The sequence below is a fragment of the Eretmochelys imbricata genome, chromosome 27, assembly GCF_965152235.1.
Source record: "Eretmochelys imbricata isolate rEreImb1 chromosome 27, rEreImb1.hap1, whole genome shotgun sequence".
Lineage (NCBI taxonomy): Eukaryota > Metazoa > Chordata > Testudines > Cheloniidae > Eretmochelys > Eretmochelys imbricata.
In genome coordinates, this window is record NC_135598.1 from 15,869,171 (window position 1) to 15,939,987 (window position 70,817).

A 70,817-nucleotide genomic window follows, 5' to 3' on the forward strand; every position below is an offset into this window, starting at 1 on the left:
TCGGGCTGGGTTGGGGGCAGAGATGAATTGGGGACTGGGGGGCAGGGATGAACCGGGGGCTCGGGCTGGGTTGGGGGGCAGAGATGGATTGGGGACTGGGGGGCAGGGATGAACTGGGGGCTCGGGCTGCCCTGGGGGATGGGGGGCAGGGATGGATTGGGGGCTCGGGCTGGGTTGGGGGCAGAGATGAATTGGGGACTGGGGGGCAGGGATGAACTGGGGGCTCGGGCTGACCTGGGGGGATGGGGGGCAGAGACGAATTGGGGACTGGGGGGCAGGGATGAACTGGGGGCTCGGGCTGACCTGGGGGGATGGGGGGCAGGGATGAATTGGGGACTGGGGGGCAGGGATGAACTGGGGGCTCGGGCTGACCTGGGGGGATGGGGGGCAGGGATGGATTGGGGGCTCGGGCTGGGTTGGGGGCAGAGATGGATTGGGGACTGGGGGGCAGGGATGAACTGGGGGCTCGGGCTGGGTTGGGGGGCAGAGATGGATTGGGGACTGGGGGGCAGGGATGAACTGGGGGCTCGGGCTGACCTGGGGGGATGGGGGGCAGGGATGGATTGGGGGCTCGGGCTGGGTTGGGGGCAGAGATGAATTGGGGACTGGGGGGCAGGGATGAACTGGGGGCTCGGGCTGGGTTGGGGGCAGAGATGGATTGGGGACTGGGGGGCAGAGATGAATTGGGGACTGGGGGGCAGGGATGAACTGGGGGCTCGGGCTGACCTGGGGGGATGGGGGGCAGAGATGAATTGGGGACTGGGGGGCAGGGATGAACTGGGGGCTCGGGCTGACCTGGGGGGATGGGGGGCAGGGATGGATTGGGGGCTCGGGCTGGGTTGGGGGCAGAGATGGATTGGGGACTGGGGGGCAGAGATGGATTGGGGACTGGGGGGCAGGGATGAACTGGGGGCTCGGGCTGACCTGGGGGGATGGGGGCAGGGATGGATTGGGGACTGGGGGGCAGGGATGAACTGGGGGCTCGGGCTGACCTGGGGGGATGGGGGGCAGGGATGGATTGGGGGCTCGGGCTGGGTTGGGGGCAGAGATGGATTGGGGACTGGGGGGCAGAGATGGATTGGGGACTGGGGGGCAGGGATGAACTGGGGGCTCGGGCTGGGTTGGGGGGCAGAGATGGATTGGGGACTGGGGGGCAGGGATGGACTGGGGGCTCGGGCTGACCTGGGGGGATGGGGGCAGGGATGGATTGGGGACTGGGGGAGGAAAGCTGGGCTCGGGCTGGGGGCTCAGAGGCGGGGAGGAGCGACGCCCCCCACCCCTGTAACCGAGCCCCTCCGGGCGCTGCCCCCGAGCTCCGGCCGCCCGGCTCCGGCCCGCGGCTCCCGAGCGAGGCGGTCGCAGGCGGGGCTCGGGGCGGGGCGGCGGCGGCGGCTCCGCGCCTGGTTGGAGCCGGGGGAGCCGGGGGCGCGGCCGCGCGGGGCTGGTCCCGGCTAAAGCGGCCCGGGCGCCGGGCGCAGGGTCCGGAGCGGGGCCGGGCGCTGCGATGCGGGGCGCTGCGATGCGGGGCGCGTAGCGGCACCATGGAGAGCGGGGCCCGCTGCAAGATCGTGGTGGTGGGGGACACCCAGTGCGGCAAGACGGCGCTGCTGCATGTCTTCGCCAAGGACAGCTACCCCGAGGTGCGGCCGGGGGACTTGGGGGGGAAGCTGCGGGGCCGGGGGGCTCTGCTGGGGGATTTGGGGGTGCGGCCGGGGGAGCAAGGGGGATGGCCTGTGGATGTGGTGGGGGTTGAAAGGGGGCCCGGGGGTGTGGTGGGGGATGAAGGGGGCTGGGGTGCGGCTGGGGGAGCAGGGGGTCTGGCCTGGGGGTTGATATGAGCTGGGGGCGTGGTGGGGAGTTGAAGGGGACAGGGGTGCCCTTAGGAGCTGAAGGGGGTCCAAGCTGGGGGAGATGGGAGTCTGGTCTGGGGGTGTGGAGAGTGATGAAAGGGGGGCTGGGGCTCTGGGTGGAGGGGGCTGGGGTGTGGCCAGGGGAGCCGGGAGGATGGGCTGGGGGTGTGATGAGTGTGGTGGGGGATGAAGGGGACTGGGGTTCTGGCTGGGAGAGTTGGGGGTCTGGGTGGGGAATTGAGGTGCAGCTGGGGGGGCTGGGCTGGGTGTGTGGCAGTGTCTGGGGGGGCGGTGGGGGATGAATGGAGTTGGGGGTCTGGGTGGGAGATTTGAGGTGTGACCGGGGGAGCTGGTGTCTGGGCTGGGGGTGCTGCCGGACGTGGGCAGGGGTCTGTCAGGGACGGTTACAATGCGCGATCAGCTCCTGGTGCTGACGCCAGGGCAGGATCTGCTCAGCTCCCTGGGGCAGCCGGCGCAGGGACTGCTGACCCAGACTTGTCCCGTCTCCTCCCCCAGAACTATGTCCCCACCGTGTTCGAGAACTACACGGCGAGCTTCGAGATCGACAAGCAGCGCATTGAGCTCAACATGTGGGACACCTCAGGTGAGGGGGCAGACAGGCCCGATGGGGGCGCCGGGGATTTCGGGAGGGGCGATTTTGTGGCTTGGCTGGTAAATGTTCAGGAGAATGTTGGATCCTGGATTCAGTAGTCAGGACTCCCTCCCAGGCTGGGATCCCCATTTTCCCCTCCTGCCTGCTGGAATCCCCTTTCCCTCACACCACTCCTCCTGTTGGGTCCCCCAACTCTCTCCATTCCCTCTCCTGCTCTGTCCCATCCCCCCATTGCTCCCCACCCAGGTTTGCAGAGCCCCCTGCTCCAGCAGCCCCATCCAGACCCTGTCTTGTTCCCTAACTAGGGCACGACAGCTGCCCCCAGAAGGAGGCAGCCTGCCAGCTTTGATGTGCTGGCATGGGGGGGTGATAGCAGCCTGCCTGCTGATCTTCCCCGTGTGGGGCACACACCAGACCCAGCTGCAAATCTGTGTCTTTCTCCCACATAGGGAATCGTGGCGTTGCCCAGATAGGTGAGGTGTTTTAAAGTAATACAGCAGAATTAGTAACACTCTTCTCCCCCTCAGGCTATAGGAGGGGACAGAGTGATGGGTTACTGGGGGAGGCCAGGGTGGGTATTTTCATAGTTTCCTACAATTTGCCTTGCTGGGACTCTTCTAAGACCTATGAAAGTTGGACCTTTGAACTGACAACAGCTTTGTTCCCACAGAAACTAGAGATGGGGTGGTCTCTTGGGTCCTTTCTCCCTCTCCTTGCCCCCCAGGACCAATGCAGGATCTATGCCCTACACTGTATTACACGGGGCTAGTCCCTGAGGGTTAGAGACTCTATTTTCATCCCACTTCACCAAACCCAAACCCACCGAGCTGAAACAACAGGGTGCAGCTGCCTGCAGGGGTGGGATTTTTCCGCAAACTCGTGCTGTTTTTATTTAATTCAGTTGTAAATGTCTCCAGAGCCTGGGCTTGAACCATTTCCCTGGGGAGACTGTTCCTAGGCAGCAAGAGCACCTCCTCTAGGAGCCATTCCTGACAGCTAACCTGCATTTTCCTTGTTTTATGAAATGTGTGACTCCTGGTTATTCTAACCCCTCGTACCAGGCCAAACAAATCTCCCTCAGTGGCGTGGGCACCCTTCACGTACGTCTATTATCGTTAACCCCTGTGTGTGGCTGTAGACCCACTCTGCAAGCTGTGTGCCCTCATGACGGCTGGCTTTCCTACTAATGCCGACTTGTTCCTTGGAACTTTAGAAATGTCACTGGCTGCATTCTGATACTGGAGTTTCAGTGTCTTCTCTGCACAGCACTGTGCTTCGCTGCACCCTCACACCAGCCCAGTTGTTCCCCACGTCTGGCCCAACACTAATACACAGTAACCCCTTCGTATAACTTCTTCTTATCCTTCTCTTAAAACATAGATGGATTTGAGCTTGCACTGGTACTGTCTCCTAGGAGTGCTGCTCTACGCCACGTTCAGTTGCTGTACTGTACTCAGTGTCTTTCCTGCTTTGATTGTATCATGGATACAATTGCGTGATAATAAAACCAGTTCTTAGGTGCAAGGTGAGGCTAGCAAGGAAAGGGGGGAAAAGCTCTCAAGACTGGAGACCTCACCTTGGTGAGGAATGTGCTGCAGGAAGGTTCCTTTCTCTCATTACTCTCTTCCCTTTGACAAATGGTTTTGGGTTTTTGTTTGTTTGTTTTTTGTCTGTGTCTGGCTGAGATCATGCAGGAAGCCATAAATACAGCCCTCCTAAACCACAGAGAGCCTTATGACACTAAACGGGCATCGACACAAGTGGTTTAATTGTAGCAGTGCTGATAAAATGTTGGCATTTAGCACAAAAATGTGGGTGCACCTTTAAATTTACTTTTGAAAACCTTTCTGGACTCCCAGGGCGACACTGACGCAGCTGAGAGCCAGGACGTGGCTGGGTGCCTGTGCTAGAAACCTTCTGGGAAGGTTAATTAAGGCTCTTGTTTGTTTTTTCCTATTGATGACTCTTGGATTCAGAATGAGAAGAGAGGTTACGTTCCGTATGAAACCTTAAGTCAGAATTCCCTTGCTCTTGCATGTTAGCTTAATTTATAGCTGTGGGTTTAGCAGTTTACCCCCGGGAGCTGGTCTAGCTCTGCTGTGCGAGATGCAGCTGTGAAGTTCTCACTGGGGGCTTCCTGTCCTGGGAGAAGTGTGTGCTGCCGAAAGGTCCCTCTGTCTTGAGAGAGAAGGAAGGTCTTTCCCTTTGCAGGAGCAGCAGCAGCAGCGAACTGGTTGGCAGGGCAGCTGTTGGAGGTGGCAGAGCAAGGGATGAAATAATGAAGTGGAAAAGCTTCAGCTACCAGTGTTTACCTAGAGGCAGAAACTGTGGAGGCTGAATACACAAAGCGATGGTGCAGAGCTGGGGAATTACTGAACTGATGTGTCTGCATTAAAGTCCTTCCGAACACCCAGTAACAAAAGTTCAGCTAAAGCTTTAGGGCCTGTTAACAGCAGGGTACTACCTGGGCTACACCAGCGTAGTGCAGCGGTGAATCAGACACTTGGCTTGCTAGGGAATAAAGTGAGAGCAGAAAATCCTGTCATTCTTATGGCTTTTTGTGTGTGCGCATTGAGTTTTGTTATCCAGAATAATTGCCTCGGATTTGCTTGGGGGAGTTTCTGAACTGTAAAACCTTGAGGCCTGTCCCCAGTTGTGAAAGTGTGCGATTGTTAGAGGCCAATGGCTCCGCGGTGGGCGTCTGCCTCTCAGAATTAAAAACGTCAGCTTTCGAGCACACGGCAGCATGTTTGACGCACTCGGTGTTTTTTAGGAATTTTCCAGAACATTTGCTTTGATCTTACAAATGTTAAAATTAAATGATGTGATGAAATGGCTTTAGAGGTGTGTACATGTATTGTACGCCTGCATCACGCTCTGTGACGCACTCAGTTCTACCCTTTTTTCCTTTTTAACAAAAGAAGTGAGTTTTATCCAACATTTATCTCCCTTTCTTCTTTGCTGTGAATGGATTTTGATTCGTTCTCTCTCCTTCGGAAACATGTAAACCCTTTTAAAATGGGTTATTGTGGAGAGAGTCACTAGATAGCTTCCCAGATAAATTCCCTTCCTTTGCAGCTTGAATTTGAAATATACAAGAGCTAGTTCTTCAATAAATGGTCCTGCAAAACAGCACGCACCAATTTCCCCCCATAATCAAACTGATATTTTTAGCTGTAGACTGTGAACTGCTGTGGAATTTCCACTTCCCTTTGGAGACACTTGTCAACAGAAGCTTTTGGTAAAATAAGTTTCACACAATAGCAAATGGAAGCAGCTGAGCTGATGGGATCTGGAGCAGCTAATTGCCCCGCTGGTGCAGAGTGACTGTCCGCAGGATGCTCTTTCTCTAGACTGGGGGCTACCCGCTGCCACTTTTAACCGGCTTCCAAGCAGGGAGTATTGTTCCTGCTAAATTCCATCCTCCGCAGGAGGGAAGGGTGCTGCTGGGTATCTCCTCCTTTTGAGACGATGGTTTATAGTTTTCTCACTCGCCAAATCCTGGTGACTGAAGCTGAAGCCCTGGGCTTCCACCCTCCTGGGATTTGTAGAGACCTGAGCTGGGGAGCTGCCTGTCAGTTTTTTTCCTTTGCAATTAGGTAGTTGTGAAAGTGTGTAGAGCCGCCAGGGGTGGTCCCGTAACAGGCCCTACCGCAAGAGCACTCTTGTTAGAAAACTCCCTCTACTGGAGCTAAATGAAGCCACGGCTTATCGAACCGTCCAAGATGCCTGTTGATTGTGTTCTAAACTAGGATATTGTGTGCAGCTCCTGGGAGTAGCTTGCCTGAGGCTAACAGAGCCAGGTGACGTGTGGAGGAGGCTGGCTAATGTAGGCCTATCAGGCTGAATTTGCCCCTCTTGCTAAGTGGCAAATCCAGGCTCTGACATTAGCAGCTGGCAAGGGAACAGGTAAATCTAGTTAGGGAAACGTTATTGGAGGGTGAATGGCAGCGATGAGGAATCAAATTAATCCCAAATCATACTGCGGACTTGGATTTTCTCTTGAAAATCTTTTAACCCTTAACTCTCCATTCAGTTTTTCATAGTTGGAAGGTGACCCTGGCCTAGAATAGAATTCTTGGCCCTGAAAAGCCTTCAGCGAGCGTAAAGCCTCCTGTGCAGGTGAGGCCAGTGCACCCCGTCCGCAGGAATTTCACCCCAGATCCTGAGAACTCAAACATACATTCAACAATGAAGAGAAAAGGAGATTGGTTCAGGTCCCCCCCGCAGACGTCAGTCGTGTTCAGTGTTTGTTTCTTTGTGCGTCAGTCCTACACCCAGACATGGCATGAGAGTGAAATAGTGTTAGGTGCCATTTTACAGCACCGGAGGGATGGCCGTTCCTCCCCCCACCTCTGTGTATTTTTGAAACCATGAAGAAACAGTTTGGTGCCTTTACATGAAAGGAGACGGGGAAGCGGGGACAGCCCACCAGTCAGTCTGGAGAAGAGGAGCATTTCGCTGGAGGGAGGGGGACCTGTGGCGTTGGGAACAGCTTTGCTGGACCCAGGACTCCAGTGGGGAGCTGCAGTGCTCTCATTGCAGAGGAGAGAGTGCTTTGCCGCCCTTCGGCCTCACGGCGCCTGCATTCTGACCTCTCTGCTCACTGAGGTGCATGTGCGGCTGGCTCTGCACAGTCCGGAAGTACCAGTTGCGCTGGGAAACTCTCATGTTTGTCTTGTGACCCTGGTAAATCTCCCCCATCGGGCCTTGCTCCCTCCACAGATCTCAGGAGTGGTGCCTGAAATCTGATGTGGGAAAGGGTTTTTCCCCCTCCCCTGCCAAGTGTAGCGAGAAAACCTGCAGCCAGCTGTTAAAAGGGCTGGGGAAGTTAGTGACCCCTCAGGACATTTTTGCTGAGGTGAGGCTGTGACATTTCCAGGCCTCTGAGCGGGTCTCCACTGCGTGGACTGATAGCTGGCCAGGTGACAGGGCTAGGGCAGGTTGGGTTTTTTTTGGTGATGGGGTGGGGGATTGCCTTCTGTGAAGCTCCAGGTATTGGTCACTGGCCTTGCTGGCCCAGTGGTCTGATTGGCTGTGGAAAATCTTGCTCTCTATGCCAGTGGCTGGTGGGTCAGCAAGTCCCTCTCTCTCTCCAGTAGTGCAGTGGCTGAAAGCTTTGCTTGCCCTCTTCCCGGTGACCTAGCTCTCCAGCTGAATCCTGAAAGGGGGCGACTCAGAGTTTGCAAACTGAACGCTCCTTCTGCCCACTCCCTGCCAACAGTCCCTGCTGCCCCCGTGTATCTCCCGTGTGGTTACTGCAGCCAGCTCGCACCAGAGTGACTTTCTCCCATCCACCTCCCTTTCTCCTCCATGGCTCTGGCAGTAGTGTTCCTTCCCCAGCACGCCCTCCTTTTCCCTGGTTACTGGATTTGGAGAAACGGCCTCAGATGACACATGGGTGGGGAACCCCTTTCCGAGGCTGTGGGACAAGCAGCAAGTCAATGGGGTTTGGTCGGGCTGGGATTTAATCCCTGTGTTCTCTCCTCTTAAAGGGCAGGAAGTGAGCCAAGTAATCCGAGGCCTCCTTTGTGCTGTGGCGTTCAGACCCCTGCAGCCAAAGGCTCTGCTGGTGCAAACAGCCAGCACCCCTTGACATCGGTAGAGCTGCATTCATGCCCTACGGCGCCCCTCGGGCAGACCGTAAAGCTGCAGTTTGCACTGGGGCAGCTTATCCTTGCTTGGACCCCGGGTATGCCTTGCTGACGCACATCGCGCGCTGCCTGTTGATGCTAGGGGTAGCTACACCAACGGTGTCATTCGTGTGGATCCTGGCCTGACTCTGTGCTTTACACTGGCTCCGATTCGGCCCCCTAAAGGCAGTTAGGCTGAAAATAATGGGCCCCAGAATTCACCCCCCGTAGGAGGGACAGTGGGAGTTGTAGTGTAGCTAGGACTCTGTCGCTTGCAGCAGCGGGGCTGCTTAGGCGCAGGATTGCAAGTCGTGGTTTTGCCTCGGTGGTTGTGCTTTCAGGACAAGAATAACACAGTGAATCTGGAATTCTCCCGCCTTCCCTTCTGGCGTTCAGCAAGCAGGCTGACTTGCTGTGGTCTGGAGTGTGGGAACCCACAGCTTCTGATAACAAATCCCTCTTCAGTGGGAGCTCTTGAGGAATGTTGATGAGATTAAGGAGCTGAATAGGGCTGGGGTCTAAGGGTGACCTCGCCATGGATTCTTGGAGCTTTCTCATTCCCAAAGTCCCAGTGCAAGTGCCCGCAAGATCACCACTGCGGGTTCTTTTAGTGCAAGGGAAAGGACAGGAGAGTTCAGTGCCACTCACTCTCCGAGGCAGAGGAGAAATGCGGAGCTGCTCTTTCATCCCAGAATAACTCCTCAAATGCCCCCCATTAACATACTTGTGTCCTGCCTCTGAACAAATAAGTAGTTAAGCCTAAAAATATGTGCAGCTGGCTCACATTCTCATGCAGGTCAATAACCAATCGGACAAGTAGTTTAAGGAGTCGCAGGGCTAGCAGCAGAAATGCTGATGCTTGAAATAGATTTCCTGTGTGTCTGGGAAGATGCTAGCAGAGGCTGACTTCCCTGCAAAGGGATGGCCCAGGGGCCATTTAGCAGGACAGGGGGTAAATGGGATTGGAGCAGCTCCATGCAGCAGTGAAGCGAGGGGGTGCTGGGGTGCTGCATGGCACAACGGTGAAGGTTTTCTGCCTAGCAGTGCGGTTCTGGCCCCCACATGGCAGGGGCAGGGCGTGGCTCTCTGCAGTGACAGGCCTTTCTCCATCTCACAGGCGGGCTGGCAGGCTAACCTTCCTACAGGCTTATAAAGCATGCGGTGATTTGCTGGTGGACAGGGCTGGAGAGACCGTAGTGATGGGAGTGTGACCTGGTTTAGGAGTTAGAGGCGGGTGTTAAGGGGCTGTGCCGCAGCTTAAGAGCGATAGGTTCATTCCCTGCTCTGACACCCGCCCCCGGGGGACCTTGGCCCAGTCACTTGCTCTCTCTGGACCATGCTTCCCCTTCTGTACAATGGGAAGAATAATGCTCCCCTTCCCCAGCTCTGTCCCTCTTGTAGTTGGACTATAAGCGCTTTGGGGCAGGGACTGTCTCTTCCTCAGCACATCTGCAGCACCCGGCTGAATGGGCCTGACTGGGGTTGCTAGAGCAATACACAGCAATACAAATAACTGTAAGGGTGAGGGGTGGTTTCCTATCATGGCAGGTGACATAAACAGAACTGCAGCAAGTCCCCTAGGACTCTGGGCCCTGAGGTAGCTTATCTTTATAATAGCAAAGGGGCAGAGGCAGCCAGACTGGTAACGAGAATCCCACGTTTTTTCCCTTCCAGAAATGCAAATAAACTTCTGTCTCGTCTATGGGGGCGGGAGCTGCGGGGGAATACCAGAGTCCTGATTTAAGGGGGTTGGGGGCGCAGATCGCACAAGGTAAAACTCACTGTGAATGAGCCGGAAAGACATGCATTCCAGGACTCTGCTCCATTTGGGAATGGTGAGGATGCAGCATTCCTTTAATGCCAGGCTCTCCAGAGAAATAAAGTGCACAAGTTTATGAGCTCCAGCCTTTAGTGCAGGCAGAAGCCCCCGTGCTCTTACCCAGGCTGCCAGCCATTTGCCACTTACACACGTGGAACTTGAAGCGTGGAGCATCTCCGCTCTTCGGGAGATAATTGCATGAGCTCGGTCGGCCCGAGAGACATTTCCCTGTGAAGCACAGTGGCGTGGTGCCTGGACCAAGCTATGCTGAGGGAACCTGTGGGTTTGCCACTCCCATTCCTTGCTGTAATCCAGGGACTGGATTAGGAGGCACCAGGGAGAATCTGGAATGTGCTTGCAGTGCCTAAAGCCCCTGGCTTCTGGATGTGTCACAGTCACGTCCAGAGACTTTTCTCATTCATCTACTTAATCAGCTGCCACCAGCGTGATTCTAGCATCTGGCTGGAGAAACTGTGTGAGCTGGAGCCAGTGCCAGTCACTTTGACAACTGGCTGCCAGAGCGTCGCCAGCCAGGCAGCCAGAGACCACCAAGCCCTGCGTGTTCACGTATCCATTCTCACTGGCCTGGGGAGCCAATCTCCATTCCTTTCCCAAGCCAGGCCATCTGCATAACACAACATGCTCTGAGGCCTTTAAAACTGCTCCCTGGGACTCCTTGAGACAGCTGCCATCCGGGGTGGAGACCCGCCTGCTCCACTGAAACCCTGCAGAGCAAACTGCACAGGCTGCAGAGGGGGCCTGGGGCTTTCATTGATGGCTCTGGTCCTGGCTTCCCTAAACGAAATGTGCAAAGCGGAGTGTGCTGAACGTCTGGAAACGCCCTCTGCCCAATCTCTCCCAGTCCCAGTGCTCCCCAGGAGAAGGGAAGGGGCTGGGCTCTCAGTGTGGTGTACAGCAAAGCTCGCCTGATGGACCTTCTGGAGCCACTCCTTCCTGGCGTGCCTGGGCTTGTTGTATGTCTTCAGCCCCCAGCAAGAGTGGGGGTATGAACCACTGCGGTTCTCTCCCTCCATGAGCTGCCACATCCATGGTGAGAATTTGGCCCAGCTCCCTGACCCTCGCCTCGACTGGGGGATTCCTCTGCCAAGAACTGCACAAACTGGACTTCCTGTGAGTGAGAACTGCTCAGTAACGAGGCCTGGCGAGAGGCCCAGAAATGGCCTCCCAAAGTGTCTGAGTTGATTAGCTATTGTCTTGGTCATGCACTTTCCAGACGATTGCTTCTTCTGCCTGGTGTTCACAGACCTCGGGGTTAGAGCAACTTCGCAGGAGCAGCAGCAGTGTCCGGCCAGGCGCAAATCTCTGCTCCGACTCTTGTGGGATTAGGCTGTTCAATCGCCTCCCCTAGGTCCCCACCGAGGACTGGCCTAAAGGTGGCTGAATTGATCACATTAAGCTGTAACTTCTGCAGAGCAATTCAGAGCGTCCTTGGCCAGAACTCCTTCTGAAGTCCCTGGGCGTCTTGTGTCCCTGTGGTCAATGCCATTCATGGAGTCGAGAGATGCTTCAGCAGGTGCATGTTGGGAAAGTCCTGCTTGTTTGGTTGTGTTGGGGATGGCGTTTTGATGAGGGGGTTGGCTGCAGCTGGGCTTCTCTATGTTGCATTGGTGGTTTTCATAACGTCAGGGTGCCCAGAGCAGCAGATAGGTGTCTTCCTGCTTGTTTTACATGACAAGAAATAAACAAAATGGGGATAAGACTTTGTGAAGGGCTTTGAGATCTCTGGGTGAAAAAGGCTAGAGAAGGGCCAGGTACAAGCATTGCACTGCAGACATGGAACCGCCTCCAGCTGCAGCTGGGGAGCAGGTGGAGGTTGGAGTGTCCCTGCTTCTCTTCTCCCTTGTTTCACTAGATCCATTTCACTTTTGGTGCCACTGACCTTTATTTTTGATGATAATAATAGTTGCTCCTTGCTGCATTTTGCCACTTGTGCTGCTAACATCCCTGCTCTGGAATCTGGTACATGCTTTTGGGTTTCCTGGCTGCTTTTGGGCTTCCTGGCTGCTCAGCTGTCATGCCATCCCAATTAGCAGGGCCCTGGTTGCTGGCTTGCCTGGGTTTGTCACCAGAATTCTTCGCTTCCTGCCTCTGCCACCTGTCACGATTCCTGGCTTGAACTGGGATGTACACCATGCCACTGCTTGAAATATGCTCCTTGTGTCAGCAGGGACTGCATTATCAACCCACTGCACACCATGAGCAGCGAGGCTGGGGTATTGGATCCTTGACCTCTCTTTGTGCCTAGCTGAGTTGGGGTCAGGAGGACACTCAGCAATCCGCTCTGGAATATCGCTGCTGCCTGCTGATCAATTGACAAGAAATTCCTCTGACTTTTGTTCAGGGGGAACGGGGCTTGTTTCAGATTAGGAGAACGAAGCTGATCTCTGAGCCAATGAAAGAAAGCTCAGATTATCTTCCTGACTTGACAGGTACTGCTCTATAAAAAGCCGCAGTAGCTAATTCCTTGGCCCCCTGCTTATATTGACCATCAGCTCTAGCTATAAAGAGGTGGGACATTTAAATATTCTGCTCTGTTGTATTCCAGAGACATCCAGCCAGTTCTCTTTAAATGCTACCTTTTCTTTGTAGTTTAAGGATTGTCATGTCGTTAGGGCAGGGACCCTGCCTTCCTGCACATCTGCAAAGAGTCTGTCAGATTGCTGGTGCTATATAAATACCAGCCGTTCTCTTGTGAAACTTTTATTAAATGGCATCTACAATGCCCCTGTTAAAAGTGGGCCTGCATTGGTTCCGAGGGCACAAAGTGCCCTTCCTATGGATCTGGCTGGATGGCTTTTCCACTGGATGCGCAGCTTGGAAGCAGGTGTATTCCTGAGAGTTTCTGTAAGACGGGAAGATGCATCAGAAGGAATTACAGAGAGTGGGACAGAAAAAGCCCCCAGTCCAGATGGCTGGCATCGCCAGCCACTGAGTGCTTTGTTTTCAGGCCAGCCCCCGAGTAAAGGATCTGCGGGGATGTGTCTGCAGTCGGTGCACATGGATTCCTGTAGCTATTGGCGGGCACTGCACACACACACATCACAATGAAGGGATCTCTCCAGGGCTGGGCCTATCCCGAGCTGGCAAGGCTAGTGGCTGGATTCCCATGACATGCTCGCTTCCTGTAAATGCCAGCTGGCTTTTTCCAGACAAATAGTAAAGAGCATGCAAACCCCCAAACCTCCCCACACTTGGGACGAGGCGTGTCCTCGCAAGGCTGTTTAACCAGCTCTTGAAGGCTGGGCTGCTTTTCCCTGCACTCTCGCAGTGTTCAGCTGGCCCTCGGTAGCTGCCAGGAGACGTGGGAGAGCATCCCCTCTCAGTGCATCTGCAGAGAAAATGGCACCAAACATTTCTTAGAAAATCAGCTGGCCGGTTCCCAGCTCCCCATGGGGACTGGCCTGGCTGTTATTTACCAAAGACTTCTGGGAAGGCTGCCACTTCTGTCCCTTTCATTCACTGTCAGGTTTTCAGTCCAGGGTCTTTTACATTTCTTTACTTCCCCTTGGACAGGTCCTGGGAGGGGGACAATAGCGGGGCTGTTATATACGATCTGTGCCTTTCTCATGCAAATAAGCTGCCTGCTGCAGGAGGCTCCATTCAAGGACACCTCAAAGCACAAAGGTGGATGCGGGAGAGAGAAACCCAACTGCATTTATCGCTCAGAAGGGCTTTGCTCAGGCCTGTGAATTGCAGGATTTTGCAGAGGGCAGAAAGGGAGCAAGGAAGGGCCAGACAGGCGGTGGCATCTGCAGCAAAGAGGGAGTGTCTCTTTCGGGGGATGGAGCTGTGCAGAGCTGTGGCAGTGCGGCCTTTTGTGGCCTGCCGAAAAGTCTGTAACTTGCTTTGATCCTGCCCCCCCCCTCGCCCCGCTAACTGTTTACACTGGGTTCAGGCATGTCTCTGAGTTCTCCTCCTTCTAAGATCAAGCTGAGGAGTGCTAGCAGAGAGAAGAGGGGCCAGCAGTCCACAAAAAAATAGTTTGTATGCATGAAGCCCACTTCCCTCAGGCTTGCCTTGGAGCATCATGTTCCCTCCCTGTTCTGCTCTTATCCCATCTGGGGGCCACTTGTTGCAGCCGGAAGAACATCCTGTCCTGACGCAGCAGGGAGATGACTCGCTGCTCCCCAGTGCATGGCTGTGTCACGGAGGAGGCTGCATCTTCAGCCCCTGGCACCCAGAGCCCACAGAGCCCAGTTCTGCTCCCTTGTGCAGCTCTGTACCTGGCAGAGGTGTTCCCAGGCTGCTGCCGTGGCAGGAAGCTGGATGCCACCTGACTGGCGTCTGTAGATTCACTCCAAGCCACCATCTGTGCTGCCTCTGGCCTGGCAGGCAAAGGCTGTGAGCCCAGTGCTCATCCACCCATTCGCTCTTCCTACGTTGCTACCTCGGTGCAGCCCTTCACCTTGGGCTAGACCCTTGTCAGAGCTCATGAGCTAAGCAGGGCTATGCGCCGAGCACAGGTGGTTGGGAGACCTCCAGGGGGAAACTTGGGTGCTGCAGGAAGTGGTCTTTTCCCCAGGAGGGGGCGCACTTCCCTCTGACTAAGTGTGGACGACTGCCCTGGGGTGATGCTAGGGGGGCATTGTGCTGGTCAGCTGTGACCCACATGTGGATGTCACAGATCCCACGGCTGCCCCGGCGGGGCTCTGCTTTGGTCTGGTCGGTCCTGCTGGGGTAATCACAGTCGGCCGTCCTCCGTGTCCAAGGCACTTACCTGGCCCCTGTCACTGTAGTATCTGACCCCTCGCAATCTTTCATACATCTGTCCTCACTCTTTGGGAAAGCAGGGCTATTATCCCAGTGGCGAGGCAGAGAGACTCGGTGACTGGCCTGAGGTCACAGGGAGTCTGTGGTGCAGGAGAGAACTGAACCCATGTCTCCTAAGCCCCAGACTGGTGCTCTGACCATCCTTCCTCAGTGTTGTCCTTCTTTATTCCCCGTTCCAAATGACTGTAGATTTGCTGTCCACTGTCGTATCGCTGTTGTCTTCCAGCCTGAGGGAGGCTGGGTGAAGTATTCCTTTATCCCATGCGTTTGTAAAGCATGTTGGGATTTTCACAGGATGAATAAAATCTCCTATTATTATTATTATTTATTAACACCTCCATCCTCGCTGGACCTGCTGGGGCAGTGACTAATCGGGAAAGCAGTTGCATTTAGCTGGCACTTCATGTAATATTAACTCAGGGATTGTAGCACTCAAAATTGTAAATCGGCTGGATTGGCGAGGCTGCGTGTGATTGAATGCTGTGCTTGTTCCAAAGCTGAGCTTTGTTCTCACGCTAGTCCTCATCCATCCCCCAACCGCCCAGGGTTTCCCAGCCAGCCTGGGGGGGATGTTTGCTGGGAAGGGTGTGTATCAGAGTCACTCCTGTGTATTCACAGCCTTTGCGGCTAGAAAATGAATCCTCTGTCCAGCTAACTGCCAAGCAGTATCTCCCATCCACTTCATATAGCCAAGAAGGGCGAGAATGCTGACCTAAGGCCAGAGGGGTGGGGGCTGCAGGGGTTGCTATGTCCCCCTGTTTGTGTCCTGCCTAGTTACATGCTCCTGATGTGCTGGAGATCCTGCAGTGCAAGGTGCTGGGAAGATGTGTGTTGTTATTTACAGCTATGGCCACATGGCCTCCCGTGTGTGTGATCTGAGCTGGGAGTGGGCCTTGGAGTGGAAATGGCGCGTTAGATAGCCTGCTGCCATGCCAGGACTGGCAGAAATGGTGTGAACCCTCTGCACAGAGCTGGGGCCTTCTGTGAGCACCAGGTGAGGAAAACGAGCCGAGCACCCTCCCCGCACAAAGCGGAGGCTGAGGGTGCTCAGCTAGTGGGCTTGTTCGCCATATGCCTGGGAGCTGGGATTCTTCTGGTGCAGGGGGAGCGTTCTCGGCAGGCTCTGCAATCTGTGGGCTGGCTTTGCGCCTTGTGCTTGGCATCCAGCACTTCAGCGAGCTGGCTGGAGCTGCTGCCTTGCTCTGTAAAGGACATTCTTGGCAGGACTCCACGATGCACTGCAGCATCTGTGGGTTCTGGAAGAAGAGGTTTTTACAGCAAATCCTCTGGGTAGAGCATGAGGCTCAAAGATTCAGGCCCCTCGGCAGCTTTCTGTGCTGCATAAGCTAGGGCTGGTGGGGGCCTCCTGCCCAGCCTGCTGGGGCTCTGGATCCATATTCGCTGTCCCAGCTTGGAACATGCTAGTGTTGGCTGGAGGGGCCCCATGCTCCAAGTCTCATTATCACTCAGAACAGCTGAGAAGCAGCAAACTGAGATTAGCACTGTTTTGGTGTAAAGGCAACAGCACACTGCAGTCCCTTGCCCAACAACAGGAGACTCCCTGGCCAAGTCACAACCCCCAGCATGGCGCTGCTAAGGGAGAGGAGCTAGTCACCTCTGAATTTCAGACGCTTTGTTTTATTTTTGACAGTGACTTTGGTGACTGTCTAGTTTTCTCTCTTTAATCATGGACAGATGTCCATCAATCTTATTTCCTGCAGACCTGGATCCAAAAGGGAGCATGTCCTAGGCAGTCCTGGCAGGCTGGCTCCATGGACCCATGAGCCCATGCACACCTTGGAAAGCGCTAAACCGTAGGTCTCCAGGGCGTCTCACTGGAATCCTTGAAAGGCGTAGAGTGGTCAGCAAGCCAGAGTCTATGTTGGGGGGACCAGGGTCTTTGATTGTCAAAGTGTTGGCTGCAGAAATTCTAAAATGGCCCCTCAGGCGAATTTGAAAGTCATTTCCCTGAAAGACCATTGGAAAGCCTGGGTCTTAGGGAGATGTGAAACCAAGCCTTCCTCCGCCTCCAAACCCCTCTGGCTTTGGGGCCCCTAGGGCAGGCAGAGACTGCTCCGGCCTTTGCTGTTCATGGCTGGAACAGACTCTGGAAAGCGGGCGGGTTTCTGGACCAGCCAGGAGTGACGTGAGTGTGACTTCAACCTCTGCTTGTGTGCCTCTCCCAAGCTCCTGAGTTGGGAGCAGCCTGTCAGGGGGTGCAAAGGTCATTCTGGCCTGGAGCCTCCTCCCCATCAGCGGGAGGCCCCCGCTGCCCTGGCAGCCCCTGAACAGCGAGCGCACGCTCACGCCGCGGTGGGAGAAGCTGCTGAAGTGTGTGTGTGTGAGACTCAGGAGGGTAGTGACTAAATCCAGGGCCGTGCTCCATTAGTCAGCAGCCCCGCAGGATGCGCTGCAGGAAATGGCATGTTGCTAGGATACCGTTGGCTGTAGCAATGACTGTGCTCAGAGGAGCCGAAATCTCCTGCACAAAAGGGAAAGTTGCCCAGACTGGAAGAGAGGAGAGGCATCCAGAGACCTTTCTTTAAAACTTGAACTCTAACAAGAGGGTGTGTGGGGCAGGGTGTCAGGGGGGAGGATGGGGGGCCTCCTGCCCGGGGGGGTGAGGGTGCAGTCCTGCCCACACAGGGGGATAAAGGCTCTATACCAGCTCTGTCCAAGTTCCTTTCTGAGCACGCAGAGATCTGTGCTGGGTCCCATGTCCGTTAGCTGGGTCCCAGTGCAGCCGGGAGGGCCCCGTGACCGGTTCCAACAGCAGAGCCCGTGTCTATCATTGCCCAGACTGTAACAGAGCTCAAGCTGCCCAACTGGCTTTGGAAGAGGGGCCTGGAAACCGGCTGCCTAGTGGAGCTCAGCCCTGCAGGGTTCTGGCCACCTTAACCAGCAGCCTCCGATTCTGTGGGAGTGGGGGCCGCTCTGTGCTCCGGGGACAGCTGGGAAGGGGAGGGATGGCTGGTGCCAGACCTGCCAGCCACAGACAAGGTGATTCGGGCCTAAGGTTGGGTCGGGACTCTCCAGATGGATCCGCAGGGTGCAGTGTTCCAGGGGCTCCTTCAGCTGCTCTCTCAGCCTGCTGGCTGCTGCCTCCACAGACCAGACCAGAGTGTTCCCTCGGGGAACCCCAGGGGCCGGCCAGGCTGTCGGGCAGTTATGGCAGGTGGGAGCACAGACAGCTGGCTTGCCCTGCAACTGGGGTGCTGGCTGGGCATCCTCTAGCTTCTAGTGCGATGTGCAGGGGGCTCTCTCGTGCAGGCTGGTGGTGACTCTCCCTCTTGGGCCTGGAGCCTTAACTGGCCCAGACTGGAGCATCTGAGTCCGATCGCTCAAAAGCAGGTGCCCTGTGCTGGAGCTGTCGTAGGCTGGGGCCACCCTCATTTTGCAGTGAGTCTGAACTTCTCCAGTCCCCAGGAGTCCTGAGTGCTCAGCACTTCTGGAAAATCCGGCTCAAGGCATTTTGGGCTCCCAGAATGGGAGACCCCTCCCCAGATGGGGATCACTCTAGGAGAGATGTGACCCTAATGAACGGCGGACATCTGGGATTAACAGATGCACTGTGGAGCTGTCAGGAGCTGCTCCCTCATGTCCTATCCCTGCGGCTTTGGCTCTGGATAAGACATGCCTGGTAAAGTGTTGATTGATTCGTACAGTTTGCAGTGTTCCTGTGGCTGTGTTGGTCCCAGGCTTGAGAGAGACAAGGTGGGTGAGGAAAGCACGTCTCTTTAACTAGCGGAAGTTGGTCCAATAAAACTTGTTACCTCACCCACCTCGTCTCTACAGTGAGTGGTGGGCTGATTCCTGTCTGGCTCCCCATCCCCAGCCCTCTAGGTTTCCTGAACGCTCACTTGTGGCTTGTGGAACCACACTATCAGACCCGTGATCTGTTGACCTCCTCTCCATGGTTCGGGGGATTCTAACATGCAGCCCATGACTCCGCTGTGTTTCAGTACCAGGCCTCGGCATTCAGCCCTCCACCAGAGAGCAGATGGCAGCCATGCACAGCACCTGTGGGACTGGTCTTAGGGTTCTGGCATGGCCCTTGGCTGGGCAGAGTTGATGTATCCTTCTCTGATAGTAGGAGGGCTCTGTGAGGTTAGCACATGTGCTCCGTTAGGATTCCCCTAAAGCCCATTGAGCCCTGATGGTGCCGGGGGGCTGCCTGCTCTGCTGTGGAATGGGGAGATCAGAATGTTCTCCCTCTCCGGGGCTGAACCGGGAATCAATAGGGCTCTGTGCTCAGCTTGTCTGCACAGACGAGGAAACCCTGCTCCAAGTGGCTTATTTCCCCCTCCCGCCATGGAGGAGAAGGATATTTCAATGGGAGACAGTTTGGGTCAGGGCCTTGTCCTCTTATCTGCCAAGCTCCCAGTTGGTGCTATGCGTCCCGGCTCGTGTGGCAGAGCCTTCTCTTAGCCAGCAACAGGGGAGGAGAGCTAGATTCTCATGACTAGAAACTCCAGCAGAGAATTAGCCTATTCTCCTCTCGCCCTTCCGGAAATGTGAACTGTCATCATCCATAATTCATCAGATGCTGCGCTCCATCAAGGGGCCATTTGACACCCAGCCTGGGTGCTCGGACTCCCTCCCTCGCAGTGGGAAAGTGCCGGCCAAGAGTATTCCCAAGGGGCTGCCGACAGGAAGTGTGTCCTGTTTCCGCACCCTCGGGGTGGGGGATTCTTTTGGCAAAAGAGGGAAAAAGAATAGTGAATTCAACAAGGACTCGGGTGTCTCTGCTTCCCCGTTTCATAAATGAACAGCTGCTGCTCATCCCTCCCGGAAGCTTAAGCCATTGTAAAGCCAAATATAAAACTGTAACAGTGGTTTTAAGTAGCAGTGAGCTGATTGCTCCATTACTGTTTACTGAGGCATTTACAATCGCACACAGAATGCACTTCAAATAAAAACGTGATGGGATGCTGACTTTAATGGCTGACATTTGCATTTGAGGGCTGGCTGGGTGGGGAGCAGTGCAGGCATCCTGCCAGCTCCACCAGAAACCCTGCGGAATCCAGAGTCGGAGTTCCTCTATTTATGGCCCAGTCTCCAAACACGGCCCGTTTTTATGTACCAAAAAAGGGAATCTGGCTGACGATTTTGTTTTCCTCCAGGTCATTGATAAAAATGTTAAATAGGGCAAAGCCAAGAACAGATCCCTGCAGGATCCCACTAGAAACACACCTGCTCAGTGATGATTCCCTGTTTATAGTTACATTTTCAGATCTATCTGTTAGCTGGCTTTTAATCCATTTAATGGGCCATGTTAATTTTATATCATTCTAGTTTTTAATCAGAATGTCATGTGGTACCAATCAAACACCTTACAGGAATTTTAGTATATTACATCAACACAATCACCTTTATCAACCGAACTTGTAATCTCATACAAAAAATATCAGATTAGTTTGACAGGTTCTATTGTCCATAAACCCAGACCGAGTGGCATTAATTACATTACCTGGGCAGTTCTGTAGCAACATCACCACCAGCTGTGCCTGGAATTAACAATTTGGCACCTGGGAGAGCGAACAGATCTACCTGCCTGGCTTGCCCTCACCAGGCTCCAGGAATAACTGACCGCCTCGCTCCTGTCTAGCACAATCCAGGGGTGTGGAGCATGTCTAACGGCTCACCTCCCTCTCTCTGTTGCAGGCTCAGCGTATTATGACAACGTCCGCCCCTTGGCCTACCCTGATTCGGACGCCGTGCTCCTCTGCTTTGACATCAGCCGCCCAGAGACGCTGGACAGCGTACTCAAGAAGGTCAGTGTCTGGTGCTCCGTCATGGCCACTGTCCCATGAAGCAGGCTGTGTCATTACAGCCCAGGGCACCACTCTGGGAATTTGTAGCCCAAGGCCTGTGGAAATGGGGTTAGGGCATTGCCATGGGCCAGGTGAATGCCCCGTCGACCCTCTAGGTCCGACTGTGTGTCTTGGCCATTGTCTAACTCCCAGCTCAGAATGGTGTCGGGCTCTCCGCTCACAGGGACGGGGCCCTGAGTGGTGGGGCAAGATGGCCTGTGCACACTTGCTCACCTGGTGCGCTTTCCCCCTCCCCCAGGGTGCTCACACTGCCTGGGAAAGGACCAGCTCTTTCCTGGAGTGAGGCTCTTGATACCTGAGCCCTTCTGGAGGGGCCAGTCCCCTGCCGTGAGCCAGGTCAGAGGCCACTTTTCTCATCCCTACCCTTGACAGCGGCTGCTGCCTCCCCCCACCTGGGCTGCAGCAGAAAGTGACACATTTCAAACTGAAAGGCGCCCATATGAACAGTGCAGCTCCTGGATGGCTGGAGAAGGGAGTGTGTGCATAGGAGTGGGGTGGCTTGGTGGGTGTTCTGTTTTTAATGAAGCCCTCGGAAAGTACTGTGCATCTCAAAGGCCTGGTTAGCACCCCCAGCAGCTGGCGTGCTAGGAATTAGCTCATGAGAGTCGAGAAGTGGGCCTGGTGCCTATTTTCTTGTGACTGGAGAGTTCATTAGCTGGCTCAGTCCCCCTCAGGTCAGCGTATGCACCATGGAGAGGGTGGCGGTCAACTCCCCACAGACTGACAACAAAAATAACCAGCTGTGCCGCTGAATCTCAGACCTGTCTGAGAATAAGATGAATTGGCATGAGGTTGTTGGCCAGGCAGGGAGGCAGAGGGCCACGGTTAGTCCATGGGCACTTGGACGCTGCCTGCCACAGGCCACTGGCAGCATAAATCTGAGCTGACCAGTCAAGCTTCTCCACTAGCAGCTAAAGGTTTGTCTAGTGAAAGTTTAGCACCTTCCAGCAAAGCCGTTCTGTGTGGCTGGTAATAGTATGTCAGATCTTTAGAGCTACCCAGGGATAACAGATTTTGGGTAGAACTTCAGCAGACCTGCATGCACTATGTGGTACAGAGATGGGAGGCTACCAGGGACAACCTGCAGCACTGCAAGGAACGGTGCCGGGGAAGCACTTCCCTCTGAGTTAGCACTGAATGACCCAACGTCCCAGAATTTTGCCTATGGGTATCATGCTGTCGGAGCAGCCTCCTTTTTGGTGAGCTGCAAAACCCACATCTGTGACCCGATAGCACTTCCTATTACCCTAGCGTCCTCGCCAAACTCGGATGGGCCATTACATTCCCTCGGCTGAGATTCCTCCTGCAGTTTCCTGCAGTTCTCACTGCGGTGCACCATTGCTGTGCTCTGTGAAATAGCTGCTCTATCCCTCTCCGGAGCGTCGCCATGGCTGATATCTGCTTTGAAAAGCACTTTGGAGTCCCGTGGAGCGAAAGGCCCTGCAGAAATCTAAGAGATCGCTATTGTTGCTCCCGCTAACAAGCCCCAAGTTACTGGACTGGCCCAGACACTGGCTTCTGAATAAGTCACGTTGTGGTGTCTGGCCTGGTGACCCCCACAAAGTTTTGCCAACTGCTGAGCTGAAGCAAATGCCTCTTGTTCAGCTGTTCCTGCTGATAGGGAGCACTGGGAGGTGGGGCTGGGACTGCAAGATCCTGGCAAAGGGGACAAAGACCCTTAACAACTTGCTCAGTGTTTGAATCCAAAGCAGCTCCCTAGATCTGGCTCTCGCTGTTTAGAGGGCGGCAGGCTGCATGTGGACGGTAAGGAGACTCATTGCCCAGTTTAAGGATCTGCAGAATAATAGCAACAGCAAATCATTTCTACCTTAATGAGCAAGAAACCCACTAATTATCCTGAGCCGGCATTTATTTATGGCCCTGTTTGCATACACTTCTGTGCTGTTAAATGCAAGATGTTCCCTGCACAGCCTTCCCAGATGCCTCAAATACTATTAGGCAATGTCTTTTTGATATGGCAACTTAAGAAATCCCTGGTGTTTTAGGGTTTATTTTAAGTACCTCTGAGTAGATGCCTTGTTTCCTTTGGCGCAGGTTTTGCAGCCTTCAGAGGTGAGGAGAATGCCTAAAACACCATGAAGTGGAAATAGGGTTTAGCTTTTGATATCAAATTAGTAAGGATAATAAAGCTGCCTAATAAAGCCCTGGGCCAAGATGCTAATTCAGCAGAGGAATCTTTTTACTATCACAGCCCGTCTGATGCCTAGGATGCAAAACCTGAACGAGCATTTGATTCGTGGAGCCCTAGTTTGTCACAGCATGTCACACTGAGGGGGAAGGAGCCACCTGAGAGAATCCAAACAAACAGCTTGCTAGTATATACAGCCTGGGCTTTCGTGGTGCAGTGCCTTAATCCTGACAGGTCTTGGTAGTGCAGCCCTGTGTCTGGGACCCACGGCAAACTCCAGTCCCAGTGTCCCTCTCCAGCATCTGCCTCATGCAGATTAATTTCTGCCTGGTTACAGACCAGAATCAGGCCCCTCTCTCCCAGTGTAGGGGACTGTCATTTTGGGGCTGCAGTAGTTTGGAGCCTAGTTCGGGTGACCCTGCTGCTCCACCTTCTCCAGGATCGGGATCTCTATCCCCTGGATGAATGCTGATGTTTACGTTCAAGCTACAAAGGAATTTTAGGCACCTGCCATCCAAAGCCTCTGAGTCATGGCAACTGGCAGTGATGTCCGAGACCGTGGAATCTCCCGTGAGCTGTGCAATCAGCTGCTGAGGCAGTGGAATTGCTGAGCAGCACAGAGGCTGCCTGTGTCCCTGGCCACAGGTGTGGATAGTCTGTGGGGAAGCAAACACTGAGGCCCACCCTCCTGGTGGAATAGATGGTTTCTCTCCCTCTAAGTCCAGCTGTGGCTGCTCTGCCCTTATGTTTGCAGAATGAAACCGGTGCTATTCTGAGCCATGTATTTTTCCATCAGACTGTGGGCACCAGGTCGTCTTTTAATTGCCTGGAATATTTTCCCATCGGCTCCTCTAGTAGGATATTGCTAGTTCTGAGTGAAGGCTGGATGAGTTGAGGTGCTGGGAGTTTCTGCTCACTGTCTGCCTGCACCTCCCAGCACTGAGCACCGAAGCCAGGTAGCTGACTCCAGATCACAGCAAGGGCGACCTAGACAAATCTTCTTTGGGGAGGGGTAGAAGGCAGAGAGGTCACAGGGGATGGTTTTATTTTCTGCTGCAGCCGCTGAGCTGCATGCTGGAGCTTCAGAAGCTGCCAGTTAGAGCAGAGGAAATGGCCGTTTGATGCCCTAGCCTATTCCTTCCAGGGCTCCCAGTTCCTAAGGCCACTGGCCACGGCTGTGTTCTGAAGTCTGACAGGCAAACCAATTCCGTGTTTGCTGTGTAAATAGCTCCCTGCTGACTGGGGTGTCTTGGAAACAGTTGTGCAGAGGGCTCAGCTGGGGCACCCTTTGAAGTGCCAGATCTGTGCACCAGACTGTGTGGTCATTACTCTTCCTTAGTTGAGCCCAGAAGTGGCTTCCTGGGGGCCCACAGTGGGGGATGGGAGCTTAGGCTTAGCAGGTCTGCAAGGCACATCTGCAACAAGTGAGCAGAAAGCCCCCTATTCAAGAGACACTCTGCTAATTCCCTGCCTGTGACCATCAATAACGTGCCCTAGTGAGCTAATCGCCCTTCGAACAGCTGTGCCCCCAGCTTGGAAAGGGCATCTGCACTGGAGGGTTTTGCAGCTTTTTCCAGCCTCATCCAATTAAAGCCTCATGTTAGATTCAAAAGGTCAAAAGGCGACAGTCCCTGTATTTTCCCATCCTGGCCTCCAGGTACCCAGCCACTCCCTGCATGTGCGCTGGCTGAGTGTTTTGTAATGGGATACGGCAAAGTCCCCTCTGGCGTGTCTAGCTTCAGCGAATCCAGGTGTGATCTTGCATACCCCTTTTCCCCCCCACCCCTGTGTCTCATGGACCCCGGGCTTCTTAGACATCAGTCCCCCTGATTTGGGGTTGCTGGGGCTCCTACCCTGGCAGGGTAAATCCACGTCAGCAGCATCTGGTTAGGGACGCCTGTTCCGAAGCGAGCGCCCACGCAAACTCGTGGGGTGGGGGCGGCATGGGCCAGGGCCCTGGCGTGCAGCCTGGAGAAGGCCGAGGCCTCTCCCTCACTGGGAGCCCAATGCCAGTCCGTAAATTGCAGGCTGGCTGACACTGAGCCGAGCCAGGGAGCTGAGAGTGAGGGTGGAGCTGGCGGTTCAGAGAGATTTTTCCCTGAGGGAAGCTTGCCTGGGCTGGGGGCCAGCTGCTGCTAACTGAAGGCCAGGGTGGGCAGGGGGAAAAACGGGAGCCTGTCAGCTGCAGCTGCCTGGAGTCTCTGGGGAGCCCCCTGCCAGCCGGCTGCAGGTAACCTGCTGAAAGCAGCGCCCCACCCCTGTGGAGCACGGCTCCAGCGACGGGGCCTTGGGGTTCTTGCTCCGTTCTGTGCTGACTGGGCCAGGTGGGGTCCTCGGATACACTGCCTGCCAGCCAGCATGGAGCACTGTGTTCCGGTGGAAGGGGGAGGGCACGGATGGGGAGCCAGGACTCCTGGGTTCTCTCCCCAGCTTGGAGAGGGGAGTAGGTCCTAGTGGGTTAGAGCGGGCGGGGCGGACAGGGAGCCAGGACTCCTGTGTTCTCTCCCCGGCTCTGGGCAGGGAGTGGAGCTGGAAGACGTGACCGACACACAGTACTATTATGATTGCCCTTGCCTGCTTTCCTGAGGTGCCCCCATTAGGCCCCCCCTGCTGGCAGCAAGGGGCTGTTCCCAAAGGGCTAGAGTCTGCTAATGCCCCTTGCTGGCTCCTGCTGTGCCCTGGGTGGCTGTCTTGCTGCCAGGATGCAGGTGCGGGGGGGAGAGCCCTAGCCCCTCTCGGTGAGAGCCCTGCGAGCTGCCATTGAACCCCGCCCCTGTGTTGCTCTCTCCCGCAGTGGCAAGGGGAGACCCAGGAGTTCTGCCCCAACGCGAAGATCGTGCTGGTTGGCTGCAAGCTGGACATGCGGACAGATCTGAACACCCTCCGGGAGCTCTCCAAGCAGCGCCTCATCCCCGTCACACACGAGCAGGTGAGCTTCTCCAGGAGACTCCAGGGGGTGGGGTATGCCCCAAGTCCTGCTAGCTACAGGAAGCCCTGCTGATGGACGGGAGCTGGGCTGCATGCCCTCCGTTGTGCTGGGACCAGCAGCCAGGCCTCTCTGCCTGCTCCAGAGCAGGTGTGGCCCAGGCTTGATGGAGCAGGCAGCTCTGGCTCGCAGACGCTCTTCTCTCCACCCTCAGTGTGAGCTGGGTATATTCTTAGCCCTCTCGCTGAATATTCAGGTTGCGGGCGCCTCCCAGGAGCCGTTACTCTGCATACAGGCGTCCGTTTCTGGTTCGCACCTAGCAGCTAAAATTACTTCCCTAGAAGGTGATGAAGACACTTGGTCTCACCTATAGAGTGGGTGGTAACGGCAGAGGGGGTGGGGCTGCTCTGAGGTGGGAGAGCTCCCTGGGCTCCAGCAGGAAGCTCTTTCTCCACTTGGTGACCAGGGTGACTTGCGGGGCTGGCTGCTGCAGACTAGGTGGAGTGAAAGCCCCAGGCCAGCGTTCGGTGACTGCAGTTGGGGTCAGAGCCGTAGTGCTGAATGTCGCTTATCTGAGCAGATCATGGGCCGTTGAAGGCTGTTACTGCTTCTGATCATGAGACCTCAGCTTGGAGCAAGCTGTGAGTAAGACAGAGGATGCTGCTGTCTGTGGGTTCATCTGGCACCAGGATTGGACTTCATTCTGTCCTGCTGCATTAGACCACCCCTCCAAGGAAGCCACTGCTCAATTACCCCGAGACTAGCCCTTAGGTTGGGTGCCCCAGTGCAAGCCACATGATGATCCATTCGCTGTCAGGTGGGTTAACACATCCCTGAGTGTAGCACGTTCCCGCAGAGCATGCAGGAGTTGCGATCACAGATGGATTCAGTCCTGCCTTCTGCTGCTTTGGCACATGCTGCCCGGTACCCAATAACCTCTCCAGGGCACTGATGCCAATTCCGCCAGATGCATGGGAATTGCCGCACAGTCTTTGATTGGGGGGGGCGGGGAGAAGTTTTACCTGCCAGATTTCAAGGGAGTGAACTGGGGTGAAAGCTCCAAAGGAGAAATTCACCCTGTGCAGGGGGCCAGTGCAAGGCCCACTGAAGCTGAAGCCCTTTCCAATCTGTTTAATCAAATTGATGCAAACTGGCGCATGGCGTGGACGCATGTTTTGGTGCAAGAGCAGTTTTATTTCAGTTTGTCTTAAACCAGTTCTTAACTGATGTAAACTAATCTGAAGTTAACGTGGTTTAAACTGAAATCAGCACATCCACACAGCAGTTTGCATGGTTTAACATCCTGCCTTTGGTTAAATGGCACAACTGTGTGCAGCCAAGGCCTGAGACAGCAGCGCTTTGCCCCTGAGCTGAGTGCTCAGCCTCATCTCTTTGGCATTGCTGGGGGGGTAAGGGGGGGAGACACATGTTGCCCCGGCTGCATCCGTCACCCATCTGCAGCCTCCTGGCATCCCCTTTAGAACTGTCGGGCTGTCCTTGCTTCCTGTGGGCTGAAACCTGTTCTCTGTTTATGGCACCACGGCGTCAGCTTGCAGGGGAGGGATAAATGATGCTGTGGTTTTGCTTGTTCAAGGTTGCTCACTGGGACAAGGGGATGATTTCCCCTCCGGGTTCACTACTAGGGTGTCGGTGCAGGTCGGGCAGCTGAGATGGTGTCACAAACATGCGTTGGAGACACAGAGCTCACAAGTCCTCCCATTGCCTCTTCTAGGTGCCAGGGCTGCAGTCATTTAAGGAGCAGGTGTCTGGCTGAGTGATGAGCAAATTCCCACTTTTAGGCAGCATGGGTTCAGGGTCCACTATCCAGAAGTGGAGGGGAGGGATTCCGTCTGCCATGGGACCTGTGTGGGGTTAAGGCACTGGCCTGGGGAGCTCTTGGTTCAACATGTGACCTTGGAAAAGTCTCTACATCTCTCTGGGCCTCAGTTCCTTGCCTGTAAAATGGGGACAATAATCCAGCCTTTGTCTGTCTATTTGACAGGCCAGGGATGGTCTCAGTGTATACACAGCACCCAGCACAATGGGACCCCAATCTCCAGTAATTCACAGTAATAATGTGCCAATCACAAGAGAAGGGTCTAATAGATGGGAAGCTGCCTGGGCAGCCAGTGCCTGGTAACTCTGGGGCCCTTGCATCAGGACAAGCTGGGAGCAAAGGATAGGAGAAAAGAAAGAAGCTGTTCTGTGGGGTAAATGTTCTTGTAGTTAGAAGCAGGTGACGAGACCCAACCCCCCTGTTCTCTAACTGCCCATTGGGAGTTGGTGCCATTTATCTCGATTATCGAACTGTGGTGAGCACTGCAGTTACTGTCCCTCGTCTCCCCACAATGGCTGAGTGGCTCTAACTTCTGCTAGGAGCACAAAAAGGCCCTGCCCCTTTCCCTTGCTGGTGTCTCTGTGGGTAACGTGGTCCCAGCCCTACTGCTTGTTCAGGCTGGCCTGTGGAAATGGTACAGCCCTGCATGAGCTCCTGGAGCCCTGCCGAAGCATGAGCATCTAGCATGGCAGAGCTCCGGCATGTGGAGCTGTCAGAGGCAGGGGTGGTGGAGTCAAGCCATTGCGTGTTCTTAATCCCAGGCCACGCTGCCTGCCCAGGGGCTGGGAATGTGAAGAACTAGTTCGGGGGAGGATATGCACCCCAGCCCTCTCGTGCCTCGGAAGCCAAGCAAGAGTCAGGAGGAAAGGCCACCTTGCCCTCCTGCCATCTGAGAACGGGCCCTCCTGCCTGTCACAGGCTGATTCTGCCCACAGCTGGGATATTAGTGAACCGGCACCTGACACCAGCGTTCCTGGCACTGCCGTCCCATTGGCACCTACAGTGCCGGCTGCTCAGGAGGCTTGTCTGCACCCAGCGCTCTCACTGTTTGGAGAGGGGATGAATTAATGTTGTGTGAGAGCAGCTTCCCGCTGAGCTGCACTTACTGCCCGCAGCTGCCAGCACACGCAGGCTGATGCCGTGTGAACGGATGCTGCCAGTGGCTGCCATCCAAACGCTTCTCTCCCTTCCCCAACTCCTAGGGCAGCACGCTGGCACGGCAGGTGGGGGCAGTGGCCTACGTGGAATGCTCCTCCAAGGTCTCTGAGAACAGCGTGCGGGATGTCTTCCACGTAACCACGCTGGCCTCCGTGAACAGGATGCACAAGAATCTCAAGCGCAGCAACTCCAAGCGGGGACTGAAGCGGGCATCTCAGATGCCCAGCAGGACGGACTTGTTGAATGACACAGAGATCAGGAAAGACCGAGCCAAGAGCTGCTCCATCATGTGACAAATGGGCTGTAAATAGTGTGTGTGCGTGTGTGTGGTGTTCGTTTTGTACAGTAACGGGCCTAGACAAAGGCGCCAGCTGCCTTCCCAAGGCTTTTCTTTTAGTCTCTCTAGGTCTGAGAGACGCTAGCTGCAAATCAGGGTGCATGTGTCACCCCCCCACCATGGAGACTTCTGGATTGGCTGTTGCTGTGCTGACTGCTTGGGGTAAAGGAACCACTCAGCAGAGGAATATTCAGGTGCTGGAAAGTCTGTGCTGAAGTGAAAAGGGGGAAAAAAAAAGCATGTGTGAGAATCTCCTGTACACACGTCTCCCTGTGTATGTGCGGCTGTACCCACACGCACACAGCCCGCGCGGGACAGGTGCTGGGGTCTGGAACGGAGGCCGGGGAAGTGGGGGGAACTGTCAGTGACAGTGTTCCTGGGCCGAAGAAATAATATCACAATAACCTTTTAGGACTAAAAGCAGCAGGTGAGTCAGTGGTGCCCAGCTGGTGACTCACCACTGGAAGGGCCTGGCTCCGGCTGTAAGGCAGGGTCACTGTAGGAAGTAGGAGATCTGGGTCAGTGAGCTGGGAGGGGAAGGCTCCTGGGGGTGGACTATAACCCAGTGGGGTTTTTAGTCAGCCCCTAGTGGAGGACAGATAATTTGCCCCTTCTGAGGCATTTTGAATTATATCAAACTCTGTTTAAATGGTTGTGATCTACCCATGGGGAGACCTGGCCCCAGAGGAGAGGTCAGTCCCAGCCGATGCACCCTGTGAACTGTGGTTCCCTTTAGCAAGCAGGTGCTATTTGGGAGAACGTGTAGAGCAGCTGATAGCCGGGTGAGTAACCGTATTGCTCCCTGCCATGGGCAGCTGCACCCTGAAGCATGCAGCATCCGACAAAGCAATCCACAATAACTAACCAAATCCTGTTCTCCAGCCCTTCCCAGCTGCAGATCATGTTGCATGGTGCCCGTGTTTATTTGGTTTGAATCCTCGCTCCCCCCTGCCTCCCATCTCCACTATACCAGTGGGAGGGATGGAACATCCTATCTTGCTAGCCCCCTGTAATCGGCCTGCTACTACCACCTCTCATGGCTTCTAATGTCCTCTAATGCCTTTGACTACAAGCTTAACTTTGACTTGATGTCACACAGACACTTTAAGGGAAAACACCAACCTCATTGCCTGGGCCCATCTGTGTTGATGGGCTGCAGGAATCTAATAAACAATGTCATTGGAAAACAGAAGGTGCTCGGCTGTGTTTCTTTTTAATGAATGCAGCAGAACTGGGCCCCCGCCCCTCAAAACGGGTTCATCATCTCGTTCCTGGTGGCGTCACTGCAGGTCACACACACACGGGCCTGGCACAGGTGAGAGAAGCAGCATGTTAGACTGCACGCAGTCACTCTGGCAGCTCGATACTTGTCTAAGTCGACATGCATTCCGTCCTATGTCTCTAAACCATTCCCTAGGTTTGCAGCATGCTCCTCCGCCCTGTTAGCACTGGGGCAATGCAGGCCAGTGTGGGCTGCCCCAGACTTCGCTGTATCGCCCTTGGCAAGTGGCAATAATGATTGGCTCCTGATTTCAGTGGCAGCCAGTCTTGTTTTGAAGCAATGGAGAATCCACCTCTGCCCTCAGTAGTGTGGCACAATGGTTAATCACCTGCCTTATTTCTAACAGGAATTTTCCTGGGTGCCAGATTCTAGCCCTTGGGTCTCGTTCTGCTGTCCTCCACGAGATTAAAGCACTGGCTAGTACCTGGTATCAGCTCCCTACGGAGGTACTTAGACACTGTTATCACGGCACCTCGCAAGCTTTTTGATAAACAGAATACGCTTTTTGCAGTCTCTCACTATCAGGCTTTTCCTCCAGCCCCTCAATCATTGTGGCTCTGTTTAGCACCCACTCCAATTTTTCAACAACCTTTTTAATATGTGGACACTGGACATGTATAAATTAGTCCAGAATTGGGCTCACCAATGCTGCACAAAGAGGTAAAACCGCCTACCCGCTCTGCTGTTTATGCAGCCCAGCATCGCATTAGTCCTTTGTGCCACAGCATCACACTGGGAGCTTGTGCTGAGTCCCTTGTCCACCTTGACCCTTAAATCATTTTCAGCATCGCTGCTTTCCAGGCTCTAGCTTTGCATTTGGCTGGAGTAACATGCATTTCATCTGAACAGGCCCAAGTTACTAAGCTTTGGGTCACCCGCCAATTTTATCAGCAGCGATTTTTTTATAATTGCTTCCAGCTCATTGCTGAAAACGTTTAATAGCATCAAACCTAGCACTGATCCCTGCTCTGCTCTGATAGAAACTCGCCCATTTGACACCAGTTCCCCACTGCTGGCTACTTTTTGAGGTCTGTCAGTTAGCCAGCAATTAATCAATTTCACATGTGCTTTCTTGGTAGCATATAGTGCTAATTTTTTAATCAGAATGTCATGGTACTAAATCAAACACTTTATAAAAGTCTGAGTGTATTACATCTACGCAGTTCGCTTTGTGCTGGATTCTCTATCACTGGAAATTTTAAAGTCAAGATTAGAGGTTTTTCTAAAATATATTCTCTAGTTCAAGCACAACTATTGGACTTGAAACAGGAATTAATACAGGGAAGTCTCATGGTCTATGTTATGCAAGAGGTCAAATGAGAATAGATGATCACATTGGTCCTGTCTGACCTTAGAGTCTATGAACCTTATCAGCCAAACTTGCTGTCTCATCAAAGAATGACCGATTTTCCATTAAATCATGTTGACTGGCATTAATTATATCCCTGTCCTTTAACTCTATAGTAATTGAATTCCTTATTAGCTTTTCCATTATTTTGCCTAGGATTGATGTCATGTTAAGCATCCTACAGTTACCTGACTCATCCTGCTTGCCCTTTTTAAATAGTGTTGCAACATTAGCACCTTTCCAGTCTTCTGGCATTTCTCTAGTGTTACACAATTTATTAAAAATTAACATTAGCAGGCTAGTGCGCTCCTCAGCCAGCTCTTTTAGGACTCTTGGGTACATGTCATCTGGGCCTGATGATTTAAAAATATTTATCCCTAGCTGATGTTGTCTAACATCCTCCTTAGTTACTAATGGGCTGCTATCCTCATGTGATGTGAGTACATCATCCTGCTTCTTTCAAAATACAGACGAGATATTTACTGAACGTTTCTGCCTTTTCTGCAGCATTATTAATAATTTTGCCATCTCCAGCTAGTAATGGGCCTATACCATTGCTAAGATTTCTTTTGTTCCTAATATACTTTAAAAACTCTATCTTACTGTCCTTAGCCCTGTCAGCCATGGATTTCTTTTTCTTGATGTCTTTAGCTTCCCATATAAATTGCCTACGTAACTTCTAATTTGTATTGCTTGCAATCCACTGCCCCTTTTTCCATGGTGTTATATGTTGCTTTTCAATTTCTAATTGCTGCCTTCATGTCACTATTGAACCAGGATGGGTTTTCAGCCAAAGTTGCTCTCTCTTTCGATTGTGGAATTGTGGCTTTTTGGTCATCTCATACATTTTTTTTTTTTAAGAACTCCCAACTTTCATTCATGTTTTTTGTCATAATTTTCTTGGCTTTGGGAAGTTAGCTCTTCTGAAGCACCAAATGTCTATATTATTGGTTGGGACTCTTTTTTGTCCATATTGAATGCACTCAGATCACATTTCCCAGTCCCTAGGCAACCAGCAACTTCCAGTCAAGTGAGTGATTCATAAAGCCACTAGCTGTTGTTCTCTAACACACTGTTATGAACACAACCTGGAAATAAATCTCTGTTCCTGGGCATTGTATGAACACAAGTTGTACTAAGTATCTTGTATAACAAAGGGTTTAAAAGCCATGATAATCCTCAATGGCATGTTCTCACCTAGGAAGGGCTGGTCACACCCATCTCAGGTAAACGTAGATGAGCAACAAAAACCTTTAGGCAACTTCTGCATGAGGAGGGAGGAAAAAACCCTGGTTTACAGAGTGGGGACCATGCCCAGGGCATATAAGATAGTGAATGGGCTGTAGGACACAGAGCAGGCTCTCCTAGCCATCCTCTCTCAGTACAGAGGAGCCAGGGGATAGTCAGTGAAATTAAAAGGCAGCTCATTTAAAAGTGACCAGAGGTTGCACAATGAGTGGGTGACAATGTCAGAAGCAGAACTCCCAGTGCCCAGGTCTAGTTGTTGTCCACTGACCCTCAGGCACCTGCAGTAGACTCAGCACTCTTCGCTTTCCCTTCAGTTAATGAGAAAATGCAGAATCTGGATTGTGCTGTGGCTGGCACAGAGCCATTAATCTATCAGAAAGAGGCGTGAGCACTATCCGGCAGGTCCCCAAGTGACTGGCGATCCTTTCCCATTGTCTCAGGTCACTGGTGCAGAAAGAAACTTGGCCCTTAGCGGTGCTGGCATTTAGCGTAGCTGTGACCTTCGTTTCCTGCTGGTGTGTGTTTTATAAAAAAAGTAACTTTCCAGGCTCTTGCTGCTTAACTGGCCCTCGGGGAAGGAGCGTGACTGACGGAGGGACGTTCATCCCAGAAGCTTTGGGTGGGAGAGTGCAAGAAAATACCAGTATTAAGGGCCAGTGAGGCAGTCTCCACAACCATTTATCAGCAAGCAGCTGAGCTGGCTCCCCAGCAGGGGAAGCAAAGAGATGTTAAAGCCCTCCAAAGGGAGGCCTCTGGTGTCCTCGCTAATTCTCAGCAGCAGGCGCCAGGCTCCCTGCCTGAGGAAATGACTCTTCCACTGCAGGTGATCAGCTGCATGAGGACAGTGGGGTTCAGCATGGCTAGCAATGGCAGCTAAGGAAGCAATTTCCAGGATGATGGAGCTGGGGTGTGCACGGATCATCAGCCTGGGTCACGTGTCTGCTGCTGGGGTGTGCCACTTGTGGTACCCCTGCATTTGGGGGGCTCCCATGGCACCTGCATGTGTGGGGTGCCCATGACACCTGCATGATGAAGGAGAGAATGAGCTGCATGCATGCTTGGAGACTTGGACGTGTTTGTGGAGGGGAAGAGAGGCCTGTGACCTGCCTGCACAGGGCAGGGCTCCCCAGCATGTGGCCACTGAACTGCTGCTCAGCCAAGGAGGGTGGGATTTACTTTGTCTCCATGCAGCAGCCTCCCTGTTTCTCACACCCCTTTAATTTGCAGTGAGGCGTTGGGCTGAACATGAACAATGAACCCCAGCCCCCTGGGCAAGGGGTGCAGCAGCACCAGCCCCTCTTACCTACAGCACCTGCCTGCTCCCAGAGGAATGCCACAGCCCCACGTCACGCTGGCAGACATCCAGCGCCACCCCCCAGCTGCACAATCCTGCTAGGTGCTGTGCCCTCCTCCAAGGTGCTATCCATGCGCAGCCCGCACTGGTGCATCATCTATGAGCTTAACAGGGGACAAGGTGGCTCTGCTCCCAGCAGGATTGTGTGCTCGGGTTTTGCCAGCTGAATGAATGCGCTGTCGCTCTATTGCTGGGTTATGGTGCAGCCAGCTCCATTGGGCCTCGCCTCTCCTGATGCAGCAGGATGTTTACCGGTGGCATTTGCTTTTGGCAACAGCAGGAACTAGGTCTTATTCTTTCCAGCAGCCACTTACTGACCCCCCACCCTCCTGCAGCCTGTGTCCAGTGCGAGCATCAGGTGACTCATTCTCGGCTGAAGTTTCTCCCTTGTTGGCCCCTGACATGGTCTGGCAGCTAAATCTAGGAGTTTGCCACTAATGAGTTAATTAATTTGATCTTTAATACTTCATAAAATGTTGTGTCTTTATTAATATTGAAGAGTTTATGACAAATTAAAATTTAGGGCCCAGCCCCGGGTGCATTGGCTGCATTTCCCCCACGCAGAAGCTCAACTGCAAGCTCTGTTCTGTGTTTGTACAGCGCCTAGCACAACGGGGCCCTGGTCCATGACTGGGGCTCCTAGCTGCTACGGCTGAGAAGGCACGTTCTCTGCTAAGAAGTCAGGCCGCTGGGAAAAAGCTCTGACTAGGACAGGTGAAGCAGATGGATACTGCAGCCGAATGGGGCTGGGAGGGCGTGTTTCTTCCCAAGACCTGGTTCAGCACACAGAGCCATCTGGGTGAATCTAATCCGAACTGGCAGTTCCAACTGACCTCTGAGCTGGGGTGAGATTCCCAGAAGGTCACACAGACTTTTCCCTGAACTTGTTTTCTTAATGGTTTTTCTCAGTGAGGCAGTAACTGTCTTCCCAGCACAAACCCACTTCCCTCCCAGGCCTGCCCCACCGTGAGAGACAGCAGCAAACGCGCTGGACAGCGCAGAAGCAATCTGCGTGGGCGAGGAATGACCGGGCTGTCTGGTTTGACGGCCAGACCTCTGCAATTCTGCAGCACCGGGGGTCAGAGGGCAGAGGCCGCAACCACAGAACTACAGTCAAAGTGACATTCATTAAGGGCTCCCCCCCGGATGGATTGAAAGCGCAGAGAGGTGGGCTGGGTCACATCTGACAAACAGAGCTTTGGAGATCAGAAGAAGGCAGGGGAAGGTCTGATCTCTGTGAGCCAGCGGTGGGGCTGGGCGGGCGGTGGGGAGCAGGGGCAGGGAGGGCCATGGCAATAGTCAGGCCTTTTGAGCAGCTGTTTTATTTTAGCATCACTGGGGCTGGAAGGGCAGAGGGGCCTGCTGACAGCCTGGCAGGCAGCTCGCCCTCCACAGCCACCTTCCTTCACCGAGTGCATCGTGCCCAGAAGGGGGTGAGTTTAGCTGCACCCCAAGGGCTTGACCGGCAAGAGGGAATTTGTCTTGGAGCCTGGGCCATCAGTTAACTCCTTCAGTGCCAGTCTCGACTGCACAGCAGCCAGGACACAGTCTCCAAACCCGGAAGGCCAAGGTGAAGCAAGTACCTGACATACCAGGTACATCAGGCAGGGCTGAAGGGGTTAATAATGCAGCCACTTCAGGGTGAAACTCCGTGCGCCCGGTCAGCCATTGCACAAGGATCCTCCGTACTGCTCCTGGGAGCGCAGACCGCTCCTGCAGGCTCTAAAGGGGGTGCGGGCTGAGTGACGCCCGCTCTGCCTGTGGAACGGGGAGCGGACGCGGGTGGACTGGCCACACAGGGAGTGGAGTTTTTCTGGCACTATTGGCCACATTGCCTGGGAGGGAAGAACTGGCCTGTGACTGGCGGGACCAGCTTGGGGGGAGCCCTTCTGCTGTAGGTCCAGGTGGCCATGCAGTGCTGCTAAAGCCAGAGAGACTGGGAGCCGTTGGCTGAGGAGCCCTGTGGCTAAAGAGCAAGGGAATGAAATCCCTTTATGGCAGCTGGAACCCACAATACCTTCTCCCCTGCAAGGTCACAAAAAAAGCATAAACCAAGGAATGGTGAAACCCCCAAACCCCCTCCTCTCCCACCCCTCCATGGAGGCTCAGCTGAGTCACAGGGCCCACAAGCAACCTGCAGACACCAGGGCAAAACCAGGACAGCTGTCTGTTGTGCAAACCCCCAAACAAGCTGGCTTTAGTTGCAATTAAAAACCAGGTGTGCACGGCTTGGGAACTTAGAGAGACACCCCTAAACTGCTAAGCAAATCAAATGACAATGTACCTCCACCCACTCTAATCTCCAAAATCAGCACTGCCCTGCTCTGCCATCTCCCCTCACCAGGAAATTAGTCTGGAACACCACAGAGAAGCTGTATTTATAGGGCTTAGCTCCACCTCCTCGAAAGCAAACTCAGTGTGACATGTACTTGGCATGCTCGGTACTGTCCACAGGTCCTTAAACAGCAGAAAGCAGGGAAGTTGCTGGCCTGGTTTCATGAAACTTCCGGGACCTTTTATTGGATAGTTTTGCAAAACTTTTTGGAGTTTCCTGAAACTATTTCTCCCATTGCTGAAAAGGGAGGGAACTGTAATTTCTATGCCTGTCTAAGTGAGCTGTAGCTCACGAAAGCTCATGCTCAAATAAATTGGTTAGTCTCTAAGGTGCCACAAGTACTCCTTTTCTTTTTGCGAATACAGACTAACACGGCTGTTACTCTGAAACCTCCCTTTGCAGTGTTGTTCTAACTAACTGGAAGCCTGTGGTATGAAAACAACAACCAGTCTGCACTGAAAGTGATTTGTGACCAGTTGCTTCTAGGACAGCTGGAAAAGGACTAAAGTGAAAAGCATGCAACAGCTAGAAAACATGCCTCCCATCCGAGCCCAATGGGACCCAAATCTCAGCTGCTGGGAGTCCTGTTTTGAAATCCACAGCCTGTGACATCTGGGTGGGTTCTAAACCTGCTAAAGTGATCAACCCTTCGTTCCGCATAATAAATAGGGCCTGTATGGGGAGCTCGCTTCAGTCCTCTCATTCCAGCATGCAGCTTAATATTCTGGCACTCACTTCTCCACCAGCCTGCTTGACTATAAAGAGTCTCAGGACTCGCACAATGGTTCATTTAGCCAGGCTTTTCAAAGGAACCTCCCTCTCTCTCTAAACAGGAATAAACAAAGGACATAAAACAGGAAGCAAAATTAAGAGAAGCAGAGAAAGGAAAAAAAGCAAACCAAACCTCAAACATCTGATGGAGGGAAGGAGAGAGACAGACACTACAGACCATATGAAACGCAGTCTTACTCCTCCAAACAATGCCAGCTGCCTGCCTCAAAAGATGTAGGATGTTTTACATAAGAAACAGTGTCAGGGAAAAACAGAAGGGGAGAGCGCTTCTTTCACAGAGGAGCAGCTCCAAGGCACCCCTTGGCATTAATGCCAGATAAATTTAGAACAAATAAAAGACAACAATACGTCCACGCACAACAGGTAACAGGCAGCCTGTGGCGTCCCCAGCCCAGGGTCAAGAAGTCAAGCTCTCTGGCTGCAAGCACCAGATGATTTTATGACCAGTGATGACATGATACAATAACAACAAGCAGGGCTTAGATGCCTCATTGATGGGTGTATGGGATGGACAGACAGATGCAGATGTGCAGACGCGCTCATGTTCTAGATCAGTGTTTCCCAAACTTGGGACGCTGATTGTTCAGGGAAAACCCCTGGCAGGCCGGGCCGGTTTGTTTACCTGCCGCGTCCGCAGGTTCGGCCGATCGTGGCTCCCACTGGTCGCGGTTCGCCGCTGCAGGCCAATGGGGGCTGCGGGAAGCAGTGCGGGCCGAGGGACATACCGGCTGCTGCTTCCTGCAGCCCCCATTGGCCTGGAGCAGCGAACCGCGGCCAGTGGGAGCCGCGATTGGCTGAACCTGCAGACATGACAGGTAAACAAACCAGCCTGGCCCGCCAGGGGCTTTCCCTGCACAAGCGGTGTCCCAAATTTGGGAAACACTGATCTAGATTATAGGCTGCATCTCTGGAAGCACCGGCTGGGATTTTTTTCCCTCTTTGCAAATTTGGCAAGGTGCAGGATGCTGCACAACCCAAAATCTGATGGATCCTACATCCACCCTACCCTGGGCCACCCAGCACAGAACCTCATTCCCTGGGCTTGAGACCAGGCGCTCTAGCCAGTGGCTGCCGTGTGCTGTGCAGTTACTTCGGGACTTGCCTGAGGTCACACAGCAGGGCAGTGGCAGAGGTGGGAATTGGACCTGGGTCCCCTGGGCCAGGCTGCCTGCCAGGGCAAAGCACCCACACAGAAGTTACAGCCCTGAGAAACAGTGCGCTAGACCGCAAGGAAATGCTCCCCGGAAGGGAAAGGCGTGATCTCCTCTGCAGCCTGCCCCAGGAGAGGGGTCCCCAGAGGCTCCCCAGAAATATCCCAAAAATCTGCCTGGTGCTCTCAGCAAAGGAGTCGGGTAAGGGAAAAACAAAACCAAGCAGATGGGATCAATGGAACCAACACCTGAAAGAGGCTGCAGCTGAGGGAGACACAAAGCCGATAATTAGGGCTTGCGGAAAAATTAATGCGCAAAGCAGCAAGTGCAGGTGTCCCTCCTCAAAAGCATTTCAGCAAGATGGGATATGGTGAGCAGCGACCCAGCCGACTGGGACAAACAGCCCCTGCAATAGGGGTCTGGAGGAACCATTTGCTCGACTCTTGAGCTGCAACTTAAGGAGAAATGTAAAATCTCTCCCCTCTCTGGCATTCTAGACTAGTGCAGCTACAGCTGCCCCTCCGGGGCTGCCCCCAGAAGCCAAGCACTAATCCTGTGCCAGCCCTAGACATCCATACACCAAGCAGGGAACACTCCGGTGGGCTCAGGGAAATGGCCCAGGGGAACGAATACTGCACAGAGTCATGGGTCAGTGATCAGAACTGGCAGTGAAGTGTAGGTGCAGACTCCTGGCCGAGCACCCCCCAGGGGAAGCAGTGCACATCGCAAGGGGAAGGAGTGCAGGCTGTGTGCAAAAGCAAGAGTGCATCCTGCCCTACAGCAGTGCACAGGGAAACGGGAGAAACTGGTTCCTTAGCAGAGCTCAGCGCAACTGACAACAACATGCTGCTTTGTCCAGCACTGTTCCCAGTTCCTGTGGACTCAGGCAGGCCTGGCGCGGACTTGGGCTCTTGTGGGACCATCACACCCATTGCACCCCCTTGAGCTCCCCTTCCTTTGGGGGTCCACAGGGTCTGTAGGTATCTAGGCCCAGGCCAGGGAAAGAGAGACTGGAAACCAGGTTCTGAGCTGCATCCCTGATGTAACTGGCCCCTTTTCATCACAGCTAAAAGGACAGTGGGATCGACATGGGGGGTTTGGATTTTTCCTTCCTAACTCCCTCCTTCTATTTGTACGGATGTGTCAGGAGATTCAGAGCCCTTCCCCCATCCTCCGAAGGCCTGTCACAGAGTCACCAGCAGTGGCCCTGCCTCTGCAATGCTGGGTTCCCGCTGCATTCGGCATGCCTGCAGCACTGTAAATCTGTGTCCAGAGGCATGTACAGAGGTGAATGACAGTGCTGTTTACAGGGAATAAAGAACACACACAGACTGCAAGCCAGGTTAATGGAAATCATGAGGGAAGGAGAGAGAGTGTTAATCTGCTGTGTGACCCATTGCACCCATGGGCTGTGCCATGCCCTCCAGCATCACAGGAGACCCTGTGCCCCCACCTCACCCATTTCCGTGTGCCCCTCATCCAAGGCTCAAAGTTCCTCATTCAAGGCTCAAAGGGAACACAGAATGGGCAGCATTGCCAACCTCAAGTGGTCAAAAATCGTGAGTCAGGCTCACCAACAATCATGAGACTGGCTTTAAAATCCCGAGATTCTGTAACAACAATAGAGGTGGGCTCTGTTTATTTGCCTTCTGCTCTTTGAGCCTTTACAGGGCACTGGGGTCACATTTGGAAGCTTTCTCCATAGCCATCAGGGCGAGAAACTTACTTTTTCTTTAAGCATTAAGCTAAAATCCACCCAGACCCACCTGACTCCAGAAGCTGGGGCTTTAAGGAAAACAATCATTATCATGCGACTCAGGAGAGTTGGCAACACTGGTGGGGGGAGGTGGGGGCAGGGGGCATGTGCCAGGTCAGCATAGTACAAGGAAATGCAGCTGCTGATTGTTCCCTTCTCTGCCTCCAGCTCCCTGGGGCCTTTCCCGCCATCCTTCCCTCTAGGGCAGTGACCTCAGGGACGCAGGAGCCCTGGGATCAGCATTGCCCGGAAAAGCCCCAGGCGTGTGAATTCACTGTGTCACTCTAGCACCATATAGTCACTCCCGCGGTGTTTTACTCTGCACAGAGCTGCAGGAGACACAGTAAAGAGCCATTTGCGGCTCGCGAGCCTCAGTCCGAGTATCACTGCTCTGGCGGCTCCATCGCCCGTGAAGCTGCTTTGGAACCCCAGGCTGAGGGGGAGGGTTCAGCGGCTCTTCCATTCTTGCCCCATTTAATCCTCCCTCTCTGGCCTAGCGTCGGGCTGCTCTGTGTCTCTTCTCACTGCTCTCGCTGCATCTGATCCAGGGGGTCTTTGCAGAACTACACGAGGCCCAGGATTGCAACAAGGTGCCTCCGCAGCGCTCCCACCTCCAGCCAGAGCGCTGAGCTCCTCTCCCCAGCGCTCTAGCTGTTCGAACAGCTGGCCAGACTTCAAGACCCAACGCTGCTGAATCCGGGCAGCTTGGTGACTCCAGAGCTCCGGGGTGCAAATCTCTCATGGATCACACCCTGTGCATCGTCTCCTTCGCTTCCACCCTCAGTGTGCTAATTATAAGGCCCCTGTTACTTCTCTGTGACCCAGGCTGGTTCCTTAGCTCCCTGGGAGGTAGACAGACCTGCCTCATGACAATCAAGGTCTCCAGCTGGTAGTAAATCAGCCGCCTGACAAAATATTTTTATAGCCCATGGCTGTGGTATGTTGAAGGGGCCTGGCTGCAAGGAGTCCTGGTAAATAATGCCATCTTTGAGCGGGTTCCGAGAGCCCCATCAATCCCTCTGGAAAAGAACGCACAGGTCAGCTCCTCGGGGCGTTACACGGGTCAGCAAACAGCACAGCCGGGGGTGTGGCTCACACTGGGCTGGCGGGAGTTGAGCTGAGGCTGGCAGAGGGAGACACCCCAGGCTTCCTTTTCTCCAAGGCAAAGTTGTGTGAACCAGAATTTTCTGAGTGCCAGGTTTGTTCCCTCAGACAGTCCCCAGCCAGGACCACAGCCAAGTGACATGGCCAGCGAGCGGATGAGTTATTACCCACTTTAATTCCAAGCTCAAGTCATTAAACTCATAAGGGCAGAGATCCTACAAACCCAGAAGAGCAGTTTGTATTTCTTCCTTTACTCACCTCTCCGACAGGGGCTGGCCAGACAGCAGGACGGGGAGTTAAACTACCATTTCAGGAGAGGAGCTTCCTTGCAAATGGACAAAGTTAATTCTGTTTGCAGGAGCTCACTGTTCGGAGAGTAACTTAGCACCACCTTCCCACAGACTGGTGTGTGCTGAGGAATTGCTCATCGGCCACAGGAGCTGTTTAGCAAGCACTTCACAGGAGGGGAGCCCCTGTGCAGTGTCTAGGATGGGTGATTTGTTCTCTGAACAGTGCTTGGGGAGAACAGGCTCAGGTGCTCCTGGAGTTCCCGCTTCCTTCCTTGTCCTGCTGAAGGAGCAGAAGGTGCATCAGCCTTGGTACTCGGCATGCTACTGAGCACAGGAAAAGCAGTGGAATGATGGGGGCCTAAAGCCCAGCTCAGCAGCAGGGCACCTGGGAAAGAAGCAGGAAGACAGAAATAATCCCTGGGATATTTCACACCATAGAAGTTCAGCAGGACCCTGGAGACACTGTGAAGATCTGACGATACGAACCAGCCCAACAGAACTTTCCAGCACTGGTCGCAGCAAAGGTGCTTGGTGAGGTGCCTGCTATGAGGTAAAGGTGGCAGACCCAGCCCCTATCTGCCATGGTGACTGGCACCTGTGTTAGACGGATGGGTGCACAGAATCATAGAATCATAGAATATCAGGGTTGGAAGGGACCTCAGGAGGTCATCTAGTCCAACCGCCTACTCAGAGCAGGACCAACCCCAACTAAATCCTCCCAGACAGGGCTTTGTCAAGCCTGATCTTAAAAACCTCTAAGGAAGGAGATTCCACCACCTCCCTAGGCATGGATTAGATGAGGTAGGATCCAGATATCAAACTCACCCACCTTGGTTCTGGATCATCCAAACCAAGGGGCCACAAAGACTGGGTGCCTAGCAGAGGTCAGTGAACAGTGTCCTGGAAACTCTGAAGTGGTCGTTTAAGGGCTGCCTTTTGGAAGTGGTGTCCTTCATGCAGAGAGCAGGTCACCTTGTGTTTATCATTTTACTGCTTTTCCACTTCATGTCTTTTTATATATTTCCTCTGACACTTTTGCAACTTAACAGAGATGCTTTGTGTCAGCAAGGACCCACCCCACCTGGCCAGTGATAGCAGAAGCAAATTTTATGAGTTTGATGAGGCAAATCCAGGCTGACACCCTGCCTAGCAGGACTGACTTCGTGAGGAGAAGAAGCTGGACTGGGATAATGAGAAGGAACCAAAACCAGCTCTCAGGAGGTGAGATTCGCTCTGTGCCGACAGTTGCCCCTTAAACAGTGCCTAGGTTTTGTACAGGCTCCTCTCCCCACGGCTGAAGTTCACCCAGTTACGCTGAGGTCAATGTGGCTGCCCTGCTGATGCAGAACAGAACGTGGCCCGGGGTCTTTACTCAACACATTTCTAAACTAATAGTTACTGAGGGAAAATGCACAAATACTTCCCAGTAAATTGCTCTTTTTATCAAATGTTCCCTTTTCAACTTGCCTATGAGTTTCAGACCATGTGACCAAGGCAAACTGAGGACGTTTCTCGGCCGGTAGCAGCTCCAGCTTGGAAGCTTGCAGCCACAGAATTCTTGCTGGGCAAGTTCCCATTTTCCTTTTGGCAAAACATTTTGGAGCAGGTACAAACCAACCCTAAACCAAGCCCACCAAGGGCCATATTCTGCTCTTGGTCACTCTGGGTTTGCCTTGGTCTGTTCCGACAGGATTCCGTCTGTGGAATGGCTCTGGATTTAAACCATGTAAATGAAATCAGAATCTAGCCTGGAGTCTTATATTGCAAAATGTCCAGCCCTAGTTCTAGCAGCGTAGAAAGCCTGCAGGCTCAATCTCCCCATTGTCCCCTCTCCAGGCACCCACACTTATGGGGACACATTCCTGGATGTTTCTAGACAATATTGTCCAGCAAGTACACTCAGATAGTGGGACGGGGAGGCTAAAGAAGCACACCACTCACTGCATTATGTCCTTATCGATTCTGCTGCATCATTAGCTAGGAAGTGGCTGCAGTTGGGCACTGTTGGGTAATGCAACCCTTTAATCTCCCAGTGTAGGTGTTGTGATGAGCTGCAGCCCAGATCTCATCTCTGGGAGCACTTTGAAAACAGTTGTGATTTAGGGTGAGAAATCCAGGCTCTTTGCTTCCATTACTTCAGCATTGCCCATGCATCATCTTCATTGCTGGAAGGGTCTAGTCCATTAACCATGTGTGATTGATGCTTCTCTCTGGACTGTCTGTCAATTCTGGATTATGGTGTCTGCTGAGGAGACATGTCAACCTCTCTCGAGTCTCATCTGTTGGTGAACTGGGAAATTTGCCATGTTGCACTTAGACTCACTCCAGATTGATTGTTTCAAGCACCCAGGCTGCTGCGATGCAGCCTAAGAGCTTGGGAGCCACTTCAGCCTGGGAGAGATCATGAAAATCACCCCAGTGCAGTGGGCCAGCACCATGGGGTCTGACATGGAGCATAAGCGTTGCCTAGACCTTGTGCTGGCCCCCTCACAAGGCTGAACTCACCCACAGCAAGTATCCTTCTGTCGTATCAGTAAGGCTGGAGGCTGGGGTCAACCTTTCCCAGAGACCGTGATTTGGCAGTGCCCGGAACACAGAGGCCCTCCCGGGCTGGAGCAGAGGCCTGGGTGCTGGAGATCGGAAGAACAGACCGGGGTCAGACCTCACCAATTCACCCTGCACTCCTGCATCTCAGCCACCTTGGATGGGGCAGAGGAGCTGGGAATTGTTCCCAGCAGTGCCCAAGACATTTCACAATGGGGGGCAGGCAAGGTGTGGGGTTTCCATCCCCAAAGGTGAAATCCATCCCAGTGCAGGGGCCTGTGTGCCACTTACACTCCACACATGCCTCGTGTTGAGGGGCCTAGGCCTAGGGCAGGATTTTACCCTAACCACCTAATTATTCATGATTACAGTGTGTACAAAAAATCTCTCCCCATCCCCTCCCCAACTCCTCCCCGCTTCTAACACAAGCCTTGCATCAGCGTGTCTATCCCTCTGTTCCTGGCTTCAGGATCCCTCCTGCAGGAAAGGGATATGTCATCTCAGTTGGGGAATTAGGGCCAATTAGTGTGAGCAGAGGAAAGGGCGAGACGCTGACTATAGGAGAGAGGTGAAGGGAGAAATCTTTACAAATTAGTATCTCATAACTATTAATATCCAGACAGCAATTAAGAAAACCTGAAAGGTAAATGGATTTCTCACTCCTCATTATGTTTCATTATCTTCTATTACTGAGCATCAATATTGATCTTTGGGATTTGCAGAGCCTCAGGGCTGTGAATGAATGATTGGTGTGCATTGTGTATATGGAAATAGGCCTTCCCCGCAGCAGTGTGCTTCTCCTTGCCAGCCAGGAGCCGAGTTACAGCCACTTCCCATGAACCCGAGGTTATTGCCCCAGGAGCAGGGCCTGGGTGAGGCGCCAGCTGCATCCTGCAGGTTCTAGTCTCTCCTGATGAGAACCTCCGGCTCTGAGAGGGCAGAGTGAGCACACCCTTCATGCTGGCAGGAAAATAGCACCCAACAGCACACACTGCCTCCCGGCACGGGAAGAAGAACTGAGGCGTGCTGAGCTTTGCTTGAACTGTTACACCGTGCTACCTGCCTCACCAGATTTGCCGGCCTCCTGTGGTGCCCATCTCCAGTCCAGAGGCAGACACAGTAGAGGTCAGTAGATCAGTCAAGGCACTTGGAATCCTGTGGGCTGCGTGGGGCCTTTTCCTCTCTGCCCATGGTTCAAGGCCCCTGACAACATCTGCTGCCCTTCAATAGACATAAATATCCATGCTAGATGAGCCAACCTGAGAAGATCATCCGGGCACTCAATCATTAATGTCTCCAAAGAGATGTAATTGTCCTTGGCCAGGGGATCTAAGCTGTCCCCGATGCATGATCCTCTCCAGATGTTTCTCCCACAGCTTCGGCAGCCATGTGTCTGAGGTGTTACTGCGCTCCTCCCTTGGCACGAGACCCCACGGGCTGTAGTTCACCCAGGGTGCAGAGAGCTAGTACTAACCCTTTGAACACTTTAAGTTCCAGGCCTTGTCACTTGGCTGGATTTCACACACAGAGCATTGGGACAGAGGCAGACGAGAACGAGTTTCCCATCCTGCAGTTATAAGTAGTGTAAAAATGTTCAGTTCTGCAAAGGGCTGATGTGAGAAGCTGACAGCACAGGGCTGCCTTGGTTCCTGCTTCACACAGAGCTGTGCGCACTGCCCCCTTCACGCTGATAATGCGGCTTCCCAGGCTGAGAAGGATATTGGGATGCTGATTAGCAAAGGCTGCTAAGTTATCTTGCACGCTGAGAAAAGCGCATTTGTGTGTGTGCTGGATTTATTCACAATGGCGCTATTGTCTGCAGCCAATAAGCCGAGGCTGCTGCAGCTAATCAGCATGCAGAAATCAGCATTCCTTCTTCACCCCTAGCGTCAGCTGGGAAGCGGGACAAGCTGCCAAATGGGCTTCCCAAACTACATGCCTGCCCGCAGCAGGGTTTGGGGGACTTTGCCCCATGCACTCATACAAGGGTTTCTTGGACTTGCATTCCAGAGAGTGACTGCTAAGATAGCAAGCTGACCAGTGCCTTCAGAACAACACAGGGAGGGTGATGTCTGTGCTGTGACAGTGCCTTGGAAAGACAGCTCTCACCTGCTTCTTTTTTATACCCATTTCAGTCTGGTGCTTTGAGTCTCTACGGGGGATGAACAAGGACCCAGAAGGTTAGGAAAGCACCAGTGTGGGTTTCCCATTTGACTGGGAAACTGGCAAGCTCATGAAAACAGCCCTTCCCTGTGTCCCTGTCCTGGCAAGTGCAGAGACACAGTAAAATTCAAAGAAATGGACCAAAGCTTCCAAACCTCCTGGAACCGCCAAGAAATGTATCGCTCCGTTTGAGTGTTGGGTTAAGGTTCCGCAGGTTTATATTGCGACTACTTCAGTTTGCGCATCTCTGTTTATGGCAGATTTCCATGGCCCCCTACATCTTCCCAAGGGAATCTTGCCAAGCCCTCGGTGCTTTTGACAAGGGTTCCAAGGTGGCTCAGAGCAGGCGCCGTACATCTAACTATCCCACTAAGCTACGAGAAAATTTCATGTGTGAAACTAGGTTAAACTGATTTGCTTAGAAACCCACAAGAGCAGGGTGACCAGACAGCAAGTGTGAGAAATCGAGACGGGGGTGGAGGGCAATAGGAGCTTACCTAAGAAAAAGACCCAAAAATCAGGACTGTCCCTATAAAATGGGGACATCTGGTCACCCTGCACAAGAGTGAGTTTCATGGGCACTTGCAAACCTTTCAGTGCATCAGGGCTGAGTGTCAAATGAGGCTGGGCTAGTCTGGAGTTTGTATCCAAAGCAGAGAGCTGCTGGGGGAGATTTTCCAAAGCAGGTGCCTAACGCCCCCTTGAAAGTCAGTGGAAATTGGGCACCTAACTGCCATTTGTGCCTTTGACCACCAGTTTCAGCATTAGCTAGATGCATCCGATCCACTTACATATACGTAAACAGAAGGCCTTTTCCAGCTGCACCTTCTCTGCTTTCCACAAACATTTAAGCCCCACGTTCTCAAAATCTCCCTCTTTCACTAGAGGCTGGCTCCTGAGGGGTTGCAAGTGTAGCTCAGAATGCAGCAAAATTATCCTGTATGTTGCAGAAAACCTGCGCATGAAAGATGTGATGCTGTGACCCATTAAGAAAGAGATTTTTAAATCCATTGGGACTGAGCTGGTAAATAAAAGGTCGTAAGGGCAATTATAAGGGATCCCCCAAGACAAGAAAGAGGCTTGTCTGAGACACGCTGTCTGATAAGGACTATAACAGGGTTTAAAAGAGAACCGGATAAATTCATGGAGGTTAAGTCCATTAATGACTATTAGCCAGGATGGGTAAGAAATGGTGTCCCTAGCCTCTGTTTGTCAGAGGATGGAGATGGATGGCAGGAGAGAGATCACTAGATCATTACCTGTTAGGTTCACTCCCTCTGGGGTACCTGGCATTGGCCACTGTTGGTAGGTGGGATGCTGGGCTGGATGGACCTTTGGTCTGACCCAGTATGGCCATTCTTATGTTTTTAAGGAGAAAGAAGTCACCCAGAATTACAGCTATCACCCTACTGTTTATCAGGAAAGGCTTGAGTCAGAAATTATGTTTACTTCTCCTTGTATTAAAGTCCCATTATGAACAATGCACAACTGCTTTTGAGTAATAAGCAAGGCAGAGAAGCCACAGAGAAAGAGTTAAACTGCTAGATTAAACATTGGAGACATAATTAAGTTGGATGTAATGTGGAAATTGAAACAATTATTGGATTATGAAAACACAATGCATGAGTCACCAGGAGAGATACTCCAGGAAAACTGGAATAAATGGCAGGGGCTCCATCGCTTTGGCAAATTACTGGAGTCTTCCGGAGGATACTGCGATATCCAACGTTCCGCCCTTGAACTTCACGAAGGGGCTTTCTCTACTAATCACTCCTTTTAGTTCCCATTTTCCAATACAATACTTTAATTATAGTTTAAACTAAAATACACAAGGAAGCACTTCCTGGCAGTGGCTGCCGGCGCTGGGCTGGTTATGGAAACCAAGAAAACTGCCAGCGCCAGGCGGCCACAGATCTGCTGATCTAGTGTTAAACTCCGGTCCTGGTGGTGAAGTGAGGCCGTGTCCCCGGTGCACGGACACTGGCCTGAGTGTCACCACGTGAGGTAGGCAGGTTTTCTTTAGAGTCGAATTGGGTAAACTGGAGGTGGTTGTTAATCTCTGCAGTTGCCTTCAGGTCACTCCGGTAATGAGGCTGCTATTGAAGCGTAAGGATACATCTGAAACTGTTATGTGCCTGCTTGGCTCATTCGCTCCCTAGGCAGTAAAAATGCCTGCACCCTCACAGCAAGATGTGTGAAATGTTGTGTTTTGGTTTTGCAAACAAAGACGTTCCAGCTTTCAACAACCGGCTCCTGGAGGGCCTTAAGTCTGTGCACGTGCTGCATGGCCTAGCACATTGAAATGAGTCTTCAGCCAAAACCAATGGGGCAAAAATTAAACATCTCACAGCCTCCCCTGGCCACCAGACTCCCACCTGTGGTCTGGGGAGGAGACTACACGACCTCGAGATTCGGGATGCCCCATACTGATGATTCTAGGGTTTTCCACTCACGGGTTGAGTGTCTCTTTATTCCTTCCACACTGCAGCCTGGTTTGGGTCATGACACACTCCCCCGCACCCTCTCTTCCCAGCCCCCCACTCCTGATGCTTCTCAGGCACAAAATGGCCGACGGGTGGTGGGAGCAGCAAGTAGCCTCCTCTCTGAGCCAGTGCGACAGCGAGTGCAGTGGGCGTTTTCCTGACTTTGTCACAGCATAGCTCCACTTCCTCTCCCCCTCTCCTGGCTGGTGTAAAACAGTGAAAAGCAACCCCACATGGTAGATCAGCTGCTGACCAAATGGAACCCCATGGCCAACATGGCCTGGGATTTCTGAGGAGGATCATAGTTAAGGAAGAATAATTCCGCTTTAATATAATCTGATCTCATCAGGGGTCTTCTAAAGGAATCAGCATGAGGACAACTGAAAAGTAAGAGCCTTCATACAAGGCTCGGTCCATTAGAGAGTGACAGTATGATACACAACTTATTTCTGATGTACAAAACATCACACTGCTTCTTGATGTAATTCAGATCCCTTCCATGCAACATTTGGCTGATGCTCAGGCCAGCATGGGATATTCACACTCGGGAATCAATCTCTGCAGAGACTTTAGCATTAAAAACAAAAGGGGGGGGAGTGACTGTTCCCCCACATTCATTTGAATAATCCTGCCATTAATTCAGCTCCAGAGCCATCTCACTGTCTTTTCTTTAGAAAAGAATGTACAATATTGGCAAAGTAAAAATGTACATTACTGAACCCAAACCATCTCAGTGGCAGTGAGTGAGCACAGTGTGTCTGAGGGCCGAGCCCCGGGGCACAGCTATCAGCCCAGGCTCGGGGTGAGCCCAGGCACGTTCGCCCATATTTGCCAGCCAGACCATCTTGTGCTGTGGTTTCATCCGATCTCACAAGCAATACAGGATGCCGATGGGCCAGAGCAAGGGTAGGAGGCCTCCGTGGAACACATATGGCAAGAGGTACAGGAGGTGAGGTTGGTGGTTCTGTAGGGGTCACTTTTCTCTTTGAAGGAGGCTTGAACTGATGCCTCAACATGATGTTGGGGCTCCTGTGTGGCCGAAGGTGCTAACTGTCAGGCAAGGCATAAACCTGGGGTCCTGATCAATTGTGCTAATTAAGGGTCCCTTGGCACTTCTGTAAATGCAGGGTCATTAGCTTCAATGTCCTGGTTGAATCCTGTCTTAGGTGATTATAGTCTTCTGCCCAAGATCCCACCCAGTTTCCTCCTTCACTTTCTGCTCTAACCAGTGGTGCAGTCCTGCTGGGCACAGTCAATGAGCAGATATGTTGCACCCCAGAGGTGGCTGCATTTCACTGAAGAGAGAGGTGAAGTGATCCCTGTGTATCAACTTGTTAAGTGTGTGACGCCATCAGGGACCCTTTGAAACAAAAGGCACCATGTCAATGTAAGACTGTTATTCATTAATAAACAATCATTATTTGTCAGAGGCAGTTGCCAGCTGGTTGCCACTTTGCTGTCTCTGATTCCTGAGAATCTGGAGAGTGGGTTGAGGGCTTGATTTTCAGAGGCAAGTGCCGAGCACCCCCATCTCCCATTGACACTGAATGGAGCTGTAGGTGCGACCTGACTCCACCCGCTGTGGTTTCCCTTGAAAGCTACAATTTGGGAATCCCCCCAGAAAGCTGGTTATAAGGCTGGGTGGCTCACTTCCCTCACTCCTGGGTCTCTGGTTTGGAAGCAGTGCCAGCTAGGGATCAACTGCTAATCCACACACCACTGGCTGCAGGTATCTTGAGTCGTTCAGAGATAAGGCATCCCCACGCCAAGAACTGCCAAAGGAGCAGTTATCAGCTTCTTTGCCGGCAGTCTGTTCAGAGCCAGGGGTGTAGGAGCCGGAGACTGAATTCCATTTCACCCCTAAAGATCCCACTAAATCACCAGGGTCAGATGGCAGGGGCAGTATGCATGCGTGAGCGGCCATGCATGTATGTAGAAAGCTTGACCTGCCCGATCCCAGGCTGTTCCTGCCACATGGATTAAACCAGGATTTTGGTTCCTGGGCTGCTAATCTGGCACCTTTTACCTGCAAGACGTTCACTTAAAAATTAGATGTGAACAGTCCATGCTTTGGCCACTTTGCTCTGATTTCTACAAGAAAAGCAAAAAATCCCCTTTAAGCACAGCCTGATCATTTGCACTCCCTTTTCATTACAGTATTTTAATATTGCCTTGGGCGAGTGATATTATAACCATGAATTCTGTGGAAAGCCAGTGAAACACTATTCATGGTAAAGGTGAATTATGTATCATATGTCCGTGGTCTATTGGGCTGATTTGTCTGGGTTACAAATTTTATTATCTGATTTGCTTGCGCATAAATTTCCTCATAAGACTTGCTGATGAGATTCTGCAGTTTCTTAGTTTTATTTGCTGCAAGAGCTGAGGTGTTCACATTGGACTATCAGCTTGGCTGGTCTATGCAGGAAAGGTGCTGGTGATGAGTGGAGAGACATCTGTGTATATAACCAGTGTCCGCATCCTATACTTCATGAGCTATGCTAGCAGTCATGTTAGCCCCCCAAATTGAATTCTGCAGATGGGAGTAAAGTCACTCCTGTGCAGAGAGCTTACCACTTAAATGACCTGAACAATTCTCCCCTCTGCAGAAGGGGCAGCAAAATTGCCAGCCCCAACGATTCAGGCCGAAAAAAGTTGTGAGTGGTTTTAAAATCATGAGATTAAAACAAATAAATCCTTAAATGTTGGGTTCTTTTTCTTTGCATCCTCGTTTCTGAGCCTTTACACTGCACTTGGGTTATATTTTCAAACTTTTCTCCACAATCATGAGGGCCAGAAACATACTTTAAGAATAAATCTATAAAGCAGGGATTGTCACATCATCACATGCCTTTTCCTATCCAGAGACTTGCTATAAAACTGTGGGAACTGGCAACACTGAACACAAGGGCTAATTTTTCAAAAGTGCCCTCTAATTTTGGGTGCCTCAAATTTAAAATGTCAGACTTGAGCCATCTTCAGCTTGATTTCCAAAGGTGCTGAGGATACAGTGGCTCCCACTAACTTCCCCTCACATTGTAGGTGTGTAGCACTTTTGAACAGCTGGCCCCAGGTATCTCAAGTTGAACATCCAAACTTAGGGACCACTTCTAAAAATGTGGCTCTTAACCACTGCCTCAACTCCCCATCGGTCAAAGAGGAATAGTCACGCTTAACTGCCTCACCTGAGTGCTGGGAGAACTAATGGTTAATGTTTGGAAAGTGCTCTGAACATGTAAGTGCTAAGCATTATGATTAAGGGGGTAATTTTTCCTTCTTCCTTGAGAGACTGTTTGTGATTTGACCAAACATTGCCTGAATTAGGAGAATGGAAATAGTACATTGTAAATCTCAATGGAAAATAATGGCTGATTTAGCTGGCACATTCCTGCTGTCACTGAATCACAATGCAGATGTCAGCCCAGCATGTGCTGCTCCCTCCTCTCTCGCTACGGAATCAGAACCTTCTTGTGTGTCTATGGGTGAAATCTTGACCCCCGCTGAGGTCAGTGGGAGTTTTGCCGTTGACTTCAATGGGGCCAACCTTTCACCCTATGCATCCAAGATGTGGCTTCTTCAATCCCAGATCCCAGTCAATGCTGCACTCCAAGAATGGTACAGACTGAGCCCCTTGCTGCCCCTCCAGGTCTCACATGAATGAAACCCTAATTTCTCCAAGCAGAGTATCATTATATTAACATCTGCCCCTGTTTGAGGACAGCATTTAAAACACAGCTTTAAAAATTTCTCAGGACCCTATCATACTGGAAATATTGTCTCAGATTAGTTTTTACAGTCCCTTGTAGCCTTTGGAAAGGAGATGTCGTAAAGACACTGATTCAACAATGTAGACTGATTAAAGGAAGTTTTTCCCCCCCTCTTGCGGCTATGTTACCTATTTTTAACAGTGCTGGAAGCTTGTTGAAAGAAATAATAAATATAATGAGTTCTTTGACGTCAGAGTGAAGTGCAGTTAATGAATAAGCACATTCCACAGTAGTTATGTGTTGTATTTGAAGGGCCCCAAATGCTTGATAATTTCTTGTATGGCAACATTTTTTGGCTTATGTCTAAATGTGAATACAAACCTCCGGAATGGCTTAGAGCTGCCACATACCCATACCTAAATACGGCCACAAAAGCTTTGCATTTTCAGTATGCTTGCTGAATTATCCAATATGAATGCTGGAGATGAGAACACATTCCTAATGAGTGCCCTGATATGATGTTAAGGCTCTTTAAAAACTGTTGACAAGACAGATCCAACATGTTCAGTTCAGCTAAGAACCCAAAGAAATTGATACATTTCCCAGGTTCTTCAGTCTGGAAACCCCCATGACATCTATTCTAGTTCTTAGACCATGCCCATCACCTTAGTATGAGATCCAAATCAGGCTCTGTTGTGAAATTTCCACCAGTCCCAGGTTTCATAAAGGTTGGAAAATAATCTCTTTCATGATATCCCAGGATTTCTGCTTATGGCTGAAGCTAGAAAATGCAGGGGCGTTAAATCTAGGACAGCCAGCACTGGGGAAAGGTTCTTGGATTCTTCCAAGCCCCTTGTCATACAGGTTCTGGTTCTGTTTGACCTTGGAACAGAAGTCTTACCCAGGCCTTACGTTTTCCAGATCTCGCAGCCCAACCTGGCGAGAGCAAGCCCTGACACTAAAACAAGCGAAGGCTCTCTGCATGTACCGTGCATGCCCAGCAGCGCTGGCGGGTATGTGTCACCCAAGATGCTGTCCGGGGACTGGGGGGTGTCTCAGTGTGGGGAGGTGCCCTTTACACCCAGGGCTGGGGAGGCACTCCCTTCTGCTCTCTGAGTCATTGCCACATGGTTTATATGTTAATATCCCTTGGGGAAAAGGGCAGGAATAAAGAGACTCGGTGACATTTTGTTCCAGGGCTAGGAGAGAATTGCATATACTATTAAAAGACACAAAAGCTCTCGCCGGGACTCCCTGGGATCATACTTCGCGTGCCATTTCAACACCTCGCCGGGGCCCCTCCCCCACTCATTCACTGGAAATGTCACTTCTTGGGGTGTGGGCGGGGAAATCAGAATGTTAATTGTTTATGCCTTTGTGGTTTCCAGGCTCTCCCAGAGCACCAGGCTCCCTGCATTGTTGGAGGGATGGCAGAGAGGGCCAATGCATGGCACCCTGCAGCACTGGGATGAGAGAGAGAGAGAGGGGCAGAATGAGAATTTTGCCACCCTAACGTAAGGGCCCTGGGTCTCGAGGGAGCCATGAGGTCCTGGGAAGCCCATGTGTGCATGTAGGATTCCCAGCCAAAGATCTGAGTCAGCGGATGTGCTTATGCTAACCCTTTCCTGGCCTGGATTGACTTTACAACCTGAAAATATGGCCCCTTGGAGCCAGTACACAAGCAGAACCTGTCTCTTCGATCGGGAATAACAGTGGTATGCTGGCCTGGGGGATGGCATCGCAGGGGGTCGGCCTTCCTTTTGGCCTCTCCTCTGGCCCCGCTGAGGCCTGAAGATAAGGTGATGGGCTCAGACCTGAACTCAAAGCACGGGTAACACCTGTTCGGATTAGAGCCCCGGGATGGGGCAGGAACAGCAACACTGGGCTTATAACATCACAGTTCTCACCATCTAGCCTGGTCACATGAGGCCAGGTGAACTGCATCTGCCATGCCATTGGCAGCTGCGCCCTGGGAACCATAGCCAGCGTCTCGCCCTCTTCCATGGAACATTGGGGTAGCTTGAAAATGTGACCCCCCAAAGTCTCAGAAACCAGAAGGCCCTTAAGAAGAACCCAACATTTATTCTTTCTAGACATCTCAGGAGTTTCTGAGGCCTGGCTCATGATTCCGGAACAGTTGAGGTCAGCAACGCCTAATCGGCGAGTCCCAGGCAGTACGAATGAACCTAAACGAGTTAGGGTTGTTAATAATGAACAATATGCTAGAGTTAGTCTCCCCTCACCTTCCTTAATAAAGATCTCAATTCAGAATGCCCTCTCTGGTCCTGGCATTTCCTATCTGAGCTGATTGAACAGTTGTGCCAGGGTAGGTGGGGCGGAATCTGGCCTTCCACACAGCGGTACCTAATCACCCTCGGCTGCATGACTGTCTTTCCAGTAACTTTGCTGATCAGAGGCAAATCATTGCTGCATGCAAGAATGGCAGGAACCTTAATAAAAGCTCCATTATGATTCCAAATTGTTTTTAAAGTGTTAATTAATGGGCACCTTCCAAGACACGTCAGTGACAATTTCCTGTCAGCGCAATTCCATCATTATTAATTAATCTGGGATTTAGTGTAATAGCACTGACCATAATGAGCCTAAATTATTAATATGAACTATATGAAGCCTTTATTAATCATTAATAGCATCTTCCTGGTGTATTACTTTAATAAAGCTCCTTAATCTGTAAAATTAACTAGCAGGAAGGCCGAGAGGAAAGGGAATAGAACCGAGGCGCAAATATAAACAAACCAAAGGAATTAGCAAATTGTTTTCTTCTCTCTTAGTTTACTTTCAAGTGAGCAAAGTGCAGAAGGATCATTAGAGTCTTCCTGTACAGCTAGATTTCACCACGGAGTCAGGGTCATGCTGCATAGACAGGCTGGGCTGCAGAGAGACTGGTGATGCTCGTTGCGCATAACACCTACCTGAATATAAAACAGCCTTTCACTTCTTGATATTGAACTGGAACTTACATCAAAGGCCCTTCAAATGGACCATCTAAAGGGAGATTTGACCATGGCTCACCACACTTACTGTGTGTTAAACTGATTTACAAAATGCCCTGGTTAAGAGGAGGAATCTAGCCGGTCAGTGCGGGATTTCGAATGATAAGGAGACCCAGTGCACCTGCTCAGCTCCAGGCTTGTTAGCCAGGTTTCCTGGGGGAGACTTGCTAAATGTGTTGCCACCGTTTGAGAAGCAAGGGGACCGTGGGCATCTCTCTCCAGGCATTCACCCGGGAGCACAGCTATGCTGGAACAAGCTGCATGCCTTCTGATGTCCTCTGGACCACACATCATAGTCCAGAAAGGTGGGACTGGATAGTCTAAGGTGCTCACTCTTGCGGGAATGTCTGAGATGCTCTGGACACGACACTCTGACATAGCTCTTATTGTTGCTTCGGCTGGCTCTGAATGTGCTAAGCGTCCGTCTAAGCCCTCTGATGGTGGCCACCCCTGGCTGTTAGAACAATTCACTTGTGAATTACAGATTGCCACGGTTACGCCTCTGTGAATGGTTTATTTCTCTTACACTAAGAACTCTGGGGGAACATCTTTCCTCACTGACCGCTGGCTCCATCTCCCAGCAATTCAAAGATTTGGTTCAACGGTGGATGTGCTCCTCAATGCCTTGCACAGGGGTTCTGCTGGGAGAGTCTGCAGTTAGCTCTGCCCTTTGCTAACTCACTGGATGATTTGATTTCCTCAGGGTGGGGGCATTATCTTGTCTTGTACAAACTGGCTACTTAGTGTAGCAGACATCCAGGCAGGGCTCCTGCAACGGGTAAATAGACTGGAAATGTCGAATTTCCACAACAGTTCAGAGAATCAGTACAGAGAGGCAGGAAAACAAACTCATGCCATGCAAGGCAGTTGTCTATCGTGGAACTTGGACATGCCTCCTGCTCAGCTGCCCACCTCCTCAGGAGTGAGAAACGGATCATTACAGACATCCTTTGTCTCTAACAAAAATTTCCACAAATTACAGGAGAGAATTGTCTCTGACCAGCCCTGCCCTGCTTATTCTGATGGCGTTTCTCCTCTGAAATCAGTGACCTCCTCTCTCACATTCTGCGTTCTGACACTGATGCCTGCAAGCATCCAAAGTGCTAATGAGGAAACGGTGATTATGGAGAGGGAAAAAGTCAGTGATGGATGTGACTGGGGCCTTGTCAGATCTTCAGCACAGGCAGCTTCTCCCACAGAGCAAGGACATTTCAGGAGTTAGTCAGACAGAGATTACTTCAGAGCCTTGCCCATCTCTGGTGGCTCCTTCCACCTCACGGAAACTCAAAATGCTTTACCAACGTTATCCAACCAACCCTTGCAGCCCATTCATGTGAGGCAGGTCATTTTCTTCACCCAGTCTGAACCTTTGCTGCCCGGCTTCTGGATTGCCACTCACTGGCTACAGACACTCAGCCCTCGGAGGTTTGTGCTTCTTTTTACGATGGACAGTTGCAAGGGGTGACTGACCCTAGCCCAGGCTGTGGGTGCCAGGGCGTGCAGGGACTTACTGGAATGGGTTCCTAACCCTGCACTGGCTATGGGTGCTGTCTTGTTCTAGGAAGCAGGCTAGCTGCCACAGGTAGAGCGTACTGTTTCCTGTATCCAGGCTGATGGCTCTTTAAGCAGAGTGCAGTAAATCTGTCGCATCTGTTGCCTGGGAAATTGGTGAGACAAACAGCTTAATGAGAATGATTGAAGAGGAGATGGGATGTTGACATGACCAAGTGTCATGCTGGCAGCTGCACAGGACTCAAAAGTAGGTACGAAATGTAGCACAGCTTCCAGCCCTCATGGTTCAATGTGTCAGGTGAGGTCAAGAGAGTTTTCCCTTTCCCTTCACTCGAACTGCACTCTGTGCCTTTGTAAGAGGTTTGCTTTCCTTCAAAGCACTGGCTGCTGGTAATTGCTGGAGGCAGGATATGAGGCTACAGAGTCCAGTGGGGCTCTGGTTTGCAGCGTAGTAAGAAATGGGATATCAGGACCACTGGCCTGCTCTGGTATGACAGGAAATAGGATATGCTACCACATTGCAAATAATTCCTAAGTTCATAAATAGCAAAGACCCTGGTTCCTTTTTCCCCCAATCTCCTCTGCAAATCTGTTCCCAGTAGGATGGATTTTCTCTGCCAACCTGTGGGGCTGCAGAGGCAGAACGCATGACACATAAAGCCCATTATTTATTAATCTCATTACTATTCACAGAGTGCTTGGATTTAATAGCAATGGCCACCTGAATTATGTCTCCTGTAAACTTCAGATGAGGAAAAAGAAATCCTATCTACAGGGGAACATAAGGCTTGTGAAAAGGCTGCAAATATGATGCCCAACTCGTACCCAGGAGAAAGCTGGTTGCATGCCAAGATTTTTAGCTGGCACTAGTGAAGCAGTGCCCAGCTTGCAGTGTGGGGACTGACTGCGACTCTGTGATTAAACAGATTGTTTATGGACATTTGCTTCCTTGGGGAAAGCCGCTGGTGATAGGTACGTGCCCAGGGTGCCTAACTGGGATGATGTATTACACTAATTCATCAGTCTAACCACCAGTCACTCTTGGTGATGTAGTAGACTAGGGTGATGGAGCATTATCAGAGTATTTCTCCAATGACGGAGCCATGCAGGGACTATGTGGCCCAGGGATGGAGTCGGCGTAATTCAAACCTGACAAACATTCCCAGCCTGAAGGCACTCCCAGTACCAGACAAAAATACAATCTGTCACTTTGCTTCCCTGACTTAGGGAAGGTGCTTCACTGGCCAAAATATCTTTTTCTGTCTTTATCCCCAGGCAGCATGCTAATCGCCACAGCCCATCCAAAGTCTGTTTCTACTGGTCCTGGCTTGACAAAAGCCCAGCTTGACAAAGCCCTGGCTGGGATGATTTAGTTGGGGTTGGTCCTGCTTTGAGCAGGAGGTTGGACTAGATGACCTCCTGAGGTCTCTTCCAGCCCTAATCTTCTATGATTCTATGGTCCTTCCCCTTAGCACACATAGTAATTCCTGCTTTCCTCAAGTTTAGCCTTTCCGTTCTGTTTCCTTTGGAAAGAGGCCGGAGGAGCCCTGATATACTCATGTGCTAAAGATACTTCTCAGAGTCAGGCATGAAGGGACCTGACAGTGTTGGGGAATTTCTAACAGGACAGAAAGAAGCCAACATGGCCCTGTGGACAGAGCAGTAGGCTGGGGGTCAGGAGACCTGGGTTCTGCTTCTGGCTCTGATACTAACTAGCTGCCTGACCGTAGACAAGTCACTTCTCTTCTCTGTTTCCTCTCCTAGCCTTTGTCAATTCAGAATTGAAGCTCTTCATGCCAGGGACTGTCTTTCGCTGTGTGTTTGTATAGCACCCAGCACAATGGAGCCCTGATGTTGGCTGGGTTGTCCAGGTACTACCCTAATACAAATAATAAAGCTAGAAAATTTCATTGTAATTTTAAATCCACTTTTCTTTTGTGAGCCTCTCTGCCCTCCTCCCACCTCTCTGTCTCCCATTGCCCTAATCTGCTGGAGGGAGGTAAATTCTTCTGCAGACTTGGCTGCTCCAACTACTAAACTGGAGCCACTGCAAAAGATGGACCTGTTTTTCTTGGGAAGTATTTTCTGTTCTTTGGAGCAGTTCTTAGGAGCCCTTCTCTCCTAGAAAATTTCCCATAAGAGTCAACACTTGCTAGGGGATGGGGAAGGATGGGCCAGGGCTGAGTCATTTCAGTTCTGGAACAAAAAAACAAAACAAACCTCACACCCTCTCCAGCCATCGAAACAAAGGAACAAAGAAGGCACCACAGATGGGAACCCTAATGTGCAGAGGAATACATAGCAGCAAGGAGCAGCTGAGTCAAAGAGGAGAGATCTTCTCTCAGAGCTGGCTTCTTAGGGAAAGAATTCAGCATAAAGAGGGGCTGAAATAGATCCCAATGCATCTAATCATACATTTTAGGTAAATAGAATTTTGCCAAAATATATTCAACTGATCTCTAAGATCGCGGAGATATGTATTCATTCCAAGAGAAATTTAATTTGAAGGCCAAATTGTGAAAATGCAGGAGAAAGCAGGGTGCTCTCCTATCTTTGATAAAGTAGATTACCCAAAAGTGCAAACAGGTTTTAAGCGTACAAAAAGCAGGGGCTGTGTTTTGTAGTTGCAGTTACTTAATTTTTATCCTTCTCATTTTTTTCTAATCTTTTTTTCTGTGTTTCTTGTCACTGTGAGGAGTTAATGTGAAGAAGTCAGAGCACTTAAGTTTGTAGCATTTGAAAGCACTGGGGCCTAGCATTACTCTGATATTTAGTACCATGCATGCAAATAAACATGCAGTCTGGTGTGTTTCAAAATGGGAGAAAAAAGGCAGCCGATATTCACATATATGGAAAACGTCTGTACATTTTATAAGCTGTCTTTGGAACTGAACCAAGCAATTAACATTAGGCAGTTTCCATTCACTCTTCTTGCGTTGGTGGATGTTAGCAATGCTTATTTTAACATCTTTTAATACAAGTTATCACGCAATTGGAAGCCACTTTCTGTGATTTTTTTAATTTTGTTTAATAAATATTTGCTTTAAACATATTTAACAAGATCCTTTTCCAAGATGGTCAGTCTGTGTTTAAACTGGCTGCTAGAAATGAATGTAAAAACGCCACCTGAGCATTCTACACACCAACAGAAACCCCAGGGCATCCCACTAGGGATTCCAGGAGCCTCCAGAGGACTCGAGGGGACTGGAGGAGTGGGCAGTCTAGCAGTCCTGTCCACCAGCTTGGGAAGAGGACAGTCAGCCAGTCCCAACTCCACCTTAGCTACAGTACAGGCAGGCTCTCCTAGTGCTCTGCCACACAAACTCAAGAAATAATGAAAAGAAACAAAAATGGCCTGGACTGGTACGACCGGATCCTCTACACCCCAATAGCTGAAGGGTCTCAACCCTCCCTTTGCCTTCTGGGGACCACAAGCCCTGCCTGCCCTGTTGCAACCTTCCACTACCACTTGTGAAAACATTCACCCTCTTGCTTACAGCTGGGTCCTTACTTATCTCTTCCAGCTGGGAATTCGAGCCAATCACTAGCTGCTGCTTATCTGGATCAGCTGGTTCCCTACACCTGCCTGGCCTCCTGGGCTTCTGCCTGGGCCAGAGCTTGCTGCTCCCTGGCTCTGCAGGCCCTTACAGGGGCAGACTGCCCTGTTAGCGGGCAAGGAAGCAGGATGGCCAGAGTGCCCTCACATTCCCCAGGGGTATCAGGGGGGCAGAAAGGAAGTTTCCATAATTATAGCAATGCCCTTTCCAGGCCTCCCCCCGCCACTCAATGTGAAAGATTTCACACACAGAGGCCCTGAGGTCCTAGGTCTCTGCCAATCAGGCTCTGCTTTGACAGGTTTGCTAGAGGGAAGAATTCCTGGCAGGTCTCTCACGCCAGGTGAGTCAGCATCACATGCGTTAGTAAGTCTCTTTCCACAGACATATCAGATGCCACCCACTTCCCGTGTGACTTGGCATTAAACAGCCGGCACTGGGAACAGCGGCAGTCAGGCTGCTCTGTTCAGCTTGAAGAGCAATAGAGGACTGTCCGGGTCAGCAGCAGACTCCGGCTGGTTTACAGACCCCATGACAAGCATGTGAATGCGCTCGAAGGCTCCCAACAAATCACAGCCCCAGTGTTGCCGAGCTTGTCAGCACAGCTTGTGCTAAGTCCCACTGAGGCCCTTGCTTCATTCCTGCCCTTCCCCTGCCAAGCACATCACCTCTCTGACCTCGCTGGGTGCCGGCGCTGTGGCCTAGTTGGGCTGACGGGCTGAGCCCCCACAGCCTGAGTCAGAGTCTGGCCAGCCCCGAGGGCAGGAGCCTCTGCTTGGGCCATGGGGGCCGGGCACTGGCCCCTGGGAATTTTACCTCAATCAGTGCCACTCAGTGGCTTACTCAGTGGCTGTTGTTTGAACTTGATTGAAATGTGAACCCCAGGATGATCAGGGACAGGGAGGGATAGGAAGCTTTTGCCAAGCTTCTGCTTTGCCTTGGGGTCTGATTTTCTTCCAGTGGAGGAAGTGAAGTCAAAAAGGCAAGACACCTGAGAAACAACCAACAAGCCAACCCCCTTTTCCATTTCTGAGAATACACAGCCCCATTGTTCCACCTTTGCAGAGAAAGAATAAAAGTTGGTTCCCAAATTGGATATGGTTTTTACCTTTGGCCATGTTCTCTGGACCAGGACCAAGTGAAACATCTCATAGTTTGTATGTACGCAATACACAAATATCCACACTCTACTTCACATAATGCCCACTGCCACCCAAAGACAGGCACAGATACACAATAGCCCTCTGCACTGATACACACCCCTGTGTGCAGAAACGATGCATAGTCAGATGCTAACCCTTCCCTCAGCTTTGATTTGAGTGCACGCGTCTGTCACTACCGCCCTGTCCATCTCCTGGTTTGTGTTTCATTGACATTTCTACTGCATCTTTTACAGCCTGGGTCCCCAAGCATATTATTCATCAGTGAGCTGAATACCTGCAGAGAGAGTTTGCGTGTGCCATTTCAGCAGCCACTGGGCCATCAGTAACATCCCATGCGGAGCAATGAATATTTTCCATTAGTGTCTTTCAATCTGTGGGGAGGAAAGGGAGGGCGGACACAACAGTGGAGTTATTTGCAAGAAGAGTGTGACACACAGAAGCGCTGGCAAGGGGCTGCTTTTTATCCCATAGCCTTGTCCACCTGACATGGGCATAGTGACAACTTGTTATATCCTCTCACCTGGCAAGGGCTGGTATCCACTGACTTCAGCAGCAGCAGGTACATTATCACTAAACCTTCTGGGCCACACTTTATACTAAGGTTGTAAAGGGCTAATAAATTATCAACCGATGTTTTAATGAATAGCTCATCAGAGTCCAACGGGCAGCTTATATCGGCAATGCCTTCTAGCAATGTGCTTATAACCATCTCTAACACACACTACTCCGGTTTGTAACATGCTTTCAACACACCTTAACAATCCATTCACCCTTTGGAAATGGAACCTCGATACAAGGTGTGATTGTGCTTTTAAAAGTTTCCTGCAGTTTTTATCAGCCACGGGATGCTTAGCAGGCAGGTGCAGGGAAGGCACAGCAGCCTCGGAAGCACCTTGAGCTTGTGAATTGGCCCACAGTGAACGTCTACCTCCACACGCCAAACCCCTACTCCTTTGCTGAGAAGCTGAGAGGGAAGCAGCCACACCCATCGCTTTATGACGCCCGCAAAACCAATGTGAGAGCGCCCCCTGCTGGCTCTGCAGGAACATACCACTATATTTCCTAGGCCTTTCCTTCCCACCCCTAATGAAGTGAGCTGTAGCTCACGAAAGCTCATGCTCAAATAAATTGGTTAGTCTCTAAGGTGCCACAAGGACTCCTTTTCTTTTTTCTAAAATTTTCAGTTGCTGTTCTGGACCCAGCTAATCCCAGTGCAGCTCCATTGTTAGAAGATGTAGTGTATATACGGCACCGCCAGCAACAGAAGGGGAAATGGATAGTGTAGACACAGCCCTGGAAATGGGCCATCCTTGCTGACAACTTTTTGCTACAGAGGCAGCAACAAAAACTGAAACCAATGGGAGAAATTCATAGTTCTTCAAAACGAGAACAATTCATGCTGTTCTCTGCCTGCGTCAGACGCACAGCAGTGTTTCTGAAGGACTTTAACAAGAATCTTATACCGAATTACAGCTAAGCTCTGAAAAAATCCCAACAATGCCATAATTTCACAATGACATTTCAGTGCAGCAAAAGAACAGGTCTCAGAGAAAGCCCAGCTGTGCAGTATCCAAAGCAGACATTTCTCTGTATGCCAAAGTTCTCATTTGGGTACCGCTGCCAGGTGGATTGGGGTACAACTTACTGGATAATTTCCTGCCACCATTACATCAGACTCTGCAGACACTTGGCTCTAGCTTGGTACCTTAATATGGAACTTGTCCCGTTCTCAGTGTAACACATTAACATATTAGCGGTCAGTATATCTATCTAATCAGAGGATCACAGGAATCAGAGATGGAAAAAACCTTGGGCTTGATTCTCATGTACACTAAGGCCTGTTTACAGTACTCTGGCATTAAATTACATTTATGCCGATTCTAAAGCACCCATTACTCTGAAAAGGAGCCATAGTGTAAATGCAAATATGTCCTCTGTAAGGTCACATCTAACCTGTTCCCTTTGCCACTATAGAATGGTGTCCTTTTGGCTTCCATGGATATGAGGGCAGACATCTACAGTTCAGATGTATCTGCACAGCGGAGCCACCTGCTGCCGCTAGATGATGATGCAATGCAGAACAAGTGCAAGCTAATCAGACAGCACAAAGTAACCTTTCTGCACTGCGCTGCACGCTTTTGGAAACATGTTATTGACTCTAAGGGAGAATATTTCTTCCCAGTTCATTAGCACAGCAAAGTATTAGAAGAGGTCAAAGTGCAAGAACCACAGAGTGTGGACTCTCTGAATTATTTCCCTGTGATTTGTTTGCATTATCTCTTTAGTTCATAACAGAACAGACTGCTTAGCAATTTCTGAGTGTTACACACATCAATAAGGTGTCTGAGTGGAAATGCATCTACAGCATAAGTGAGAGCAGCCCTCTCTCTGGCTCCCTCTCATATGGGCTCCCTGATAAGGTTTAATTACTGTATTGACCTTGGTCTTTGTCTGAAGAGGGAACATAAGTATGAGCTGCTGTGTAATTGCTGTCAGAAGTGGCTTAACTCATTTCGTGTGTAACAGGAGGAACCTCCTTCAGCCAAGTGGGCTGTAAGGAAATTAAAATCATCAGTCTTTATAGTCAACCTTAGAGCCTGTTGGGGGGATAATTAACGGACGGAGCTGACATCATTAAGCCAGCATATACTCCTCTGCATCAGTGGTCAGTATTAGCTATAAGAGTGCCATCATGAATAATGCTGGAGCACTCAAGCAAGGAGGAGATGGCTAAAGGCTATGGAAATCATAAGGTGTGAAATGCATCGGGTACATTTTGCAGTGTGACAGCCTGGTTCTATCTGGACATACCCAAATTACTGACTTTATTTCTGTGACCCCTGTCACCTTCGGATCTGAGTGCCTCACAAACAGGAATTAATGTATCCTCATATCCTCCTGGGGGTAAGGAAGTGTCATTCTCACCTCTTTACTGATAGGCATGGAGGCAAAGAGAGATTAGGTGATGAACCCAGGATCACACATGCAGTCTGTGGCATTGCCAGAGACAGAACCCAGATCTCCTGAAGACTGGAAAATTGAGCTGCCCACTGCAGGAGTAAAGCTGGTCTTTGCAGGAGACGGAGCTTTCTCGGTGGCTCGTGTGAGACTGTGGAAGGAACACCTGCAGGATCTCAGAACCATCACAAACCTCCGACCCTTCTGCTCTTGGTGTGAGGCACATTTCTCTGACCTGTCTTTTCTAATATAATCACGCCTCATACGAGACACAGAATGCATTTAAAAACACAGCCCCAGACAGTTTCTTCCTGGGGCGAGGAAGGAGAAAGAAAGAATCACACCTGACAAATGCCAGCGATAGGCAATCCCGTCAGATACTACGGTGAGGAGGGTGACGTAGAATCTCCAGAGTCCCTGCCCAACGTCCTATCCACAAACCAACCTTGCTGTCATTCTAAAGAGTCTGTTCAGTATCAGAGCATCAGGGGGGATGTACCTGGGCACAGCTGGTACAGTCAGCACCATATAAACCTTCTGCCTGTACCTATTTGGAATACGTAGCAGGCAGCAGAGCAGGTGCATTCTATCTGGACATAGCGGGTACGTTTGGCAGCAAATCCCCTGGTCTTAGAACATCTAGCAGGCAGCACCACTGGTGCATTGCTCCAGCCAGGCACATGTGGAACGTCCACCCACAATCTCGCGGTTGAAGGAGCATGCTCACAGGCATGCAGTCATTTATTCATCTGAGAGGCCAAGTATTGGATCTGATGATCAGAAATAACCTGGTGAATGTTTTTATGGAACAGTTGGGAACTGAGCTAAATTGGAGAGAATTCTGGCACAGATTAGGTGATCCCCAAAATAATTACTGAGTACACTGAACAGAGCAGTGTTTACCTATGTATCGCTGTGTCTACCTGTATATTTGTCTATGAGATTGCCAGAGTCACGCCAACACTGCTCTTTGCTTCCTCTGTTTCGTTCCTAACTTATTATGCAGCTTCCCAAGCTGGGTTCTGACCACTCACACCAGGCCATCGCAGAACTTAATGTTGGGTTTTTCTAATGAACAGTCACGTGACATTTATATTAAAAATGTCAGATTCTCGTCCTTTCTCTAGCAGTGGGACAGCTCACCAGGAAAGGATTTGCATTTTAGGGCTTCATGCCTTTCTCACAGCTTGTTTCGTGCTCATGTTGGGTGCCAAGGAGTCTTTCTGTGTCACTGCAGTTTTGACCAATGGTTTAGCCTTTACTTCTGGCAGTCAGTGCTGTCCACCCACAGAGAATAGTGTCTACTAGGACCGGAGATGCAACTTCCGCTATCGTCTGCAGGCATGGAGGGGTACTGCAGAACCGCCCGTGAGCTGTGAGGCGTGTGCTTGCTGCAGGGAGCCTGATATTCAGCTGACTCTCTCTGGGGTTGGCCCCCATAGGGCTCACAGCCTCCTGACTTTGCCTAGCAGTCAGTCTGCCCTACCGATGTGGGCTAGCACAGAACCATGCAGACAGACGGTCTCCAAAGTGACTGAATGAGTATCAGCCCCACACAAGAATGGCTTCTTCCGAGGTGGGGGAGCAGAGAGCGATGACCTGGCTGGCTCCGAAGTGAGAGCTGCTCAGCACTATTGCTGGGAGTCTCCTGCTTCAGCAGCTTCCATAAATCTAACCATAATTGTCTCATGGTCCATTAAGGGGAGCAAAAGGTGCAGCTGGTATCCTAATGGCTCGGAGGCCTGTCAGACACACTCCCACCCAGCCCATGTTCCAGGGGCTCCAGTCCTGGGTACCCAACATCAATAAACTGCACAAGGACAAACACCAAAGAACCCTCCTCACACCCCACTTGCACACGCCGTAGCGCAGTGTCGCCATCAGCAGCGCTCAGCAATCACAAGTCAGGCCCCAGAACTCAGGAGACCAGCTTAAAGCCCAGGAGATACTGGAAACAAACACACTCAGTTTGTGCTATTTTGATTTGCTGTCTAGTGTCTGAGCCTTTAGGGTTCACTTCATTCACAGTTTCAAGCTTTGTTCCACAATTCAGAGGGCTAGAAACACACCTTTGTTCTTTAACTGAAAGCCAAGGTTCTTACCTGCACTTGGGAATCCAGGAGCTGGTGATTTAAGAAAAACAACAAATATCTCAGGACTCCTGATGAAATCATGAGCGTTGGCCACGTAGTAACATTAGGTTGCAGAGTAGCAGCCGTGTTAGTCTGTATTCGCAAAAAGAAAAGGAGGACTTGTGGCACCTTAGAGACTAACCAATTTATTTGAGGATAAGTTTTCGTGAGCTACAGCTCACTTCCTCAGATGCATTCAGTGGAAAATACAGTGAGGAGATTTATATACACAGAGAACATGAAAAAATGGGTGTTATCATACACACTGTAAGGAGAGCGATCACTTAAGATGAGCTATTACCAGCAGGAGAGCGGGGGGGGAGGGGGGAACGTTTTGTAGTGATAAAGGTGGGCCATTTCCAGCAGTTAACAGGAATGTCTGAGGAACAGTATTGCGGGGGGGGGGGAATAAACATGGGGAAATAGTAACATTAGGAGCCATCCGCCCATGCCAGGTGTGATGGAGGGAGTGTTTCCCGCCACACACAAATTGGGCAAGAGCACTGTAATAGTAACACCTGTGGTCTACATAGCCTTTCCCATCAGTAGATCTCCAAGCACTTTACAACAGAGGTCAGTATCATTAACCTCAATTTACAGATGAGAAAAATGAGGACAAGGGCAGGGAAGTAACTTGCCCAAGCTCACTCAAACAAGGCTAGAACCTGGGTCCCATTCAGGGCTCTACTAGGCCACACTGGAATCTAAGCATCACTGCCCCTGAGCTCCTAGGACACGAATGTAGCACCGTTTCCTCCAGCTCCTCCCGGTCTGTGTGAGACATTCACTTCCTCTCCTGCACTGAGATATATTTCATACTGAATGATGCTGGTGGGTCCTGCAACTTCAGCAGCTCTCTCTTCCAATACGTCTCAGTCCCCCTACATGTTGTCAGAGCCTTTTAATGTCCTGGTATGGACAGCAGGATACCCCTGGTTGCCCCCTGCCCTTCCAAGATGTAGCCATTTCATAGCTAATTTGTGAAGCATTTTAGGATCCTTTTCATTGCCGGGTGCCTGTGAGGACAGAGTGTGTGTACTCCTCCCCAGCAAGATGTGTTCCAGGCCACAGGTGGATTCCACACTAAAAGCTGCCAGTGCAGCTGGGCCATGATAACCTGTCCTGCTACGACAGCTCTCCAGCTTCGCAGTCCCACGCACTGGGGACTGCCTTATGTTCATGCGTTGCTGCAGATCTCTGGAGAATTATCCCCAGAAGAATTCACAGCCAGGGTGCCCTACCAAAGAGGGCTTTAAATTTCTCAGCTCGGCTGGAGTCCTCTTGGTTAGATCCCACTGTTTCTCAGCGCATCCTCTTGCTTTGCTGTCACTCTCTGATCCAGAGAACGCATGTGTGTCAGGTTCGGGGTGCATCATGGAAGTGCATCCACCCTGCGATTTCTAGGGCTTAGTGATGCTGCTGACTCCAGAAGACAGGAACTGACTAGCTGCCTTAGACCCTTTATTCATTTGTTAGGGATCTTGTTCCAAACTGTGGACTTTCCTTTCTGACTTGGCAGAATGCCCAGAGAAATATAATAACCTGCCACTTCCACAGCTTTCTAGCTGCTGGCGACAGAGGAAGGCAGGGAGGGGACATGGAGAGAAGCCAAAGTGGTGGCTGTAATAAACATCCTTCACTCTGGTTATTTGTAAGAGTGTGTTGGGGGGTTTGCGGATGTAGCATTTAATCCGCAGCAATGAGAGAGGTCCAGACTTGGGGAGGCCTTTCTGCAACCCCCCTGTGTGAGAACCCCCAGTTCCTGGAGTTGTATTTTACCCGTTCCCCACATCGTGCTGTCTGTGCAGCCCTTAGTTACTGGCTTTCTTTGCTTAAACGCACAGTGCTCTCGGTGCGGTAGCTGTCCCCATTCAAGTGCTCTGTCACTTTGGTAATAGACAAGCAATAGTTAGCACTGATGTAGCACTTCCCATTTCCAAAGCACCCTACCGACATGGGCCAATCAGTCCTCTGGGGGAGGTGGGGAGGAAGCTGGGTGCATAGGGCTCAAACCCTTCCAGGCAGGGCTTTTGCCCCACACTGGTGAAGATGTTTTACTCCAGAGGCAGAACCATAAAACAGCCGATTTCCTCTGAATGAGGGAGGCAGGGATAGGAACCTAGCTGGTAAATAGGCCAAGCCAATCTGAGGAAATTAAAGTGCCCCCTAGGCTGAGTATGTGCAGGGGACTGGAGGATAGGTATTTAGTTTCACAGGTATAACATTCACAGCCCTGAAAAGCTGAGGTGAGAAGAGAGAGAATGAACCTGCCAGGCTGTTTAGGCCTCTGGCTTGATTTCCCTCTGTCTCTGCCCTTCTAGGGAGGTGAGAAGACGCAGTCCAGCATCCCATCGTTCACAAATGACATCACCTCAGCCCTCCGTCCCTTTCACACTTTAGGCCTTGACCTCAGGCTCCTGGTGTCTGTCTGAGCCTCAGTTTCCCCCCTTCTCACCTATCCAACCTTAGGCTTCTGTTCCAGCTATCCACAATGAACTGGGTTTGGGAGAGTGGGTTTGTGTGTGTGTGTGGGGGGGTGTGTGTGTGAGAAAACCTGGATTTGTGCTGGAAGTGGCCCAACTTGATTATCATACACATTGTAAGGAGAGTGATCACTTTAGATAAGCTATTGCCAGCAGGAGAGTGGGGTGGGGGGAGGTATTTTTTCATGCTTTGTGTGTATAAAAGATCTTCTACACTTTCCACAGTATGCATCCGATGAAGTGAGCTGTAGCTCACGAAAACTTATGCTCAAATAAACTGGTTAGTCTCTAAGGTGCCACAGTACTCCTTTTCTTTTTACAATGAACTAAGTCTGTTTGAAGTACTGGATCAGGTCAGGCAAGCAATGAAAGATACAGAAAATGACTTACAGAATATTACTGGATCTATTACATGGCTGCAAATTGTAAAAAGCTGGATGTAGACTTGCCCATTCCCAACGCATGTGGGATGGAGAGACAGAAACCAAAGTACCAACATGTTCTACAGCCCACTCCCAATGGCGGATTAGCCACTGGGCCAATGGGGCCCGTGCCCAGGTGCCCCGGCCAATAGGGGGCCCTGGAAAAATGAGCGCCCCCACATCTCAACCTTGCTCTGCCTGCCTGGCGCTCCTGCTGGGGAGTGAGAGAAGCCGCTGTGCCCCAATCCCATTTCTCTGGCAGAAGGGCCAGGGAGTGGGGTGGGGGTGGGGACTGCAGGCGGAAGGGGTGGGGAGGGACCCCCACTTGCTCTGCCCCAGGACCCCACAAAACCATGATCCGCCTCTGCCCACTCCAGCCAAAGCATATTAAATAGGCTATTGGGAGTGACCCTCTCTTGCACGAGGATGGGCTGGATGACCTAACAGGTCTTTCCCCATCCCTGACTTCTTTGAGTCCAGGATAGATGACAAAGCAGCACCCCTTTGTTATTTTAGTGGAGGATTCAGTGAAAATATGGCATTTTGCTGTGTGTTATGCAAACTCCAGAGTTTCACCCTTTGAGCTGATTTTCTGGTACTGACTTCACATTCCTAGCACATACTTTGCTGCTGCCTTTTTACTGTTTGAACAGAAGATTCCTGGCCTGACATTTGATACTTGGAAACAGACTGCAGCCTCAAAACAGACAGGGAGGTGGTAGGGAGGAAGCCATCAGAGGGCCAGGCAAATATTTAGGAAACCACCTGGCTCTTTGGGACCAGAGCCAATTAACCATGTGAATGAAAGAAGGAATTTTAATAAAATCTGAACAAGCAGGTGCTGGGAAATATGCAGAAACTCCCCAGTGGATTCTAGTAGCATCTAGGCACTAATTAGAACTGTGGCTAAACTGTTCTCAGCACTGGTAAATGCCCTCTCTCCAGTTTTCCCACACGTTTCATCTTTGGCGTTGCCAGGGTTGTATGCAAATTAAGAAAATATTATTTTGTCTTTGTTGTACCCTCTATCTGAGAAGAACAGATCTTGTCTCCATGTTGGCTCAAGTCAGTGAGA

The 70,817-nt window shown here is 51.5% G+C and overlaps 1 protein-coding gene across 1 annotated transcript; it reads left to right on the plus strand.

Moving 5' to 3' along the window:
* Window positions 1-1,541: 1,541 nt before the first annotated feature.
* RND2 (Rho family GTPase 2) lies at window positions 1,542-29,227 on the plus strand. Its single transcript, XM_077806309.1, has 5 exons — window positions 1,542-1,640; window positions 2,367-2,454; window positions 20,371-20,480; window positions 25,484-25,618; window positions 28,655-29,227. Exons 1-5 carry the CDS (start codon window positions 1,542-1,544, stop codon window positions 28,901-28,903), a joined length of 681 nt encoding a protein of 226 aa, XP_077662435.1. The 3' UTR covers window positions 28,904-29,227.
* The last annotated feature ends 41,590 nt before the right edge of the window (window positions 29,228-70,817 follow it).

Excerpts from the sequence above, each read along its gene's own strand:
- RND2 (XM_077806309.1), top strand. The coding sequence starts at position 1,542 with ATGGAGAGCGGGGCCCGCTGCAAGATCGTGGTGGTGGGGGACACCCAG. Across the intron at positions 1,641-2,366 it reads CCAAGGACAGCTACCCCGAG|AACTATGTCCCCACCGTGTT; the intron begins GTGCGGCCGGGG and ends CTCCTCCCCCAG. Across the intron at positions 20,481-25,483 it reads TGGACAGCGTACTCAAGAAG|TGGCAAGGGGAGACCCAGGA; the intron begins GTCAGTGTCTGG and ends TCTCTCCCGCAG.